At 32.9% G+C, this 72089-nt stretch overlaps 1 protein-coding gene and 1 long non-coding RNA gene across 2 annotated transcripts; both read left to right on the top strand.

The window, feature by feature from the left end:
• The first annotated feature begins 4596 nt into the window (after window positions 1-4596).
• On the top strand, window positions 4597-6060 carry LOC112099580 (protein FAR1-RELATED SEQUENCE 5-like). Its single transcript, XM_024186997.1, has 2 exons — window positions 4597-5027; window positions 5115-6060. The coding sequence occupies exons 1-2, from the start codon at window positions 4597-4599 to the stop codon at window positions 6058-6060; spliced, it is 1377 nt and encodes a 458-aa protein (XP_024042765.1).
• Window positions 6061-40726: 34666 nt separating this feature from the next.
• On the top strand, window positions 40727-44485 carry LOC18049606. The gene is made up of 4 exons (XR_002906778.1): window positions 40727-40993; window positions 41181-41297; window positions 42225-42384; window positions 44099-44485. It is a non-coding gene; the product is annotated as an uncharacterized LOC18049606 (long non-coding RNA).
• The last annotated feature ends 27604 nt before the right edge of the window (window positions 44486-72089 follow it).

The following is a 72089-nucleotide window of genomic DNA, read 5'->3' as shown; positions in this document are numbered from 1 at the left end:
CATGTTAATTAATTTACGCAAAGAATTAAAATTAACATGTCCTAATCTACCATGCCAAAGATTAGAAGACTCAAGCAAATAAGCAGAAGATGTAGCTTTATTATTAATTGTTGGTTTCAAAGTCATTACATTGAGCTTAAATAGCCCATCATCAACATAACCCTTTCCCACATACATCCCATTTTTAGACAAAACTACCCTATCTGACTCAAACACCATTCGGAAACCATGTTTATTCAGCAGCGATCCAGACACCAAGTTCTTCCGAATTTCTGGCACATAGAGCACATTGTTCAGAGTCAGTTCTTTCCCAGAAGTCATCTTCAAAATCACCTTTCCTTGACCCTCAATCTCAGATGTAGCCGAATTCCCCATGAATAGCTTCTCTCCATTGCTAACTGCTTCAAATGAAGCGAACAACCCTTTGTCTGAGCAAACATGTCTGGTTGCTCCTGTATCAATCCACCATTCTCTTGGATTAGAGCCAACCATATTCACTTCTGAAACCACTGCAGAGAGGTTTATGTCTGAAACATGTTGAGTGATGTTTTCCACCACATTCGCCTCTCGCTTCTTTTTAGGCAATCTACAATCCGAAGCCTTGTGGCCCATCTTATCACAATTATAACATTTTCCTTGAAACTTTGTTTGTTTCTTGGAAATTCCTCCTTTTGGGCCCAATTTTTTATTTTTATTTTTAGGTCCATGCTCAACGAAATTTGCCTTTGCCATAGAAATAGCCCCTCTTCTTTCTGCATTTCTGTTGTCTTCCTCAATTCTGAGTTTAACAACTAGCCCTTCAATATTCATCTCCTTTCGTTTATGCTTCAAATAGCTCTTGAAATCTTTCCAAGCAGGAGGCAACTTTTCAATAATTGCGGCAACTTGAAAAGTTTCACTTAGATGCATCCCTTCCGCAAGGATTTCAGATAATATAATTTGAAGTTCTTGTACTTGACTTATTACAGTTTTAGAATCCACCATTTTATAATCTAGGAAGCGACCAACAATAAACTTTTTGGTACCCGCATCCTCAGTTTTATATTTCCGATCTAAGGATTCCCATAGCTCTTTGGCTGTTTTCTTTCCTATGTATACGTTATACAAGGAGTCACTAAGACCATTCATTACATAATTTTTACACAAAAAATCCGAATGGTGCCATGCATTAATTGCACTTGCAACTTGAATATCCGTTTCACCCTCTTTGGGCTTAGGAGCATCCTCGGTCAAGAACCTCGCAAGGTTCAATGTGGTCAAGTAAAAGAACATCTTTTGCTGCCACCGTTTGAAATTCTGGCCATTGAATTTTTCAGGCCTTTCCGCATGATTGACAGGAATTGCCACAGAGGCTGGTTCCTTCACAACAGTGGGTGCAGCGACAGGGACATACGGAATGTCATCAACTGTATCAGTTGCCATCTCAATGTCAGTAGAATCTGTTTTAAGATTGTTAGAAACAATAAAACAGTGAGATAACAAATTATATGTTAGCTAATTTAAACAATCGGAAACACTAAATGAAGAATAGAAGAGGCAGAAACTGAATTGAAATAAAAAAAAATAGAAACCCGAGGCCTGCACAAACACAGTCTCCTTAAAACAGATTTACCACCTTTACGGAGTGCTTAAGGTTTGCTAGGTATTTGTTTCCCAGGATGCAACGGGTATGATTTTCCAGTCAAGCACAGGCTGGAAATTCCGACGAACCACAACCAGCGAACTCGATCAAAGAAAAACGAAGAAGGATGAATTGATTTCACAATTGAATTCAAACAAAACGTGAATAACAGCTAAAAATAATTGTAAAAGCTGTTACCAATGCTTTGAATTCACATGAACTGTTACAATAAAAAATTCAAAAGGAATTAAAAACGTGCCTAGCTTGCATGGATGATTTTGGGCTGACATTCGTGTACGCAGGACGCGCGGGCGCACACGAGTTCAACCAAATCGAGCTTGGATTCGCACCCCCCCTGCGCATGCGCGTGTGGAGAGAGCCTCTATCCTTATAATTCTTACCCATGCATGGTTAAGTGTTTATATTTAAACACTAATTCCTAGGCTTCTTTTTCTCATGTGGGATGAGCCTCATTTCCTTTCAAATTTCTAACTTTAAGGATGAACTTTGAGAGACAATTTCTCATTCACCCAAGCACCATTTTGAGAAAATAAAATCATATTATTGAAGTATGAACGGAATAAAATCCGAATCTCACAATATTTTCCACTTTCGTTAAGTGGGACCCACTCAAAATGTGCTCTCAAAATAGCATATTATGCTATTTTTTCAACAATCCACTCGCAGAAGAGCACCGCATAAATGAGCCACTCCAATTTTCTACAAGTTAAAAAAAAAAAAAGTATTCCACAGTTAGTATCATCTCACCCTTTTTCCACAACCAAAACAAGTAAAACGCAAAAGATAGTTAACAATAAGAAGGGAAGATGTGCATGATGCCCCTTTGGTTTTAGCAGATTTTATCATTCAACAAACCAAAACCATACAGTACACGTAGACAACATAATCATGAAAACAAACAGCACATCCATGATCTACAAGTCCCTTAAGTTGGTTAAAACCATTCATCCAGTAACCTTTTCATTTCAAAATGTGCCAAAGTAATAACATACCTTCAAATGTCCAAATATATTTTTCCAAAATTTTACCCTTTCAATAATATTCTTTTAGCAGGTTCTACATAATCAAATAATTTTCCAAATTAGTACATTTACACAAAGGAATGCAACAGATGACAATCACTTACAATAGCTAGTTTGCTTGCCCCCATTCCCCCCCTCCCCCCCCCCCAACCGAAAATTTTTCATACATGAATTAAAAAAAAAGGATCACGATCCATGTTCACATTCAAAATCAATACAATCACATATATTTTCTCATGTAATTATTTCTTCACTTCATCACTATTAATCATAACAATCATTTCCCATGTTTCAAGTTGTCATTAGGGATTGTACATTGTGATGTACAATCAATAAGTTTATTAAAAAAGTAAACACAAATAATTTTTTCCAATACAACCTAGTGGACCATGCTTACTTGCTTAGAAGTAGCTGCCTCGCTGAGCGGGGTGCTCAGCACACAACTAGGATCAGACTTGTTCGACAAATTCATCAATAACGTAGCAATACTAGGTTCCTCAATTTTTTTTCCAGTACGAAAAGTAAATAAATAACTATGATTATAACAGACAAATAAACTAAAATAAATAAATAAATATATAATCTCCTGCAAGTCAACAAACCTCCCAAACACTCAGCTACACCATCAACAGGAGCTGAAGTGTTCACATCCATTTCCCTATCCATTGAAAAATTCAACTTTAGCTTATGCTCAGTAGATATCTACTTTTTAGGCCCAAAACCTGTTGGAAAATTCCCAGATGTTGAACTCTATAATTGCAGCACACAATCCTTGTTAATGGATGCTTTGAATAAACTAAATAATACATGAAAAAATAAATTAAAAAGAAAAGACTTACAAAGTTGGCATGTGAAGAGGAGACAAAGGGCTTGAGAGAGACAGAAGAAGCCATCAGCCCTTTTTTCTTTATATTTTGATATTGGTGCTCAATGTCCGTTTTGCAGCAAACACTTGTTCATCCTATTATCATGCATACAGATACATGTAACTTTATCTCTAATTTCTACTGGTTAGAAAATTCTTTATACAGAAAAGATTGTTCTGTTTCTACGTAGCTCATAAAATAGCACTTCCTTAATCCTAATCAAAGAGTCCTTCCAATTGTTAATAGGAAAAGGAAAATGCTATATTCCCCGGGTCAAACCCCGAATTAGTAAAACGGCGTCGTTTTGGCCCTTTTTTTTTTTCTTTTTGGTTGCATGAAGCGTCGTCGTTTTGGCTTGTAAAAGGAAAACAAACTAAATGAAGAGGAGGGCAGAGGAAGTGAGGAACGAACAGCAACAAAGACGATTTTTGAGCAACGAAAACAGCTCTTCCTCTTCGATTTTTCAGTCAGCAGTGTTAAGCTCTTCCTCTTCGATTTTTCAGCAGCTGTTTAAGTTCAATCAGATCGATTTTTCAGCAGCTGTTTAAGCTCTTCCTCTTCGATTTTTCAGTAGCTATTAATACTTTCTGACATAAGACTAAGTTTCGGCATTTGCACAAGCTAAGGTACGGATTTTTCAGCAGCTGCTTAAGCTCTCATTTTTGTTGTCAAGTTTGTATTAAATTTTCTTTTCGAATTTCGTTTATGGTAAGTCATGAAATTTTGCTTAAAAGAACAGTCGATAACATGCCCTCTAGTCACTGAATTTTGCTCAAAAGAACCGTGTATGTGTAACCAAAAGGGATGCCTATGGACTTCTATTAGCTAGTTTGCGGCTTGCCGTTATTTGAGAATTTCAATTTCCAATTGCATGCTTTTACAACAAGCTTGAATTGTTTAAATTTGAATCATGCCTACGGACTTCTATTAGCTAATGTTTGCGGCTTGCCGTTATTTGATAATTTCAGTTTCCAATTGCGATGCTTTTACAACACTCTTGAATTGTTTAATGAATTTGCAATAAATAAATAATAATATACTGCATTGTTTAAATTTGCAGCAGTTAATGGATAATTTGGAGCAAGTGGAGGAGGTTGATGAAGTTGAAGAATTGGAGGATTTACAGGGGGTTGATTTGGAAGGAAATAATGGGGAATTGGTGCCGGAAAAGGTTGTTGAGCCAATAGTTGGGATGTTTTTTGATAGTCCTGATGAAGTGTTTGAATATTATAAGGCTTATGGCCTACAAGAGGGGTTTCCAGTTATGCGGAGATCTTGTAGAAAAGGGGATGATGGGAGTTTGAGATATGCGACATTTACTTGTGGGCGAAACGGCAAGTTAAAAGCCAAAGACACTAATGTTTTGCGGCTTCAACCAAACCAAAAAATTGGATGCAATGCTAAACTTGGAGGACGTTTGGATTTGGTTACCGGAAAATGGGTAATTGGAAATATGATCTTTGAACATAACCATGCCGTGAGTCCAAGTAAGAGTAGGTATTATCGATGCAACTGTAACATTAGTCCATTTGTTAAAAAGCAGCTTGAGATAAACGACGAAACTGGAATTAGAATGGCTTAAAGTTTTAAGTCCGTTGTTGTCGAGGCTGGTGGCTTTGAAAAAGTCTCATTCTTAGAAAAAGATGCTAGAAATCATATTGACAAGGTGCGGCGATTAAGGCTCGGAGAAGGGGATGCTGTTGCAATTCAGAGATATTTTAAGAAAATGCAAACAGAAAATGATGGGTTTTTCTTCAGTCTTGACCTAGATGAGGAGGGCCGGTTGAAAAATGTATTTTGGGCAGATCCAAGGAGTAGGGCAGCCTATAAAGACTCTGGAGATGTGGTCACATTTGATACCACATACCTTACAAACAAGTATGACATGCTATTTGCTCCTTTTGTAGGAGTTAATCATCATGGTCAATCAATTTTGTTAGGATGTAGGTTGATTTCGCATGAGGACACGGAGACATTTACGTGGTTATTTGACACATGGCTATCATGCATGTCTGGCTCTCCTCCCCTTGGAATCATTACAGATCAAGACAAAGCGATGAAAAATGCGATTGAGATTGTTTTTCCAAACACTAGGCACCGATGGTGTTTATGGCATATACTGAAAAAGGTGCCTGAGAAGTTGGGAAGGTACGTTAAATATCATGCCATTAGAGTTTCATTACATTCCGTTGTTTATGATTCATATACTCCTGTCGAATTCGAGGAAGCTTGGCATGACATGTTAGACAAATATGATCTTATTAATAATCAGTGGTTAAATGGATTATATGAGGAAAGAAATCGTTGGGTTTCATGTTTCGTGAAAAATTCTTTTTGGGCTAGAATGTCAACCACTCAGCGTAGTGAAAGTATGAATGCTTTCTTTGATGGGTATGTTAACTCGAAAACAACTTTGAAACAATTTGTGGAGAAATATGAAAAGCAATGGAAAGTAAAATTGAGAAAGAATGGCAAGCGAATGCTAGGTGTTTTAGCCAACGGATGCTATGTCGTACCAGTTTTGCAATGAAGAAGCAAGTTGAAGCAGTGTACACTATTTCCAAGTTTCAAGAATTTCAGCAAGAGTTGGCGAATAAGATATATTGTGAGGTTTTTAGTTGTAGGGGATCAGAATATGAAGTTATTGAAAACGATGAACAAAGTAGAGAAAAAACTTTGAAAGTCTTTTTTGCCAAAATGAGGGTGAAGTTCATTGTGTGTGTAAAATGTTTGAATATAAGGGCATTCTTTGCAGACACGCCATCGCAGTGTTGTCACGTAATCGTATACAATTACTGCCTGAAAAATATATCCTACGAAGATGGAGGAAAGATGTGCGGAGATTCTATAGTAAAGTCAAAGTCAGTTATGATGCACGAAATTCAAGCATTGAACATCAGCGATATAAAGAGGAGTGCACTGCTTTTTATGATGTTGCCGAGGTAGCTTCAAAAAATGAAGAAAGCCATAAAAATATTATGGGTTGGATCGAGAAAGCAATGGAAGGATGTATCTCTGAATGTTCGAAGTGACGGTGACGATACATGCAGCTATGGTGGATCAGGAAGTTATACCGAAAACATACAAGATCCAGTAGTAACTCGGAGTAAAGGTCGTCCACCTACTCAAAGAAAGCAAAAGCAATTTAAGATGCCAAAACAGAAATCGAATAATGCTTCGGCTAGCACAACTGTAGAGGTAATTACGCTAATACATTCATTTTACATTAATTTAAAATATATATTTTAAATGTGTGTTAACCACATTTCTAAGACTCGGAGATACATGAATTTTCTTCTCAGGTGGCTACTACAGTCCCAACACAAGAGAGCCATATGGCACTGGTAATATTTTTTTTAATTTATTATTTCCATTCATTGTTATATGTTTGATAATTTGCATTTAATTTTTTTGTTGGTTGTATAACAGCTAGCACAACAAGCACCCTTCGAACATGCATTTTCCCCCCCTTACTATCAATCCTGGATGAATTATGGCGGAGTCCATCACGAAAACTTGCAATATTTTCCACAACAAAATTTGGAGGAGGCCAATCGAGGGGAGTTTTCAAGCAATGAACCAAGCACATGATCGAAGTTAATTGAAGTTAGCTTATGTTTTATGTATTAACTTGGTGTATGTGTATTTCGACATTTTTTTTTAGACTTTGTAAGTTAAATTTGGATCTATTTGGAATATATTGAAATGAGTTGGGTCATATTATAATTTTGAGAAGTATTATTGGGGTCAAATTCTAAATTCATAAAACTTTAAATTAATTCAAACAATCGGAAACTTATATTTAACATTAAAATGTTATTACATATCGTGCTCAAATTCTACAATAGTACAAATAGAAACAACTTAAAAATAATACTTAAATAGAAAACATAATACAACAATCACGATTAATTTAATAAAATCACTTCGTGGTGCCTCTCTCTTTCGAAGTTCGTCGTCCAACAATCGCCTCTGCACTTCACGATCTTGCATGTGCTCAAGTTCTTTATGCAATAATTGATATTTTACGGACAAACACTCAATCTCCAAGGCCAGCTTCCTAACCTCATCCATTAACAAGTTTATCTTCCCTTCGCTAGGTTTACGATCTTCTGCCCACTGAAAGTTGTTACATTCTCTACAAATCCAAAATTTACGATTTGGATTTTTTTTTTGTGTGACATTAAGATCTCCATATGATCACCACATCCATTACACATTTGCAATGAGCTTCGATTCTCGCTTGTGTTGGATGACATTGTTTGTGAAGCCATAGAACTGCCCAAAAATAGATACAATTACATTTAATAATGTTTGTGTGTGTGTGTGTTTTTGTGTCTTTGTGTGTGTGTGTGTGTGTGTGCGTGTGCGCGCCTGTGTGTGCGTGCGTGTGCGCCTGTGTGTATCTGTCTGTGTGTGTGTGTGTTAAATGGTAACTGGATTGGCGCTAACAAAGCTGAATCACATATGCTAAATGGTAACTGGATTGGCTCACGCAACAAGGATAATGTGGATTTTACCGAAACAATTCAAGGGGCAAATAAAAATTGACATAAACTTTGTCAGAATGCTGACATTCAACTGTTGAGAAAGAGGAAACACAGACACAAATACACAGACACAAACACACACACACATAGACACAAACACACACAGAGACACACACACACACACACACACACATACTTCCAGATTTCCAGATTTCCAGATTCAACTTCCAGATTCAACTTCCAGATTTCCAGATTCAACTTCAAACTTAAACTGGTAATTTTTAATTCCACACAAACACATGCTATTAAAAAAAAGAAAAGGTAAGATTTATCACCTTGATTTGTTAGGGCCAAGCGTACTGCCAAGCTCCTGATATAGCTCCTCTCTTAACCTCGCTAGCAGAACTCAATCTGGAAGTTGCTAGTTTGATCCATATTTGAAATTGCACATGCCAAATCCAAGAAAAACAAATTAAAACCCCACGTTATAATTCCGTAACATTAACAAATTTTAGACCAATTCAAGCTTAAATTGCAGACTAAATCAGCATAAATTCCAGACTAAATCAGTATGAATTCTATACCAAATCAGCACAATTTCCAGAGCAATTCAGTATAATTTCCAGACCAACTCAAGCACAAATTCCATACCAATTAAAGCACAAATTACAGACCAAATCAGTACAAATGCAAACCAATTCGAGCACACAAATTGCAGACCAATTCGAGCACACAAATTGCAGACCAACTAAAGCACAAATTTAATTTCAACCAAAAATTAAATAAAACGGAAATTGATAGCTTTCAAAATTTTCCCCATTTTACCGTAACCTAGAGGCTGTGATAGCTTTCAAAGCTAAAGATCGAAGCATTACTTGAGGCTGTGATAACTATGACAGTTAGTGAGTTCAATGACGGATGTGCATGATGGCTGCCACGTTGACGGTGACCGTGCCTGAGCGAATGCCAGAAACTTCTAGATTTGGGTGGAAAAAGGAAGACAAGAAAACGAAGAGGGGAAGACGAAAACGAAGAGGAGGGGAAGCTGAAAACGAAGAGGACAAAACGAATGGTCCTGGTGAAACGAAGAGGGGAAGATGAAATCGGAGAACGAAGAGGGGAAAACGAAATCGAAGAACGAAGAGGAGGGCTTTTATTAGGGTGAAACAGCGTCGTTTCAAATAAAAGAGGAAACGACGTCGTTTTGCTTTAATTTTCGGGGTTTGACCCGGGGCAAATAGCAAAACTCATAGGAAAAAGCTATTTCCCCCGACTTTTAACCCCGAATTAGAAAAACGACGTCATTTTGATTAAATTGAAAACGCACCGTTTTCAATTTAATCTGCAATCAGAATTCAGAAACCACACTCACGCACTCTCTTACTTTTCTTTTGACAAACCACAGACTCGAACACAAATAGCAATCATGCCCACAAATAGCAATCATGGAACGGCCACGAGAACAACCGGCACAGATGACAAACGAACCCATAGACGACGGACCACCGCCATCACGCGATCGAGGGAGTAGAACTCACGCGGTGGTGGGTCCAAACTCCGACGAAATCGACGGCGACGGAGGTGGTTGGAGCCGCGGTTCTTTCGAGCTAAATCGCTGGCGTTCCTATTGGTTTTCTGCGGCGAGGATGGCAGGGAAACCACGGCCTACTTCCAAGCTTCAGATCAATACCTTGATCGGCCGGTAGAGTGGCCGGGATTGTGAAATCCAACCGGGTCACGTTCGCGGGTCGGGTCAGGTTTGCGGGTCAAACTGGGTCAACTTCTCTCCCTCCTCACCCACTCACAAAGCGCCACACGGCTCCCGTTTGCCAGGTTGTTGCTGTTGGAATTTTTTTTGCTGGAAGTGTTACTGGCGCTGGAGTTGGTGCTTGATTTATTGCTGGAATTTTTTTTTTGTGTGTTTGTGTGTGTGAACTCCTGATTGTTTTTGTTTGTCTCTGTTTCGAAACAGAGCAGAGCTCACAATGTGCTGCCCAGCTGAAATGAATTGAAGTCGAGCAGAGTGACATTGTTTGATGAAAAGAGAATGCTCACAGGGTGCTGAGCTGAAATTAAGAGGAAAAAAAGGATTAAAGAAAACGACGTTGTTTTCACAATATTCGGTCTTCTCAAACAGGTTTAATTAAAAAGGAAGAGAAACACGTACATAGAAACAGCTCGGGTCTTCTTAAACACGTGAAATAAAAAAAAGAAAAGTGACCGTTTTAAAACGCAGCGTTTTGGTAAATTCGGGGTTACGGTTCGGGGCATATAACAATGCTGTTGTTAATATCATTCAACCTCCAATAGTTTTATTAAGTTATTTCAATTTTTTTTTTAAAATTTTACAAGTTTTCAAGAAGAGATTGATTGTAAGAGGACCCACACAAACTTGACTCAATTGAATTTCATACTGCGTTTACTAATCTGTAATCAGAATGGGCTGGAATTGGAATCAGAATGAAAATCATAATAAATTATTTACTTAAGCTGTAAGAATTGGAATCGGAATCGGAATGAGCTTCATTTCCATTTATGTGTTTATTTTGTCCTATAATCGGAATGGACTAGAGTAATTTACTAAAATACCCTTTATTAATTATTGTCATATGATGATGATAATAATAATAACAACAAACAACAACAACAATAATAACATATTATTATTATTATTAAAATAAATAATTGTAATAATTAATTAATTACAACAACAACAATAAGAATAATGATTAATTTTTTAATAATATAAATAATAATTAAAATAAAAATAACAATTAAAATAGCAATCGTTATTATCATTATTAAAATTGAATACCATAATAATAATAAATATAATTAACAATAATATCATTAATAATAATAAGCAAACAATGAAATCAGGCCAAGTAATACAAACACCAATCTATATAATTTTAAAATACAATCAGCGACCAAACAATATAAGAAATTAATGTATATAATTTAAAATATAAAATTATAATTTCCAAAACAAACATTGTGCTCATCTCTTCACTAATAGCAGTAGATCGTGACGACGAACGGTGGCAGGACGAGTGCGAGCACGGCAGCAGCAAATCGATCGCAAGCACGACGGCAGATCATGACGAACCGTAGCAGCAGATCCTAACGAACGGCAGCAGGACGAACGACGTGACGACGAGCAACAAATCGCGATTCTGTGGACAGCCTCTGATTGCTTGGTGAATCATTGAGCGTCGTTTGGCCTTTTATGCTTTTTCTCTCCCTTTATAATTTTTTAAATTTCAAAGAAGGTATTTTTGAAATATTAAAAATGTAGCGGGGACAATTTCGTTATTCCAGGAAATGGGGTTATGATTCCCAATCCCCTCCCCGGAATCAGAACTCTGTAATCAATCCGGAAAAGCTATTTCCCCCTAATTTAACCCCGAATCGTGCCCAGAATTAGAAAAACGGCATTGTTTTGATTAAATTGAAAATGCACCGTTTTCAATTTAATCTGCATTAGAAATCACACTCACGCACTCTCTTACTTTCCTTTTGACAAACCACAGACTCCAACACAAATAGCAATCACGCCCACAAATAGCAATCACCCAACGGTCACGCGAACAGCAGGCACAGACGACGGACGAGCCCACAGACGACAGACCACCGCCATCACGCGATCGAGGGAGTAGAACTCACGCGGTGGTGTCCAAACTCTGACGAAATCGACAGCGATGGAGGTGGTTGGAGCCGCGGTTCTTTCGAGCTAAATCGCCGGCGTTCTTGTTGGTTTTCGACGGCGAGGATGGTAGGGAAACGAAGGCCAGCTTCCAAGCTTCAGATCAATACCTTGATCGGCTGGTAGAGTGGCCGGGATCGTGAAATCCAACTGGGTCACGTTTGCGGGTCAAATCAGGTCAACTTTTCTCCCTCCTCATCCACTCACAAAGCGCCACACAACTCCCCTTGGCCAGGTTGTTGCTGCTGGAATTGTTTTTTGCTGGAAGCATTACTGGTGCTAGAATTGATGCTGGAGTTGTTGCTGTTAGAATGTTTTTTGCTGGAATTGTTACTGGTGCTGGAGTTGGTGCTCGAATTGTTGCTGTAATGTTTTTTTTTTTTGTGTTTGTGAGTGTGAACTCCTAATTGTTTTTTATTATCTTGGGCACTTGTTGCTACTGATATGTATGTGTGTGAAATTGCTTACTGGCTGGAATACAACAACAAGTCTTGCTGCTGGAATTGTTGCTGCTGTTAGTGTTGCTGCTACTGGAATTGACATTCAAATGCTCATGGTTTGCTAGATCAAGATTCATAAATTAAAATGAAATGTAGGAATAATAAATATTTACGGGTTTTGCAATGTAGAGGTTCAGCACTTTCACGAACCAGTTTTCGTTTTGTAGAGTCGGCACTACATAGCTACAATGAATTGAAGAAGCGACGTCGTTCGGTTTAAGTGACCATTTTAAAACTCACACACACGTGCTGCACAGCTGCAATTAAAAAAGAAAAGTGACCATTTTAAAACGCAGTGTTTTGGCAAATTCAAAGTGCAAATTCGGGGTTAAGTTCGGGGCAAATAGCAGCGCTGAATCAATCCATATTTTATGTTAGATCCACAGAAATTATTCCCAATTCCCGGTCTCATTTTAACAAATGAAAAAAGCTATTTCCCCGACTTTTAACCCCGAATTGAAAAAATGACGTCGTTTTGATTAAATTAAAACGCACCGTTTTCAATTTAATCTGCAATCAGAAACCACACTCATGCACTCTCTTACTTTCCTTTTGACAGACCACAGACTCGAACACAAATAGCAATCACACAACGGTCATGCGAACAACCGGCACAGACGATAGACGAACCCACAGATGCGGACCACCGCCATCATGCGATCGAGGGAGTAGAACTCACGCGGTGGTGCGTCCAAACTCCTATGAAATCGATGGCGATGGAGGTGGTTGGAGTCGTGGTTCTTTCGAGCTAAATCGCCGACGTTCCTGTTGGTTTTCTACGGCGAGGATGGCAAGGAAACGGTAGAGTGGTCGAGATCGTGAAATCCAACCGGGTCACGTTCGCGGGTCGGGTCGGGTTTGCGGGTCAAACCAGGTAACTTCTCTCCCTCCTCATCCGCTCACAAAGCGCCGCACGGCTCCCGTTTGCCAGGTTGTTGCTGCTGGAATGTTTTTTGCTTGAAGTGTTACTGGAATTTTTTTTTATTGGAAGTGTTACTGGCGCTGGAGTTGGTGCTCAAATTGTTGTTGGAATTTTTGTGTGTGTGAACTCTTGATTGTTTTTGTTTGTCTCTGTTTTTATTCCTGTCTCAACTACAATCTTCTGTAATCAGTGTTTGGCCTAGGCATAAAATTTTTTATATTCTGATTTATTTTTGAAACAGAGTAGAGCTCACAACATGCTACCCAACTGAAATGAATTGAAGCAGAGCAAAACAACGTCATTTGATGAAAAGGGAATGCTCACATGGTGCTGAGTTGAAATTAAGAGGAAAAATGATTAAAAAAAATGACATCGTTTTCACAATATTCGGGGCTTGACTTGGGGCATATAGCAGAACTCTTAACAAATAAACATGTTATCCATTTCGATTCCTCTATTTCGATTCTCATTTCGGGTTAGTAAATAGTAAACACATCATCAGTGTCTTTTCAGAGCCTACCTGTTGTCCCCAACAATAATGCCTAGCCTTAACACGTCTGCATTACAGGACTGGCTTTCTCAAATAAGCAAATTCAGGCGTGGGCTAAGGGGTGGCAAAAGGGGTTGATGGGTCGAATTTGTGTCAAATTTTAATAAAATTGGGTCAAAATTTGGAGGATTCGGATTCGACACATTCATTAAATGACCTTGATTCGAATTCAACTCATTTATTAAATGAATCCAAACATTAAGATTCGGATGTGATAATCCTAATCCTTTAATAAATGAATAATGATTCAGTTCATTTAATGGAAGTAATAAACGAAATGAGTAGAATTTTGATGATAACAAATATGTGTCTTAAGTGATATGATAAATATTGTATTCACATTTCACTAATTTTTTAAGGATAATATTTATGCAAGTGAATCAAATGAAATCAAGCTCAAGACACTCAATGGACAACGACTTGATCAAGAAAAAAGTTTAGCTCAACGGAGTTATTATTGCGACAAATTCTTGTAAGGTTGATATGATTTAACATTTGTATAGTTTAGCATTTGAAAAGCTCAAGGTTTTTTTAGAAATAAATCATTACTTTTCATAAACCAAAAAGTTTTATATTTATAACACAAACTATTTTGTGGATTTGAGTATTTTTCAAATTTTGAATTAAATTGAAAAAAGTTTTGAGAACTTTGAAATCAGCAAGAATTTTGTTAAAATTCTGAAAAGAACCTCTTTGAAATATATTATAAAGTTTTAGGCTATAACATAATTTTAGCAAAATTTTGGGAATAACAAGCATTATTTAAAAGTTCTGAAATTGGATCTGTTTGCAAAGTTTTATGACATTTTGGGCTATAGTCAAATTATAGAAAGTTTTGGTTAAGAATATAATTTTAGAAAATAATGTTACTATAGCATTACTGTAGCCAAATTCAAATTGCAGCGATAACTGGCACTATACTAAGCGGTGATCCAACTAATTAAGAGGCTAGCCGGATATTTTTTGTTTTTGTCTGTAACGGCTAGTTTTTGTGTTTAAATTATATAAATTCAAATTTTAAAACTTTTGTAAGAAAGAATAAGAGCATACATCATATTTTGAGCTTCCATTTCGCAAATCAGCATATATTAAATCTCTATTGTACTATCATTTGTATATGCACTTTGAAAGAGAATTATTTGTTGTAATTTTTATTTCTTTATCAAATTTTTGAGAGTTTGAGTGTGAGAAACACTTGCATTAAGAGATTAGGGAATAATCTCTTGTTGTAAAGGTCTATTGACCCATAGGAAGTTAATTATAAAAACTTGAAGTCTTGGGAGGCATGATAGTGAAATCCTCAAACTTGATTTGCTTAGAGGCGTGGACGTAGGTGGAGCTTGCCAAACCATGTAAAAATCTTTGTGTTTGCTTTTCCTTCCCTTACTCTTTTATTTTTTTAGCATTATTAAATTTATTGTTTTTTATTTTATTGAGGCATTAGATTAAATTATTGTGTGGTTTGCTTAGCTTAAGTTTTAAAAACCCAATTCACCCCCCTTCTTAGGTTGTGTAACTAGTATTTCATTTGGTATCAGAGCTTAGGGGTGGGCAAAATATCCGACCCGATCCGAAAAATTTTGGGTTCGGATCGGATCGGGTGGTGAACAAAACCCGATCCGATTCGAAAACCCGATCGGGTTGAGACAAAATAAATTTGGCAAAAATTACAGTATCACACACATGACACACTCACACAATGACACAATCACAGACTCACAATGTCACACACTCATGGAGTCACAATATCGCTATCACACACTCACAGTATTCAGCACACAATTCAGTAATTCACAAAGTTAGTATTCAGTCCAAACTATTCACCGCAACAATTCAGTAATTCACAAAGAAAAGAACAGAAGCAAAGTAACAACTCACAAACCCTCACTGTCACTCAGACACTCACGGCCTCACGGTCTCACAAACCCTCACTGTCACACACAAACCACTGAACCAGCACTCAAGCTATCAAGCACAAGCAGCCAGCCCACACCCATTCACGCCTTACGGCCTCCGTCGCTCACCACACGCAGCAAACACACTCGCACAGTTCACGAAGCTAGCTTCATCCGGCCACCACACACAGCAACCGCTGCCGAGAACGACGCCAATTGAAGCCGAAGTTGATTCGCGAAGATCGTGACCCAATCTACAGATCTGCTGCAACCAAGCACCGGATCCACGCCTTGAATTCTCCACTCCACCATCACTCAGTCCGATTGAAGATCCACCCGGCAAGCTGCCCCCGATCCACTCCAGTCTCTACCATTGGCATTCACGGGTCACGGCTGTTGAGTGTTGACTCTCATTCTCTCAAAATTCAAAAAGTCTCTTCACTCTCTTGTGTTTTGGAAATTGGAGCTTTGGAAGCCCGAATCAGCGAATCCGGCCTTTATACTTATATATGCATTAATTATAATTGTTATTTGTTATATGTTATATGAGAAATGTTAATTGTAATTTTGTATGTTAATTATATTTTGTTAAATTTTAACAATAAAATGAAAATAATCAGGCATTAATTTTTTGCTACTTATTAATAATTGATTTTTTTTGTAAGAATAGTAATGTTAGATTAAAAATTAAAATTAAATATTATGTTACAATATAAATTATAATTATAAATGTCATATGATATGTGTACTTGTACAATAGTTTCAACTTCAACAAAAAATTAACCAATTTAATTGCAGTAGTTTCAAGTTTCAACTTCAAGAAATAATTAATCAATTTAATTAATTGCATGATAACCAATAAGTAAATATTAAGTGGTTAAGTACATATAATGTGGGCATAATAAGAATTAAGAATTTAAGATGCGGATATGTAATTAATATTATATTATTTTGGCCAATGGATAATTAGATATTATAAATTAAATAATTACATTAATTTCTTGGTTTTCTTTTATGGAATATGCATCTTGAATTCTTGATCATATATAAACATTATGGTGGAAAATTGGAAATATCGATTTCGAAAAGTTTCATAAAATTAAATTAACAGTTATTTGAATCAATTTGTAATACTAACTATTAAGTAGATTTTTTAATAGTCGTTTTGTGTTTTAATTTATGAATTAATGATTAATAATTATTTATTTGTATGTTTAGATGTATGGACACTCAAGATCGAATTCGATAAGTGATGATGACAATCAAAGTGTTCAAATGGAAGGAACTCAAAAGGCAAAGCGGAAAAGACCAGCGATGAAGAAAAGATCTGCGACGTGGAATCATTTTACTTTACTTGAGGACAATCCAAACAAATGCAAGTGCAACTATTGTGGTAAACAATATCAATATCATTCAAGACGTGATGGGATTACAAATATGAGAAATCATATACTGACTTGCCCTGCATACAAGACATTCCGGGAACAACAAGAGGGAAGTCAACAAAACTTGACCATTGAGGGTGGGGAAGGAAATGCAAGTAATATGGTTTTGGCTAAAGGGTGGAGTCAAGACGCTTGTAGAAGGGCAGTCACCAAAATGATCATTATGGCTGAGTTGCCACTTAGTTTTGTGGATAAGAAAGGGTTCATGCATTTCTGTAGTGTAGCCATTCCGCAGTTTGTTATGCCATCTCGGAGAACTATTGGTAGGGATGTTATGGATTTATTTTTGGAAGAAAAGACAATGTTGAAGAGTTTGATTTGCAACAACAAACAACGAGTGTCTCTGACCATTGATTTATGGACTTATGTTCAAAACATGAGTTACATGGTGATCACAACTCATTTTATTGATAGTGACTGGTGTTTGAACAGAAGGATTATTAGCTTCAATGTGATTGAAGATCATAGAGGGAAAACGATCAGTAAAAAGATTGTAGCTTGTTTACAAGATTGGGGGATAGAGAGGTTGTTTGCAATAACTGTTGATAATGCCAGTACAAATGATGTTGCTGTTAATTATGTGACTATGCAATTACCTGCTTGGAGGAATGATGATGCAATTGTATTGGCGGGTCAGTATATACATGTGCGTTGTTGTGCACATATTTTGAACTTGATTGTTGTTTCGGGGTTGAATGAATTGCATGCTAGTGTTGCCGCCATCCGGAATGCTGTGAAGTATGTGAGATCCTCCACTACGAGGCTACAGGCATTTAAACAGTGTGCTCAACAGGTGAAATGTCCAAATGGAACGGTTGTTTTGGATTGTCCTACTAGCTGGAATTCCACCTATTTAATGTTGATGACTGCGTTGAAGTTTCAAGCAGCATTTGATAGAATGGCAGAGGTGGATAAACCGTATAAGGCATACTTTCTCAAGAAAGAAAATAACGCTAAGAGGGTGGGCCCGCCTAGACCTGAGGATTGGGAGAGTGCATAATGAATTGTGAAGTTTTTGAAGGTATTTTATGATGCCACATTGTTATTTTTTGCCTCTTTGAGTGTGACTTCTAATATTTGTTATGATACCATTGGCTTAATTGAGAGCTGATTGACTACATTAGAGGCAAGTAAAGATCCCTAGGTGGTGGCTATGGCTTATAATATGAGGGAAAATTTTGATAAATATTGGGAGTCTTCAGGGAAGATAAATAAAATGTTGATTGTTGCCTCTATTCTTGATCCACGAGCTAAAATGGACTTTGCCAAATATATTTTTTAGATCATTTTTGCCAATGATGGTCGGAAAGTTGAAGAATTGATGAAAGCAGTGAAAGATTTGTTGAATGAGCTTTCTGATGCATATAGTGCAATGTGCTCTAGTTCCACACCATCGATGTGTAGTGAGAGTGTTCCTAGCGGCAGCTATGGTGGTACAAGTTATTCTCCTTAGTTTACAACTGAGGTTGGTTTGCTGGAGGTTCCTAGTGGTGATGGTGATGACATTTTCTGAGTTTCTCACCCTTTCCTTGGGTATGCTCAGAAAGTGTTTGTTCAGAATGAGGGCAAGAGAGTAGTATCTGAGGTGGAACGATATTTGAGTGACCCAGTTGAAGATCCGAGCAATCTTAAGCTCAATGTTTTGCTTTGGTGGAAGGTTAATGGATCGAAGTATCCGATATTAGAGAAAATTGCAAGGGATGTCCTCACTGTTCCTGTTTCCACAGTGGCATTTGAATCTGCCTTTAGCACTGGGCGTCGCGTCATTGACGAATATTGGAGTTCTTTGACCCCTTGTATGATTGAGGCATTGATATATACCGAAAATTCGTTACAAGCTAAACTTTTTGCTAATCCTGTTTACAACCTTCAGGAAGATATTAAAGAGTATATATTCCATATGGAGCTACAAGAAGGTAATAATTTTCTCATACTTTATAAAGTTAAGATGTATTATAACTTTATAAATAGCATCTACATGTACTTAAGTTACTAATTTCATTTTTTTTTGACATTTTAAAGAGTTTGTAAGATCACAAGCTTCAACGATAGAAACAGTGAGTGATGATATGGGTGTTATGGATATTTGAAAGGTAATTCTTAATAGATATTATTATTTATATATTTCATATTATATGTTTAGGTTTTAATTTACACTATAATAATAGATAATAGTTGTTATAGTTTTAACTTTTAAGTTTTAAGTCAAATTGTAATATTATAATTGTTTTATTTATTTTAGACACATTGAAATTGGCGGAATGGTATTACTTAGGAATTAGGATTATTATTAAATTTACTTTGTGATGAATGCCATGAAATAAGCCACGATTGACTAAATTTTTTTTCCTTATATTTAATCAAGTACACACATGAATTGGGCATATGTGTTTGTGTTTAATGTCCCTTTATTTGTAATGCGGCTTAAAGAAAGTAGTTAAACGGTTATTATATATTATTTTTCAATTTTTCTCTAGGGGATATATGCTTCAATTCTTCAACTTGGAGTAGAAGAAATTGAAGTTAAAAGTTGTCAAAGTGCTTGCGAGGAACGGTGGAGCCGTGGAGGAAGTTGATCTAGATTTACATTTAAACTTTGTTGTGTTTTGGAAAATGGAAACTATTGAATTATGTTTAATTTTGTGTTCTAAAGATTAATGTTTAGATTTTAGAATTGGACATTGTGCTTTGGATGGAGACTATTAAATTTAAAATTTGTGTTAATTTTAATTTTATGCTTTGTGTTAATTTTTAATTTTGAATCATTTGAATTTAATTCTATAGTAGTTTTCTTTTTTTGTTGGTTGAAATGAATGGATGGATGAATGAGGGAGGACAAGGAAGGTGAGAGAGAAATGTCTTAGTTAGCAAGGTGACAAGAGTGGAAAAGAAACCGATTGAAGAATTATGAGAAAAAGTAGCATAAGCTGCCGAGCAGCTTGTATTTCCAGCTTGAATTTAATTCTATATTTTCGTGGTGATGAATTCTATTCAAGTTGTCTCTGCAAAGTAGCATAAACTGACGAGCAACGAGAATCCAGCCTAGAGCCTTAGACTATTTGGAATTTTGGATACCATGCATATATTATTTTTTCTGATTTGACAGTGTAAAGTTTTGGTTATAGGATGCACATGATAGTTCAACTTTTTTCATTCTTAAAGATGCAGAAAATTAGTTGCATACCTCATCAAGCATTTTATTTGAAATACATTTATTATTATCATTACTATTTTTATTATTTTTCATGTGGATTAATGGATTGGGGAGGGTTTGTCTTAATGTTTTAGCCCTTGGATAAATTAAAAATTCTCTAATCTCTACAACAAATTGGTATTTGTTAAATGTTTATGATGAATTTTTAGGTGGGATTCATATTAAAAGGCAAAGGAAAATAAAATTAGCTCCAAATTGCTTAAACCCGAATTGACCCGAAACCTATTTGATCCGATTTCACCCAACCTGAATTGACCCAAATTGACCTGAATTGACCCGAATAAACCGAATTTAATCCGAACCCGAATTAACCCAAATTTGATCCGATCCGAACTCCACCCGACTTTTTAACCCGATCCGAATTAAATTCGGATCGGATCGGATCGGATCGGGTTATAAGTTCAGGTGGGGTTCGAATCGATTTTTATCCAACCCGACCAACCCGAAAATCGATCGGGTTGATCCGAACCCGACCCGAACCCGATTTTGCCCACCCCTATCAGAGCTTGGTTCTCTTATTAGAACTTAACCATCTATAGTAAAAGATTCATGGCAACCCAAAATGATTATGCATTTAGGGAAGGTCAGTCCACAACTAGGCTACCATATTTTGATGGAAACGATTATCTATATTGGGAAACTAGGATGAAAATTTATTTGCAAGCATTAGATTATGCGTGTTGGGAAATTGTTAATGATGGTCTTTTCATGCCGACTACTAAAAATGGAAAAGGGGAAGAAATTCCAAAACCTTCTAGTCAATTGAGTGAACTAGAAAAGAAAAAGATGTCTTTAAATTCCAAATCTATGAATGCCTTGTTTTGTGCCTTAAATAAGAAAGAATTTCATAGAGTTTCTAATTTTGAAAATGCTCATAAAATTTAGAATAAACTTGAAGTTGTCTATGAAGGTATAAACCAAGTGAAAGAGTATAAAATCAGTAGGTATACTAGGCAATATGAGTTGTTCCAAATGGAACAAAATGAGAGTGTTCATTCTATGTATACTAGATTTACGGATATAGTAAACATGCTATGAGCACTTGGTAAGACCTTTTCAAATAAGGAGAAGGTAAAGAAATCATTTAGTTAGTACCAATGGAATGGAGACCTAAAAGAACTGTCATTAGGGAAGATAAATATTTAAATACTTTACTTATTAATGATTTAATTGGCTCTTTTATTTTTTAGGGTAATTATCCACCGTCCACCTATTTTTTCACACTATTTTAAAAATACACAATTCTTAATTTTTTTTGCTGAGTTCCACTTGAAGTTATATTTTTTTGCACCTGTCCACTGCTGTCTTCACACTGTTAAGATTTTGCTGAGGTCATAAGGGTATAATGGTAATTTCACCTATGTAATTTGGACAATATTCCGTTAGTTTTTTTAATGGTTTGAAGACGGTAGTGGATAGGTACAAAAAAATATAACTTCAAGTGGAGCTTAGCAAAAAAAATAAAAAATGGTGTATTTTTTAATAAGTGCACAAAAACAAGTGGACGTTAGAAAATTACCCTATTTTTTATGAAGAGGATTTGGTAACTGAAAGAGGAGATGAAGATAAAAAGAAGAAAAACATTGCCTTGAGAGCATCAAAACCTGAAAGTGACGAGGAAAGCAATTTCGAGGATGAAGACATGGCTAAGATGGCCAGAAAATTTAGGAAGTTTTTCAAGAAATCTGGTGAGTGACGAAAATTTAGAAAACTCAAGAACAAAAAAGAGAAGAAGGAAGTAATCATATGTTATGAATGCAAGAATTCTGGCCATATAAGATCGGAGTGCCCACTTCTCAAAAAACTCAAGAAGAAAGCCATGGTGGTTACTTGGTATGACATCGATGAAGAATCGAGTGATGAAATAGATTCGCAAGAAGTGTCAAACCTAGCACTTATGACAATAAGAGATGATGAACTTGACGAGGTAAATTATCTTCCTACTTATGATGAATTGTATAATGCTTTTTAAAGAGCTGCATAATGATATGATGAAAATTAGTAAGAAAAATGCATGTCTTAAGAAGAAAATGTTGCAACTTTCAAATGAGAAAGATGCCTTGCATAAATGCAATGAGTTACTAAATGAAAAGATCAAAAACTAGAATTAGATAATGAAATATTGCATGAAAGGATTGCATCTTTAAAAGGTAAACAAAGTACCTCATATGTGCATGAAAAATCAAATGTTGATAATTTGATTAAAGAAAATGAAGAGCTTAAGAAGAAGAGCAATGAGCTCAATGAGATTATGTTAAAATTCACAAATGATCAAAAGAACTTAGAAAAATTGCTCAGCTCTAAAAAATGTGTGGGTATAAGCCTAACTTGAAACAAAAATACTACAAAAATTACTTTGTTAAGGCTACCTTCACTAGTGATCATAAAATTGTTTGTCATTATTGCAATAGAAATGGTCATATGAATTATAGATGCCTTTTTAAGAGAAATGCATATTATGGAATTAAATGTGTTTGGGTTTCAAAAAGAACCATTGCTAACACTCAATGACTCAAAAAGTTTTGGGTACCTAAAACTTAGAGATTTCTCATGCAGGGATAAAAGAAGAGGAAGAACAAATGATACTTGGACAGCGAATGCTCGAGACATATGACATACAATTATTCTTGGTTCTCAAGTTTTACCAAGATTAAAAATGGTGGAGATGTATCATTTGGAGTAATTTAAAAGGAAAGATCATTGGTATCGATAATGTCGATAAAGAATCCTTTACTTTTATTAAAAATGTGTGCTTAGTTGAAAATCTAATACACAACTTGCTTAGTATTAGTTAATTGTGTTATTAAGAATGCATGTGATAGTAAATTTTTTTGTTGGAAATAGATGTGGTAATGTTTATACCATTGACATAGAATGTGCATCTACCCATGATAAATGTTTTTCCGTATTGCATGATGATGGTTGGTTATGGTATAGAAGACTAGGATATGTAAGTATGGATTTAATTTCAAATATTTCCAAAAATGATTTGGTTAAAGACCTTCCAAAAATCAGATTTCAAAAAAATAAAATTTGTGAAGCTTGTCAATTTGGAAAACTAATAAAAACTTCTTTAAAAAACAAGAATCATGTTTCTACTTAAAAACTATTTAATTGCTTCACATGAATTTGTTTGGACCTTCTAGATATGCTAGTCTAAGTGGTAAATATTATGTATTTGTGATTGTGGATGATTATTTTAGATACACATGGGTTATGTTCTTAGCTAATAAGGATGATGCCTTTGATGCATTTAGAGTTTTCAGTAAAAATGCTCAAAATGAAAAATGTTATTCTATAATGTATTAGAAGTAATTATGGTGGAGAATTTGAAAATCATGCATTTGAGAGTTTTTGTAATGATTTTGATATTAAAAATCAATTTTCATCACCTAAGACTCCACAACAAAATAGAGTTGTTGAAAGAAAGAATAAGTCTATCCAAGAAATGGCTAGGACCATGTTAAATGAGAATGCATTGCCAAAATATTTTTAGGGTGAAACCGTTAATACTGCTTGTTATATTTTAAATCGTGTGTTGAACACAAAAGATAAACTCAATAAACTCCCTATGAGCTTTGGAAAGATAAAAAATTCAACATTGGTTTTTTCAAAATTTTTGGATGCAGATGTTTTATTTTGAACACAAAAGATAATCTTGGTAAATTTGATTCAAAATTTGATGTTGATATTTTTCTTGGTTATTCAAACACAAACAACACTTATAGAGTGTATAATAAAAGAATTTTGGTTATGGAAGAATCTATACATGTTACATTTGATGAATAACCATTTCTTTACTGAGAAAGTTGTTGTTGATGATGATGCAAATGAAGAGTCACAAGAAAAATTATCAAAAGATAAACAGGAGGATGCACCACATGAAAATCAAGAGGATAGACAAGGAAAACAAAAAAATGTGGAGCAACAAGAATGTACTTCTCAAACACTCTCCAAGGAGTGGAGGTATATTTGCTCTTGCCATAAGGTTTTAATTTTAAGTGATCCTTCAAGAGTTGTTACCACTAAATAATCATTTAAAAATACTTATGAGCATGCTGCATTCATATCTCAAATTGAACCAAAATCCTTTGTGGATACGGAAAATGATGAGTCTTGGATTATGGTAATGCAAGAGGAGTTGAATTAATTTGAGAGAAACAATGTGTGAGAATTAATTCCTAAACCAGAACATCAATCCTTATAGGTACTAAATGGGTATTTAGAAATAAAATGGATGAATCCAGTGTGGTTTTAAGGAATAAAGCTAAATTAGTGTTTCAAGGGTACAATAAAGAAGAAAAAATTGATTTTGATGAAACATTTGCACTTGTAGCTAGATTAGAATCATGAGGATGCTCTTAGCATTGCATATCATAAAAAATTCATTTTATACCAAATAGATGTCAAAAGTGATTTCATTTTATATCAAATAGATGTCAAAATTAGTTATATTATGGAAGAAGTGTATGTGAAACAACCCCCTGGTTTTATAAATGAAAAATTTCCAAATCATGTTTATAAGTTGTCAAAAACATTGTATGGATTAAAACAAGCACCTAGAGCATGGTATGATAGACTTAAGAATTTCTTATTGGATAATGTTTTTTAATGGGAAAAGCAGGTACTACTCTCTTTGTTAAGCATAAGAACCAAGTTATACTTGTTATTCAAATTTATGTTGATGATATTATCTTTAGTCCTACTAATGAGTCTTTGTGCAAAGAGTTTTCATCTTGTATGAGTAAAGAATTTGAAAAGAGCATGATGGGAGAATTGAAATATTTCTTGGACTTGATTTAGAAATTTGAAATAAACATGATAAAAGAATTGAAGTATTTCCTTGGACTTCAAATCAAACAAAACAATAAGAGAATCTTTCTCAACCAAGTTAAATGTCAAAGATCTACTCAAGAGATTTGGCATTGATGACTCAAAGACCAAGAACACTCCAATGAGCACAACAATCAAGCTTGACAAAAATGAAAAAGCTAAAGAGTTTGATATCAAAATGTATCGAGGTATGATTTGCTTTTTACTTTACTTAATCGCAAGTAGACTCGATATCATGTTCAATGTATGTTTGTGTGCAAGATTTCAATCATATCCCAAGGAATATCATTTACTTGCTGTTAAGAGAATTTTCCGTTATTTGAGTGGAACCATAGATCTTGGCCTTTGGTATCCTAGAGGAACCCATATAGATTTAACTTGTTATTCGGATGCCGATTTTGCTGGTTATAAAATTGATAGGAAGAGCACTAGGGGAACTTGTCATTTCCTAGGCCATTCACTTGTTTCATGGTTTATTAAGAAACAAAATTCGGTTTTACTTTCAACCACCAAGGCAGAATATATAGACGTAGGTAGTTGTTGTGCACAAGCCCTTTGGATGAAACAAACACTTAGAGATTATGACATTAATCTTGAACAAATTCTTATCATGTGTGATATTACTATTGCTATAAACCTATCAAGGAATCTCATTCAGCGCTCTAAAACCAAGCATATAGAGATTAGACATAATTTTTTGAGAGATCATGTTAAAAAAGGAGATATTGCATTAGAGTTTATCTCTACGGAAAAACAACTTGCCGATATTTTTACAAAACCTCTTTGCGAAGAACAATTTTAAAAAATTTGGCATGAAATTAGGATGATGAAATTTTCTCATTAACATCTCTAATCATGTTATTGAGACTATTAAAATTAATTGATTGATGATTGTTGATGATTATGTAATGCCTAAGCATGATAAATGAGTAATATGTTTGAATTTTCAATCTTCAAGTGCTTACCATGTCTCATGATTGTGTGATGTATATGTATGATAGATGAGTTATATGTTTGAATTTATAATATTTTGAATGTTAATTATCATGTCTCATGATTAAAATCACTTTTGAAATGTTTCGGGATCACGAAATGGTCTCAGGATTGCTCAAAATTCAGCCGGACTGTGAAAAAAGGGCAGACAAACAACAAGGAGTCGGTCACCTGCCCAAACACAAGAGCAAACGGCTAACCACCTGCCCCAAGCGGCTAACCGCCTAGGCACGGGTTTGGTGCTTTTTCTTCTTTGTTTCTTCAAGCTCTCACCACTTTCTCTTTACCCATGGCCTCTCCTCCATTTCCACTCAAAATTTCTTCATTTCTCATTCATTTTCTTGCCAAAATCAATCATCCAAACCATTACCAAACCAATTAACCTCATTAAACACTTTCCAATCATTATTTAATCACTTATTTCTCAAAATCCCAAAAATCAAAACCTAAGCTTACCCATTTCTCTCTCTTATAATTTAAGCTTTTTTTAGCCCTTTTTTTTAATCCAATCAACACCATAAATTGCTTTAAAATCATCTTTAGGATCATTTTAATTGATTCAAACTTACCCATTTCACTCAATATTTTGAAAATCCGAATTTGTGTGCTTGGGTATTTTTTTATTTTATTTCAACCATGGTTGGTGGTCAAAAATCCAAGGGAAAACAAGTAGCCAAGAAGCATAAGAAACAACATGGAGACAATTCAGAGTTCATATTAACCCATTTTCCGCATCCACCTATTCGGAAATGTTTTCACGACAAGTTTATGTCAAGGTCGGCTCTCACCCCCTATTTTGCTAATCTTGATAATTTGGAGAATTTAGCTATTTGTGATAAATCTATTAGTGATTTTCTTGTGGATATGGGCTGGACAAATGCTTTAGTTCTTAAGGAACAATATTATCCAAACTTAGTCAAAGTTTTCTATTTGAATATGCTTATTTCTTCACAAACTACAAATAGGATTATTACAAGTGTTGGGGGATTCTTATTGAGTTTGATGTTGCTGATTTAGATAAAATTCTTAGAACTCCAAATGAAAGGCTAGAACTCTATAACACTAGAGGCAGAATAAATTATCCGCGGCATTCTATTGAAGATGCTATTCGAAAGATTTGTATGCGTTCTGATTTATCTTTTGAGTTTTGTAACTCCACTTTGAAATCTCAAGCCTTACCCCTTCAACTTAGAATTCTTTATAGTGTCCTTTATCATGTCATTAGTCCTCGCTCTGGACTTGATGATAAAGTTACCCATTTAGATATGGCCTTATTGGATAGCATTCTACAGGGTAGAGTGCTAAATGTCGGTTATACCATTCTTCATCATATGCTTAACAGTGTAGGTATAGCAAAGCGATCCCTTCCTTTTGGAAACATTATCACTCGTATTCTTAAACATTTTCGAGTTCCCATAATTAAAGCAACCTTTTTTAGTTCTAAGGAATTAAGAGATGAAGCTATAGCCAATTTGTGATTTATATAAGAAGATGATCAATGGTCAAAAGACTGGAGATAAAAAAAAATAAGGTTACTGAACTAGCTTCTTCAAATCATCATATCGTTAACGATGTCCTTCCACCAAACTAGCTCCCTGATCTCAGTGCTCCACAGCGATCACATCTTCCGCCTTCCGAGGGTCCTTCCCATTCTACTTCAGCAGACCCTGAGGATTCGATGCAACAACTATTACTGAAGTGCATTCTATTTCCAAGCAGCAGAGCCAACTTCAATCTCAATTTGAGGCCTTTCAAATTCAGTTCATTTCGGAGCAACAACGCATGTTTAACTAATAGCAATGCTTATTTGATCAACATAATCGCCTCTTTGCTCAATAACGACAACTTCTTGATGGCTAGCAGTAACTTTTCGCTGCTCTTGGGTTTCCACCACCACCCTTCTCATCACATCCACCATCTCCATAGTATTATGTTCTTCTTCATTTTGATTTCAGTTCTCTGTTTTATTCTGCACTATATTTTCAGATGCATTGTTGCTTTAATTGTGGATTGAGGACGATTTTTGTTTGAAATTTGGATGCTTTATATTTAGATGATGTTTTCTAGATTCTTGGAATGGTAAAACTCTTTAGTTAATTGCAAGCTTGATTTTTATATATTTCTTGACTAACCATTTAGGTGTTATTTTTTGCCTGAGCATGAATTTCTAGTAATTTTGATAATGAAGGGGGAGAAGTCATGTATTTTGAATTCCCGGAGACATGTAACATGTACAGGTAACATGTATTTTGATCTTGAAGTATTAATGCATGATTTTGAAATATTTAAGGGGAGCTTACATTTGTTAAATATCACGTTCTCAGGGAGGGTTCATAGTTGATTTATATGTTGAATTATGTATGTCATATACTAAGGAGGAGTATAAATGTCAAAATACATGAGATGTTTGTTATCATTAAAAAAAGGAGAGATTGTTAGCCTAAAAGGCTACACATATTGTAATTTTGATGATAACAAACATGTGTCTTAGGTGATATGATGAATATTGTATTTCACATTGTCACTAGTTCTTGAAGGATAATATTTATGCAAGTGAATCAAGTGAAATCAAGCTCAAGATACTCAACGGACAATGGCTTGATCAAGAACAAAGTTTAGCTCAACGAAGTCATTATTGTGACAAATTCTTGTAAAGTCGGTATGATTTAATAGATGCATGATTTAGCATTTGAAAAGTTCAAGATTTTGTAACGTAATAATACGAACTTAATTGAATTCAACTCGTATTCAAGTAGTTAATGACTCACCGGTTAAATAAATGAATCATAAAAGAATAAAAGCATTAATGAGCCAAAATTCCTTTTTGATTCATTTGTTATTTGGGCTGATTCGATTTCGATCCATTTATTAAACCAATTAGTTTTTTCCACAACCAAATTAATACAATGCGAATCGAGCTGAATAAACGAGCAGACTCTATCCGAACCTGATTAGTTAAACTTGTTAGGGCCAGTTTTGTTGAGGATGGTTATCCAGGTTGATGATGGTTATTCCAGTTATGTTCCTTTAATCTGCCCACATATATGATATATCAAGCACTACTTCTTAAAAATAACATACTGTAGGATAATAATGCATTCAGTTTTTAAAATAATGCGTTCAGTTTATATTCATGAAATTAAATTTAAAAAAATTAGATACGAACCTTGACTGACGAAATGTTAGCGATTGTGGTAAGTGAGAGCAACCAGGAATCTTGCTTGGGTCCAATGAGAAAGGAGAGCGACGGCTTCAAATTGCCTGCTGCCGTTGGGTTCAAGTGACAGATGTTGTTCTCGATGGCTGTCTAGGGAGGCTCCAATATACTGTGGTGGCTGGCTTGTGGCTATAGAAAGCCGGGTTGTCTTTGACTGGTTGTTTTTTTAATATTAAAAAATAAATTAAAATAATATACTAATTAAAAAGTGAAAAAATAGTGATAGTAAAAAAAGATAAATAAATAGAAAATGTACGAAAAATATAATGTTATTAAAATAAAGAGAAAGATTAAAAGTTTATATAATAAAAGAAAAAAATATATATTTATTTAGAGAGGAGTTAGTTGTCTCAGACTCTCAGGTATGCAAAAAAGAATAATCGAAATGCTAAAACATGCTGACGCTTTCATTTTCTTGCCATGAGATCTTGCGACTCTTGAGGCACTAATCACATTTGCTTCGTAGGCCCATTTGATAGTCATCAGAAGTCCATCGGTTTGTTAAATATTAATAACTTTTATGATGACTTCGTAGCATTTATTAACCATGCAATTCAGAATCATTTCATTTCATTTACAGCAAAAAAAAAAACTTTTTATTCATCCTTCTACTACTAATGAGTTATTTGATCTTTTAGAAGTTTACAAACTAGAGCCAAATCCCAAGACTTTTGTATCGAATTGGTCAACTGATAATGATAGCAGTAGTAGTAAGAAGCATAATTTAAATTTAGGGAAAATATCCATCGTCCACCCGTTTTTTCCAACTTTTTCAAAAATACACAATTCCTTTTTCTTCTTTTTTTTGCTGGAATCCACCAAAAGTTACATTTTGTTTCACTTTTCCACTTCCGTTTCGAATCCGTTAAGAAAACTAACAAAAACTTTAAAAAATGACCATTTTACCCCCAAAATGAAAATTACAATTTCACCCTAAAAATGCCAAAAATAATAAGATTAAATCTAATTATTTTTCCCACCGGTCAATAAAGAAATTAATTCCATAACCATCAAATGCAAGGTATTTGTTTTTAAATATGTCTTTAATTAGAATGCTAAATTATAAAAATAGTATTAAAAATAGTCAAATCTCGCAAACCATCAATTGAATTGAAGATAAGTAGAGTTTTATTATTCATTGAGGTATAACTCTAGTAGTTAAGTTTTTTTGTACTTCATTAATGTACCAATAATGATATTCATCATTAAATCTGATTATTTTTGGCATTTTTAGGGTGAAATTGTAATTTTTATTTTGGGGGTAAAATTGTCATTTTTTAAGTTTCCGTTAGTTTTCTTAACGGATTTCAAACGGTAGTGGAAAAGTGAAACAAAATGTAATTTTAGGTGGATTCCACAAAAAAAAGAAAAGAAAAGGAATTGTGTATTTTTGAAAAAGTTGGAAAAAACGGGTTGGATATTTTCCCTTATGGTGCGTTTACTTCATGGGAATGGGAATGAGGTGGAATGAGAATGGGCTGGGAATGTGAATGAGCTGGAATTGGAATGAGATTTCAATGTTTACTTAGCAAAAATAAATAGGAATGAGAATGTGCTGGAATGCCATTGATGTATTTACTTGGCAAAATAAATGGAAATGAGGAATGGAAATGAGAATCAATTTACCAAAATACCCATAATATTAATAATTAATAAAAATAATTAATTTATCATTATTAACAATATTATCATTATTTTTGTTGTTGTTGTTATTATTATTATTATTATTATTATTATTATTATTATTACTAAATTTTATAACTTTATTATTTTAGTTATTATTAATTATTGTTAATATTATTTTTATTAATATTATCATTATTAACATTTTTTATTATTATTATTATTATTATTAAATTTATTATTTTAGTTACTATTAATTATTGTTAATATTATTTTTATTAATATTATCATTATTAACATTTATTATTATAATAATAATAATTATTAACTTTATTATTTTATTTATTATTAATTATTGTTATTACTATTTTTATTAATATTATCATTATTAACATTTATTATTATTATTATTAAAATTAAATTTTATTAACTTTATTATTTTATTTATTATTAATTATTGTTATTATTATTTTTAATAATAATAATGATAAATGTTAATAATGATAATATTAATAAAAATAATTAATAATAACTAAATAATAAATTTAATAAAATTTAATAATAATAATAAAATTAATAATAATAATAACAACAATAAGGATAATATTGTTAATAATAATAAATTAATTATTTTTTTATCATTATTTTTATTGTCAATAATGATAATATTAATGAAAATAATAATAATAATAATTAATAATAACCAAAATAATAAAGTTAATAAAATTTAATAATAATAATAATTATTATTATTAATGACATTTAAAATAATAAAATTATTTGTGATTTGAACAAGGGTAATTTAAGAAATATGAAAAAAATTAGAAGGATAGAAAAGTAAATTTATGTTGCATTCTCATTCCCACATTTTCATTCCCAACCCCCCCATGGGAATGAGATTCACATTCTTTATTCCCAAATTGTGTGGGACCCACACAATTTATTCTCATTCCCAAATTACATTTTGTCAAGTAAAAATAGGTTTCATTCTCATTCATTCATTCTCATTCCCCAAACACACAAGTAAACACACCATTAGATTTAACTCTCCATTCCTAAATATTTTATATTGTAGTGTTCAGGTGATGTCTCCTAAACTCTACTTCTTTCCTTCTAGACATTCAAGACAATGTCTTATTTTGGTTGATTGGAGGGAATAATTGACAATTATGGAATAAATATAGTTGTGTTCTTGTATTCTTATATCCTATTTATTTATTTATTTATTAGTAAAAATGGCCTAGTACAAAAAAGCATATTTTCAAAAGATGGCTTAGTATCGAAACACATCTTTTCAGTTCTTGTGATATTTTTACTAATTTTGTTATAAAGACTAACCTTGGACAGATTTGAAGGTGGCTGAATATGGAATTTAATTACTCTAGACACGTATCTTATTAGTCTTGAAGTTTAAACAATAATAAAAAAAGAACACAAATTTTTTAATTCTCTATTATGATACTATTGACTAAACCTTTTTGTTTACCTTAGCCATCTTGAAAGACTTAACAAACCATTCTAGATAAACTCACACGACAAGTGGTGGTGGTAATAAGTTGAGATTCTGTAATACCTAGTCCTTTCGTTTCATTAGTAAGTAATAACCAAAGACAATAGTCATTTTACCTATAAAAAGAAAAAGAAAAAAGAAAAAAAAGAAGCGTAACTCTCACTTAGTAACTCTACTACTTAAGTAAGCAAGGGTATTCCCATAAAATGGTGAGAGTTAATCGAGCTTGTGTGAACTCTTACTTAGTAACTGAGCCTCTTGCCTAAGCTAGTAGAGGGTGTTCGCGTAAAACAGTGAGAGTTTAATTTGTCCAACCTACCTCTTTCTTAGTAACCGAGCCTACTGCCTAAGTAAGCAGAGAGTGTTTGCATAAAACGGTTAAAGTTGCTTAGAAATACATTCTAAATAAACTTGCTGCCTGAGGAAGAAACTTCAACGAAGTGGTAAGGACAAAAGTATTACTTTATTTTAACCAAATCAATAATCATTATGTCAAACATCACCAAGTACAAAAGAAGGTTTGTTGAATTATTGATTGATGGTTGAGTGGCAAGGGGAAGAATAGAATTTTCAAAGAATGCATTTATTTGGTAAACAGATTTCAATTTGGTTTGGATTTTACTAGATATTATTGCTAAATTTGATAGGGGCTAGCAATAAGCTGGTTGGGGAGTGTGTTGTTTAGAAAAGGTAAAATTATCATTTTGCACTCCAAGTCTCACTAACATTTTTACTTTTATATGTTTAATTCCTCTGAACTTTGATATTGTATGTTTTGTTATAATTTGAGTATTTTATGTATTTCGGGGGTATTTTAGTCATTTATGATTAGCGAGAAGTCGAACAACAAAATAGATAGTATTTTCTAGCTTAAACAGTTGAAAACCTTAAGAAGGGCATAAAGGTTAAAATCTTAATTTTAGAATTTTCGTGGTGTCCAACTGACGTTGCATTGCCCGGCTGACATGGCATTGATCGGCTAATGTGGCATTTGGTAGTTGATTTGGCATTTTATGTATTTCGGAGGTATTTTGGTTATTTCATGTTTAACGAAAAGTTGAACAGCAAAACAGATAACATTTTTTAGCTCAGAACAACTGAAAACCTAAGGAAAGGTATAAACAACAAAATTATAATTTTAGAATTTTGTTTCGGCTTAGCTAACGTGGCATTCATTGACCAGCTCACTTGTCTTTGACTGATGATGTGGTAACATCCTATTGGACTGGAAAATACTGATATAGCGTTGACCAATGATATGTCATTCACAGATGATGTGGAGTTGACTAACGACATGGCAGTATCCTATTTGATTGAAAAATGCTAATGTGGCAATGACCGATGATGTGATAGCATATTATTGGGCCTGATAATGTGTTCCAACCAACTAGATCTTGCTAGGCAACGCAATCTTGAGTGTCCGAATATTTTTCATCTAATAGCTATGATTTACTCATTATATCTATAAATAGAGGGCTCCCCATTAACTTAACAGCTCTGAATCCAAATTTGAGCTCCATTTTGTGTAATTGTCACTCCACCTTGTATTTTCTACTTATTTTTAATAAAATTACCATTTTACCCTATTTCTATTACGATTGGCTAAGTTAATTTTTTAGCTTGGGTTGAAAGTGAGGCCTTAACATGATTCATGAGCTTATTTTGGTAAGTTTATTTTATTTTTCTCTTTGATTTGTGTGGTTCATTTGACTCATTGCTGATAGACAGTGTACCTTATCCAGATTTTGCATGGTATACTAGCTCCCTAGTGAAAGATCGTTACATCTAGCACGATGAACAATTCACACCATATTTATTAGAAAGAGACTTCTCTCTAATATTTGTGGGTTGTCTTGACTCATTGTTGATAGAGGTGCATCTAAGTTATTTAGTGGACGGTCTTGCTACATTGTCGACAAAAGAATTATTATTGCCTGGCACCACATGTACTTGACACCCACTTAGCGAAAGATCATCATCCCCTAGCACAGTAAGCGCTTGATATCATATTTATTAAAGTGAGGCTTATGAGTAGTGAAAATACCCCCTCATAAATTAATTACAATTAAAAAGAAATATTACGCCCATGGTGAAGTGTTGCGTGTACATGTACTTGACACCCACTTAGTGAAAGATCATCACCCCCTAGCACAGTAAGCGCTTGATATCATATTTATTAAAGTGAGGCTTATGAGTAGTGAAAATACCCCGTCATAAATTAATTACAATTAAAAAGAAATATTACGCCCATGGTGAAGTGTTGCGTGTGAATCTAGAGACTCAAGTGTTTTGTTTGAATTATTTTCATCTTTAATTTATTCATGCCGTTTTCATTTTAAATCTTAGTATTGCTCAAAAATCATCTCCAGCCAATTCATATGCACACATAAAAAATTAACCCTGTATATAATTAAATCTACCTCCTCATGGGATCGACACTCGTCACCATAAATCTATACTATAATAGATTCATGCATTTATTAGTACAATAAAATTGCACAACCAGGACAAATTTACACTATGACAAGACCAAATTTTGAAACCTCATATCTCTGCAAATAGATATGCCCCCAGGCAAAAGACTCAATAAAGAATGCCGATTTAGAAGTTTGCTGTAACTAGAGACAATGATTTCACTAAAAGCAATACGTAAGAATTTTGAGTGACACTTTATAAAAGTCATTTACACATAATTTATTACCAATTCCATGTATACCTCCTGGGAATATGTTTATCAAAAGCATATTGAATAAGCTTCAATTGATCAAGAGTAATAGGGTCGTTATCTTGAAATGAACCAACTTTCTACTTTGGATTTGATACCGGCGTGACCTATGATTCCTAATTTGTCGCGTTTGCAATACACTGACACTAGCAGATGTTTAAAGTTCTTGTCTAAGGTCAATTGGTTCGTCTATATCTTATATAAAATAAATTTATATGTCAATTCATCCGTCAGTGATTTATAATGGAAATAATCTTTACAAAATGAGATTTCAAAACTTTACCCCATCTTAGGGACTTTGTGATGGAATGGGGACATAATTTCCGATGAAGTAGAAGAGATCTTTCTGAATTTCATTTACTGCTTCAGTTGTCCCAATCCAGGCCATTAGTAAATCGAGGTTTAATTTGTGCACTATTAAGTCCTCATCACTGACCATAACCATGAAATACTAACTAGGACCCAAACGGGGGGTGAATTGGATTTCTAAAAATTTAAGTAACAAATAACCTCAATGCATTTTAAACAAAATAATCAAATTCGAAATAAAAAAATTTATGTGCAATGAAAATAAAGAGATGAGAGTAAGAGACAGTAAACACGCGATTTTTACGTGGTTTGACCAACCCCGCCTACGTCCATGCCTCCAAGCTCACCGAGCTTGAAGATTCCACTATCCAAGCCTCCTAGGCTTCAAGATCTTATAAAATTGACTTCACAAGTGTCAATCAACCTTTACAACAAGAGATTATCCCAAATCCCTTAACCCAAGTGTTTCTCACACTCACACTTCCTTAAATACAAGATTTTTCTCAATACAATCTATGTGTTTACAAATATATGCCCAAGGTGTGATTTAGATAATGAATGAACAAATTAAAGCTCAAGAAATATTGTATTCTCAATAATATGTTCTCGCGTATTCGTTAGATTCACTTTAATTTGGATTTAATGCAACCTTTTTACAGTTGGAGTTGAAAACAAGTCATTATTGACTTTCTACAAAAAGTCAGATCGCCGTTAAGCCTTATCGGATCGTTGTTTTGACTTGAGCAAGTTACCGTTGTGCTACAATTTCAAATTGTTGGATCATTGTTTTCCAGATGTCGGATCGCCATAAGTTTTTAGAAATTAAACTCCAATTATGTTCGATGTCGGTTAGCTATTATCTCTCAAACGGCTAGTCGTTTGTTATAGTGATAGCTACAGTGACATTATTTTCTAAAATTATAATTTTGCCCCAAATATTGTTATAATTATATTGTAGTCCAAATCTTTATACAACATTACAAATAGGTCCATTTCCAGAGTTTTGAAGATTTCCAAAAATTTTTGAAATTATACTATTACCCAAAACTTTATAAAATATTTCAAGCAGGTTCATTTTTAAAATTTCAAAACAATACTTGTTGATTTCAAAGTTCTCAATATTTTTTCAATTTAAACTATTAACTTGAAAACAACCAATTTCATAAAATCATTTTTTCATTAAGTACAAAACTTTTATATTATGAAAATAATGATTTACCTAAAATATATAAAAATAATTTGAACTTTTAAAAGCTTAATCATTCTTAATTTTGTTAGTTATCATCAAAATCAACGTTATGGATACATAAATGTTAACAAACCATTTTATTTTTCCCATCAGTGGTCGACCAGGTTTTTCTAAGTGGACACGTAGGTTTTGGACTTTTGAAGGTCGGTGATGGCGATGGATCAGATGGTTGTTTTGATGGTACACGAACCAGGCAATTTGATCTCAATTCCTTTAATGACTTATCAATCATTTCCATTCTCACATCGAATGAATCCATTTTAGTGTTTAGTTCTCTAGACTAGCTCTGTAAGCACCCTAAAAGTTGCCTCCATATTAATAGTGCTCGGCTCAGTATGTTGGGTATGTTCAAAATAAGAGAAATGAATTTGGAGTTGAAAAAAATTTGCTTCGCACATTGGAACCTAAAACAAACAAGAATAACTTATATTGGTTCTTAAAATTATATACATGCATCAACAAGATAGAGAATAATACAAACCCCACTACTTGTGATGCCCCCATACTTTTTCTGCTAATTCAAGAATCGATGAATCCCTTTTTTTGGTCCATACACTAATAAGGCATATTGTTCTATTGATAGAACAACAATCATGCAGAATAGTAGTGAAGTAAACTTTAGAACAAAAGCAATATAATGTCATATTATTTTTCATAGGAATACGTTAAAATGGTATAAAATAGTTATTACATTTAAGATATGTTAAACATACCTCTAAGAACATAAGACAACAACTAACCGACTTCATTTGGTGTCCTTTATGCTAAAACTATACCCTTCCACAAAAAGTTAAGGCACCATGTAGCCCAATTCTTTTTCCTGATTGACTGAACATCTTTCAAAGCATGAAGATACATTGGATTGAAGTGGAACTTATGGGACGTAATGCAATTCCTAGAAGAAACAAAGAAGAAATGATATTAAAATCATCATCAAAGAAGAAATGATCTTAAAATCATCATCATAGCTTTCACTAACTATTAGTCGATCATTAACAATAGCTTTTTCAATTCCTCTTCAACCGATTCTATACTTAGCATGCACTTCAGTAATATCACCAACTTCTTCCTCTATGTCTATAGGTCACTTCCACCCTTGATCCCCATTACGATGCTGAAGGTAATGAGATTTAAACAAAATTCTCTGCCATTCAAAACCGCTTGTGTCACATTATTAGACAAGTGTTTCACAAAACTCTTATCTCAACCAACCACATTTTAAGTCTAGGATGCTTTTGTAGCCAATTTCTTAATTACAGCTTGTTGCTCCGGTGAGAATATGGAAATAACCTTAGTGAATGCGCTCACACGACAATGGCATAAAATAAATTAGTCATGCTTATCCTTATTTTTTCATTGTTCATCCACTTTTACAATGCTGCTTTCACCAACATCTAAAATTGGGTCTTCAAACATTGTCCCAAAATGATGCTTCTCCTCGTTCGTTAATTTCTTTTATTTTTCAAGAATTGTGGCCCTACAAACCTTTCTAGCTCCTTGTTGCCTAACGTTATGTGCTTTATATTTACTATACACAACATTCAATATTACGTCAATAATAGAAACAAAACTAATTAGTACCATAAAAACTTCAAAAAAATTAATTAATTTATACTTACAAAAAGTATATATATGCTCTTTGACTATGTCTTATATCTATTTTATAACTAGATTATATTGTTCAAACCCTGAAATACACAACACATAAATGTAGTGTCAATTTAATGAATAATAATAAAAAGACAACAGCAAATAACAGTAGAGAAGGAAAATGGTGTGCAAAAGTCAGAAGAACCAACTAGCGGATTACATGTAGAAGATAACCGTTTGGTTTCTGCCTTCCAAGTGGTCAGCAGCTCGGTCTAAGTGGCTAGCCTCTGAAAGAGTAGAAACCATTCAGTTAGTTGCTTATACCCATCCAGCAAGTTGGTTCCTTTAATTTTCATCATATTCTTCCTTCGTTTCTTTATCTTCTCTCTCTAAAACCCAAAACCCGCACCTCTCTCTCACTACAACCCACCATTTTGTTATACATGCTAATTTCATGCTTCCAAACTATTAATCATCTCTTGAACAACAATTTTTCATCATCTAAATACCATTTTTCCATAGCATTTTATTTCACATAGCATTTTCAGTAATCACCACAAAAAGCACAAGAATTAAGATTACATCTTACCTTGTCATTAACTCAAAAATGAAAGAGAATGAGAGGCAGATGTGTTGAACGGCTCAAGATGACAGAAATCAATTGATGGATTTGACTTTTTGTTTCCCATGTGGGAGATGGTAGCTTCGATTTTATGTGTTTCATAAAAAAAAAATCCAAGAGAGAAATCAATAATTTGATAGAGAAGGTGAGAGACATGGAGAGATGTTAGGGATTTCAGAAAGGGACAACTATTTGAGCAACCAGTTTAACAAGTTACCCATTTTTCCATTTTTAATTTATAATCAATCTCAACCATCGACTTCATTTTACTTGAATCTAACGGTTACATTTAAAAAACGGCACAGTGCCGAGCATTAAGACCCGGCGCTGTAGCTTTAGCCCTCTAATTAATGTATGTTTGGTGCACAAGTCTAAGCGGTATACATGCCATATAATTTTGAGTCATGCATGCCTATTCGATATGACTTATCTAATAGTCATAAGTATTTATCTAATCTCATAAACTCTTTTCAAAATTTTTGTTATTATTTGGTTGTATTTTTAAGTAGAGTTCTTGAAGATTAAACAATTTATTTTATCTCTACTAGCAAAAACTCAAATTTAGGGTTTTTAGGAATAGAGGCAAAAAAACTTTTTCAAAATATTAAAATGTCTAAAATATCATTTCTTTATCTCAAAATCTTATTTCATTCCTTAATAATATAACTTTAACTAAGTTATCTATTAAAGTAATTTTATAATTTTTAATAAAAGCTCTTATTGACAACCAAACAACTAAAACTTTTTAGTAAAAGCTCTACTTATAAAAACTCAACTAGCAAAATCTCTATTTAAATAAGATTTATTTGAAAAGTTATACCAAACGGAGCCATATTATTTTCATCCATTCTCTTTATAAAACTCTTTTTTCCAGTTATGTTTATTTAACTTTAAAAACATCATTTTTTTTCCTTTAGACATATCCTTCTATTTTTTAATTTATTTATTTTATCATTAAAACTCAAAAGTAATATTATGTTAAATTAAACATATTTTAAATTAAAATTTGAAAGCAATTTTAGGTATAGAAATTCTTATCAGTGAGAAAAAAGAAAAGAGAAATAAATTTTTGTAATTATTTTAGTTAGACAAAAGTAACAAGTAAAAAATAAAAAATAAATGAATTGATTATCAATGCAAGTAATTTGTTGAAAAAATTCTTAAGTGTGTTTAATTCTTATTTGTCTTTGAATGTAATTATATTTTAAAATGGGTTTTTGTACGAAAAATGAAGAAGTGCCAATAGCTTCACTCTATAATCTTAGCTGCACTGTTTGGTGCAAAATGGCTTGCATAAAATTGAGACCCGTCCACCCCCATGTTTAGGCCATTTTGCTACATTTATTCATTTTTTATTTTTTAATTCAGTTATTTAATTTATTTTAATTATTTTTTAAATGTGAATATTTAAACTATTGCCAATCATCGAAAACTTATGACAAATTTTGGGTATATCATAAAATTATGATAGACTTGTGACATAATTTTCAATCTATCATAAATTAATGATGGTGTTGTGATATAAATATTTTCTATCATGAATTTATGATGGTTTTATGATAGGATTATCATTTATCACGAACTTATGATAGAATCGTGATAGAAATTTAATCTATCAAGAAATCGTGATAGAAAAATTACTTTGACCATCTTTGACCCAAATTTTATATATTATTTTATTAAAAAAACAAAAGATGCGTTTTAATAATTTTTTTTAAAAAAAGAAAATGCTAGCAAAAATGTACCGTTTTGGGTACTTTAAACTTTCTTTCTTCCTTTTTTTTCCTAAGTGTTAAACGAATATAGTCATACACAACTGCTTCTCTTGTCACTCTCTCATTTTCTTTGTTTTTTTTTCCTTTCATTTTCTCAAGAAACCTTAACGAAATTTTCTCAGGAACTAAATAGTTTACAAATCCTTCGACAAACAGTTTACGAATCCTTCGATTCTGACGAAAACTGCAGTACCAGAGGTTGAAGCAGCATCAGCAGCAGCAACAAGCACTAGTGCAGCAAGCGCTTCTTCAACAAAAGTCTCTCTACCATCCCGAACTCTTAGCCACTCCTCAGGTCCAATTTCTCGTTTGCATGTTGTTTCTCGTCGCTTATGTGAATCCATTATGTCGTGATTTCGATTGTGTTTTCATAATTTCAAGATTTGATTTGTTCACACTATTTAGGGTTAGCTTGTTTGTTTTCGCTTATGTGAATCCATTATAACATCGAACGTTCTTTCTCAACGATATTTGTGTTGAAGAACAAAGCAAGGGGTTGTTAGAGGAGCGAGGCGGGGACGGCTTGACGATGTAGATTTGATTCACCGTTTTGCTTTCTCGACGCTATTGCCCTACGATCTTGTTCTCTGCCGCGCAAGGTCAATTTGCGTCGTTATGTTTTTAGTATTTTCAAAATTTTGATTTAAACTTTTTGATTCAAATGCAGTAGATCAAATAATTTGTTGTTTTACAAGCTTGGATAATCTAATTAAGAAGCTGTATATAGATCTATTTACAGTTTTGCAGGTCATAAGGTTCGTTGTAGCTTTAATTTTAATAATCCCTTGAGGAGTCATGGCTTCAAAGCATATTTTGAAGTAACTCAGGGATCTGCAAAAGGATCCTCCCACATCTTGAAATTGCTCCAATTTGTCATTGTAACTTTAAATACCTTGTGAAATGAAACTGTGAAAGACATTTAGTATGCCAAACATATTGTTAATTTTTTGCTTTCTGCTTTTGGTTTAGGTATGTTTGGGATTGAGGCTTGATCTGTAGTTGTTGTGAAATCAAATCACTAGCTTAAGGCTTCCTTTGGTATTGTGTTGTTCTGGCTTAAAAAGACACGGCTATTGTGGAGTGAAAGCTCTTTGCTATGAATTAGAAGTTGATAGTGTTTAGTAAACATTACTTATAATAATAATTTTGACAACTATATTAAAGGTAGTATAGGTTTTTCATTGTAAAATTTTAGGGTAAATTCACTTTAAATGTTGTGGCTTAAAGCCACTACTGATAAATAACTGTACCAAACGAGAGACTTAGTGTGTGGGTGGGTGCTAGATATTAGCTGCAGAGTAAAAGTGGGTGTTTGCCAAACATTTTAGCTCTAGAAGCATAACAATTACAAACATTTTAGTCTTTGTTGAAGCAAAAGCTTTATATTAAAGTTAGCTGTTGCATAATCAATCTCATAACATGGATGTGGATATACCTAGGCTGTTTATCTTATTCTCTCACTCGAGTCAAGAGCGGCTAAATATACCTCTTTTGTAATGCTTTGAGTTTTGTTGCTGGTGGTGCAGAAATGTAAGACTAAAGTTGGCTTAAGGAACATAATATGCTCGGTGCAAAAAGAAGAGAAAGGTTGGTGGAAAAGGCTACTCAAATCAGAAGAGAAACCAGCACCTTACATTAAGGTTGATTGGAACAAATGGTGCAATCAAGGTGATGAGGGATCAAATTGTAAGTTCATTATTCAATGTTCTCATGAAGTTTATAAGCATATTGTTTTTTTTATATATGTACTATATATGAATCCAGCACAATCTTGTGTGTTTTCGGAAATGTTGACATGGTAGCCTATACACTTGAAGCTAATTACAAGTTTATTGCATCACTACGTGTTGATCCAAAGTATGAAGAATATCAACCTGATTTCTTATCCTTCTGCACTCACTTCTTTCAATATTCAGGCTTCTTGATCTCTCTTGGATCTCAAAATTTTGTATCTGGGATAATATCATGGCTTATATTGCTTGTTAGCTGCAGCCCATGCTATATATTAGTTGTCGTATGATCTTGATTTCTCATTTTGTGTCTATTTAATTTTTGATTTTCTATTATCTCATTTTCTTTTTACCAGAATTAGGATCTCAATAATCTGGCGAACAAAATCAACGGTTTTTTCTTGCAGTTAGTTAAACCTATAGAACTACTTAGATTAATGTTTTAATGTTTTTTAGCTATATTGTTTTCTAGTAACTTGTTTAATGGTACCTCTCATTCTAAGTGCATGTAGATTATAGGTTGAAAACAATAAATGAATAAATGTGTGTATAACCTAATCAAACCTAGTAATCTGATGAAGTTATGTCAAAGAATGAAGTGTTGTATCCATTGGAAATTAATATCATATGTATAGATTTTACATTTTGTGATTGTTTCTTGTATCTGTATCTAAAACCATGTCCTTAGTATGTCTTTGTCTTTAAAGGTGGCCATGTTAGATAAATTGTTTCCATGTCAAATAGTTGTGCCTATTTCTGGAGAAAAGAAGTTGTTGGAAGATAAGAGAATTTATGCAGTTCTAGTTTGTTTCTATAGGTCAATGACAGATTCACAAATTTCCATTTACTACCTAGCTAACCGGGGAGTAAAATTGGTTTTGGTCTTATTATTGGAGGGGGGAAGAGTTGATAGAATAGGTTTCAATACTGCAATGGGAGTTGCCAGGTAGGGAAAAATGAGACATGAGAGAAAATGGTGCCAGAGGGAGGGTGAGATCAGTGACCTGCTTTTTAAGCCCCAGACTGTTGTAGATGGTGAGCAATGTCAGGATATCTAGATTGACGAAGGATCTTTCTTTTTTCTTGCCTCGTGGTTTTTCCCTAAATCCTCTGGAATGTTGTTAATTCTCTTGTTTCTTCCGTAAAAGATGTGAGGTTAATCCCTTTAAATTACCTAATTATAGAAGGATGTCAGTGGATTGCTTGTGCTTCAGATCCAATGAGAACATTTATTTCTTTCTTTCATTTTGGGGTATGTGTTCAGAGTTTGTGAGCTTTTCCATTTCTTGGTTAGTTATTATCCTTTATTTATTTTGCTTTACTTATGGGTAATGAAGTTTCTGTTTGTTTATTGTAATCACACTGCAAATATCAGTCTTCCTTATAGTGGCTAAAAGTTTATCTCCAGTTTTGGCTTCTTATTGACTTTGAGATAATTTATTATTGTGTATTTTGATGCATATCATGTGTGCATGTGTGCTATATCTACTAAGGATTCCTCTAGCTTATATTAGTGAATTTAGTTGACGTTATTCCGTATTCTAATTTTCAAAACTTGGTCACTGGATATGAGAATCTTTGTCATTACTAGATCTTTCGAAATTCAAAAATTAAAAGTTTTAGAGTAAGACTTCCACTAGTTCTAACCAAACATTTTGTGGTCTTTACAGCTGATTTGGCTTCCAATGACGATGATGCTGAGGTAATTGTTTCTTCATGTTTCTTCTTACCAATATAGACTGAAATTTTTGTGGATAGAGCATTAATTTTGCACACATATTTGGCATTGGCTTGAGGAGTCATGGCTTCAAAGATTATTCAATATATTGCCGCTGGAAAAGGGTATTGCTTATGGAAGTCTTATTGTTGGAATATTTCCATTAATCTTTGGAAGTTTTGTTGGGGAGCTTGGCTCAGTGGCCGGAATTTGAATTAAATTTCTTGGAGTTTAATTGGAATTTAACTATTGTTTTATATTTTGACTTTTTTTTAATTTGGGATGTTTTATTATGTATTAGTGGTAATGACATTGAATACTAGATGTATTTATTTTGAAATTAATTTGTTGGATTGAATGGATGTTAATTACTATTATTTTTTTATTTTTTGACAATATTCATTTTTATTAACTAATTAAATTTGTAAACAGGAATTCACAAATAAACTATAATCACAATATAATTTTTTTAAAAAATATTAACTTTATGACGGGAAATACACATCATAAAGTTTGTCATAAAAAATTTTCCCCCGAAATTGAATAATAAATTTACAAATGACAATTTAATTTCCCACCAAAAAATTAAAAAAATAGAGCGAAAATTTTAATAAATTTAAATTTTATTTAATTATTTTTTCTTATTAAAATATTGTGTGACGGATATATGATTGTAAAATACTATCAAGAATTCATGACGGAAAATATTCTGTCATAAATTAATGACAGTGACATAGATGATGGTTGAACTGTCTGTCATGCACTACCTTTTATGACGGTTATTTCCCGTCATCTATTGCCTATTTTCTTATAGTGACTATTATTGGCAACTAGCTGCTACAATTTTTCGATAGCTTTTATTATTAGAGTTAATACTAATGAATACTTATCACATGCTCTACACAATGATACCAATATCTCCTGCAACGAAATTTCTGGAAATATATAGTAAATCGAAGTTCTGTTGTCGAAGATATTAGTGGCGTTGCATAAAGCCGTAAAAAAGATTCCAACAGTACTAATTAAGACATAAATGAATGACATTTATAAATTGCCAGCAATAGCCAATAGGGGCTGCCAGTGGTTATTTTATTTTCTAATAATAAATAAAAATTAATTTTAATTTAATATAAATTATAACATAAAATACTAACATATGTTATACAGTACATAGAAAACTAAACATGGTACTGTATTAAATTTGGTACTCCTTAACACAATACATTATAGTCCAATTCAATCCTTACAATACAGTGTGACACTCCAAACACACCCTAAAGATTATAATTAATTTAAGTTACAGTACAAATTTTTATATCCTAACTAGTGTGTTAGATGATATGTGTAAAATTTGATGGGCTCAAATTTAGAGAAGAAAGCTAAAAGAAGTAACTGAATTTAATAGGTCTCATGTATTGTATATTTCCTTTTATCTCAGGCACTGGAACCCTTCGTGGATGAACCTTATGAACAATGGTAGATCTGGGAATTTAATCTAGAGAGGACTTGATAGAAATACAACGATTCACGGTGGTAACATTCTATAGCGCGAGTGATCGACAATGGCAAAGTGCGAGTGAGGGAGTGATGATAGCAACGCTAATTTTCTTCTTTTAGTTTTATTCATTAATTAACATAACTTAAAAAGAAAAAATGGTTGACAAGGAAAACATAGTTGTAAATAATCTACCAATCTTAATGTTAGAGTGGGCATATCAAACCTAAAATAATTTCAGCTTCAATTCGGTTTGGTTTATCCTATAAGATCAAATGGCTTATAAACCTTTCGGTTTAAATTTATTTAAATTGAAATTGGAACAAAATCATTTTAGCCTAATATATATATAGAGAAATAAAAAGTCATTCTCTAATGTGGGCGCCCTCAAATTTTTTTTTTCATACAGACATGCTTTAAAGCTATGATATTTAGCATGTCCTCTGTGTGTGTGTGTGCGCGCGCGCGTGTTCGCGCACATACGTATACGCATATGCATATGTATATGTATATGTATATGTATATGTGTGTGTGTTTATATATGTATGTATGTATGTATGTATGTATATGTATATGTAAATGTAAATGTATTAATAACTCTCCAATAAGCATCTACCTTTTAACAAAGTGAGGTCGCTCTCACTCGAGAAGCTCACAGAACGGTAAAAAAAAATCAAAATCCCTAATTCCTTTCTTCTCTTCTTCGCACTCCACAACAACACACGCACAACCCCAAGCCCAACATAATCCTAGTCGCACTTTCTGTTCAAGTGCACCAACATTGAAGCTCTATTTGCTTACGATCTACCGATTGTGGTCTTTGTTGTCACTGACTTCTTTTCGTTTGCCATCATCAGTTTCACAAAGTAAGGAAGTTAAGGTTATGTTTGCGATCCGATGATGAATGGTAATGGGGAGATATTGTTAACTAAATGTACTTTTTTCAGGAGTAAATATTTTTTTATTAGCTCAGTTAATCATTAGGAGCTTAAAGAAGGGTGTCTCAACTTTGCATGCTAGTTTCTTCCATGTCTTGCTGAAGAGAAGCATTTTATGGCTGGTCTTAAAATGTACTCCAAATTCTTGCATATGTTAAAATTATTTTTTTTTTAATTCTGCAATGATCAAGACTGGGATTTTAGATTTTGAAATTTTAGTTAGCTACTGGCAAATTTTTGGAAAAGAGAATTGTTGTAACCTGAACATAAATTTGGTTGGTTCATTTGGGTTTGCATTTTGAAACCAATTGGGTTCAATTCTCCAATCGGATCAGATTGTAACTTAAGCCCAAACCCTATTTGCCCACTCCTACTTATGCTATGTTCACTTACTGGAGTATAAGTGAATGTAGATTCTTTCCACTCCAGTATTTACTTACATATTTTAAGAGAAGACCAGGAATCTCACTCTGTGGGCCACTCATTTTTGGAGTGACATGGTAGCAGGTGAGAGTAGACTCTTCCTTTTTACCCTTATTTTATTAAATTTAATATAATTAAATTTAATAAAATAAAAAAAATAATATCATATTTATTTAAATAATATTCTTATATTATTTTATAATATACATTTATTAAAAATAATAATATTAAACTTATTTAAGTATAATATTATTATATTTAGTTAAAAAATAATAATTTACATTGATTGTAATTTAAAATTACTAAAAATATTATTATTATATTCATAGAGAATTAATAATAGTACTATATACTCTCTTTAGTTGAAAATATAATATTGTTATTTTTATTTAAAAATAATAGTATTATATTTCTTTAATATTAATCATTAATAATAAAAAATAGTTTATTCTAAGAGAATATTAATTTTGTAATATATTATTAATAATAATTTGCATTTGTGTTGCTTTTATCAATAATTTTAAACAGACTTCATGCACTCCTTTAGGATTAGGCACTGGTTGACTTGGAAATTTGTCTTTCTCAACAGTCATTGCCAAAGTTTAAACTGAAGAAGCAAGTTGTCTCACCATCTTCTCGAGGTTTGAAACTGATTGGGCTTGTGAGTTGAAGCTTGCTCTCATCTTATTTCGTAGTTCATGAATGGTGCGGTTCTCTTGCTCAATCGTTGAGTGAGTAAGATTCTTAAGATTCTGGAATGAATCCTCCCATGGTCTGGGTTGAGAGTAGTTCTAGTTTTGATTGTATGGTCTAAATGGGGGCTGAGAGGCTTGAGGAACTTGAGGGATTGGTTGCATTAATAGAGCTGGAGCTGCTAGTCCATTCTGTTGAAATCCTTGAGACCATGAAAAATTGGGGTGGTCTTTCCATCCAAGGTTATATGTGTTAGAGTATGGGTTGTAATTTGATGGTTTTCTAATTACACCTATGGCATTGGCTTGATCTGAGTATGAGTCATGGTCATGTGGTTTTGTTGATTTAGCAATCGTTAACGATGCTATTTGTCGGGAAAGACCTTCAACCATCTCTTTGACTTCTTTAATTCCTGAACTTGACTTGCCAATGTGAACCTCATTTACTCCCTTAATTCTTTTAGTATTCCTGAGTGATCGACTCCGTTGTTGGGAATTATCCGCTTGTCGCTGGAAGAAATCCCAAATCTCTGATGCACTTTTTGACATTAGCTCTCCTCCACTAGTTGCCATTAATCATTCTTGCACATGCGGCAATAATCCCTCTAAAAAATATTGGCATTGATGTCATTTCTCGTACCCATGATCTGGACACTTCAAGAGTAGCCCATTGAATCGCTCCCATGTTTTGAAAAACTGCTCGTCATCTCTCTGGGTAAATTCTGAGATTTCCATGCGAATAGCATTGGTTTTATGCAATGGGAAATATTTATTCAAAAATTTTGTTATCATTTGTTCCCATGATGTAATGCTATTAGCAGGCAATGTATTAAGCCATGAACGAGCTCTATCCTTTAAAGAAAATGGGAATAATCTGAGTTTAACATTATTATCTGAAAAATTCTCATATTTAAAATAACCATGATGCCCTAAAATACATAAAATACTTAATTAAAATAAAACACACATAATTAAATTACAAGAGACTAAAATACATAAAAGTAGAAGTGTTAGTAAGACTTGAAATGTAAAATGACGATTTTCTCCTTTATAAATATATATTTTTTAACACTCAACACACCCCCAACCAGCTTATTGCTAGCCCTAGCAAATAAAGCGAAAACAAAATTCAAATCTAAAATGATTTTAAAAAAAACTCGTGTTTATTCAATCAGACTAATGATAACAATCAAATAAAAGTATAAGCATTATCTCCAGTCTAAAAAAACACCACACCCACATCAACCATTCACGTGCATCAGTCTAGTAGACTTTATCACAGTTACTTTCAAGAATGACATGTTAGTGATACTCTCACAAAAAAATTAAACCCAAAAAAATAGTCACTCCAATGAATGGTAGGCTGAGAGAAAAATAATAAGGAAGTAATATCACACGCTCTCACAAAGATGAAAGAAATATGCCCACAACTTAGAAATAAGGTGATCTTTAACTCAAACAAAATGCTAGTCAATCCAATTTATTTTTTATTTTTTTTCTTTTTCTTTCTTTTTATTTTTATTTTTTAATGCACCACTACATCTTTTTAGCCCATATAACTAACTTCTACTTCATACTATAGCTCCCTAAAATCAAGAAGGAATTTTATTAGGATGTAACGTAGGCTAAGGACATGTATAACAAAGGAGGAGAAATAAGGAAAATAAAATATATGTTTGAGAAAAAATAGAGTTATTTTGGAAATTACAAGGTGCATTTTGCTTATTTATTATTATTTTTCTTTCTTTTTTTTAAACAATAATTTTTTTTGTTTTTTATTTTTTATTTTACTTTTGTTTGGCACAACTTCACTGAACAAAATAATTATTTACTTTTTTCTCAAACATAAATAGGTGATGGAACTTGTAAGATATCAGGTAATACTCCAAATCGGAGTGGGTCAAAATGATAAATTTGACAAAAAAAAGTTTTTCTTTTAAGGCTTAAAAGGGTTAACTGTGAATATTTCATAAAAGGGACGGCTAGAAAGGCTCAAACGAGTCAAAGATGGCATTTCCATTGTCTTTTAGGGCTCTAAATAATCTTCTGTATCTACTAGTTAGATGGACCTTCAGATGTAGCTTCTACTAGTTAGATGGACCTTCAGATGTAGCAACACACTTTTTTTTATTATAAAATTATTTTCTTCTTTTTTTTTAAAGGGTTGACTCAAAATAAATATAGAGATCATGTATACAATAATAAACTGCTAAGTTGTATGAAGAATTGGCAAAAAAAGTTATTCTCCAAGAAAAATGACAGGCTAAAAAACTCACTTGGTATTCATTATAACATGTGCATTCCTTCAAGCAACTCATATTTGTCTCTGACATCAACATATAGAGTAGCAAACATGGCGTAACGTCACTTAAGACCAAAGATAACACAAATACTAAAACTTGAAAGTCATCATGTCATCTAATGTTAAAAAAAAAATCACACGAAGTTTTTTTTTTTTTTGTTCAAACAACATTCTACCCCCCCAACCTATTCTAAACATGAAAAGAAAATATGCATTCATAAAGGTGAAAATGATGCAAAAAAGCTAATTAAAAAAGTTACACTTAAAAAGATAGAAAAAGAAAATGGTATTTTTTTAACTAATAAGATGCGTTTCTAGGGTCACTACACTCCATATTCTGTCATCTTCGACTCAAAAATTTGAAAGTGTATATTTATAAAGGAGAAATTAGAAAGAAGAAGTTAGAAAAAAAAATTGTCAAAGCTTAATAAAGAAAAAGAAAATGTCTGGAATTTTTTTTGTTTTTTTTCAAACGAAGAAGATGCGTTTCTAGAGTAACTATACTCCATATTCAGTCATCTTCAACATAAGAAGTTAGCCACGGTTAGTCTCTACAACAAAAAATCAGTAAAAACTTAACCAAGATTCCACAATTGTCAATTATTCCCTCCCCCCAACCAGAACGAAACATTGTCATCAATGTTTTAAAGGAAATAAATAGAGTTTAGAAGACATCACCTGGGTGGTGCAACACAGAAGAAAATATTTACAAGCGGAGAGTTAACTCTAATTTGTACTTCTTACTGCGACTACTGTTACCATCACTACTGTTACCATCATTATTTGGAGATTACAACACAAAGGTCTTGGGGTCTGGCTCTAGTCTATAAGCTTGTAACAGATCAAGTAGCTCATTAGCAGTGTGAGCACAAATAACAAAAAAAATTTCGCTGTCGAATCAATGAAATCGTTTTTTATTGCATGGTTAATAAATGCGATAAAGCCATTATAAAAGTTATTGACATTTAATAAACCGATAGGTTTCTGGTGAATGTGCAGATGGGCCCAAGATGCTAATATGATAAGTGCCTCTAGAGTTGCAAGATCACCTGGTAGGAAAATAAAAGCATCAGCGTAATTAAGCATTTCAGTTATTCTTTCTTGTATACCTGAGACAACTAATTGTTCTCCAGTCGGTAAGTCAGACAAACTGTCCAAAAGTTTTAAGGCTCTTGGGATGATATCTAACACTTGGCTTCCTCTGACAAAAGCAGCTTCTGAGACCAATTTTGATAACCCTCAGTTGCCTCCTCCATACACCAAGTGTAATTTTCTCTCCGTTATACTTCGACCAAGATCTATGGTTGCCTCAACGAACTTTTTATGTTTGCCATAGTTAAATCCAGAAAGCACACAAATGTTCTTGAATTGTTCATTGGGAGCAGTTGCCATTGGGATACTTCTCAAAAATAAATTGTGAGTGCTTAACAAAACAAATCATATTTTAAAATCTTGGTGACATTGAGTCATAGTTGTGTATGAGGTAACATGTCTGCGTCAATTAACGTGTCAAGCACATGGCTCGAGAGTCAAAAAGTAAATAGTAAAAAAAAAATAAATAATGATAAATAAAATTATTAAAGACAATAATGTAAATGATAAAATAACAGTGAAATAAAACAACAGTAAAGTAAAAGGATTTTCACAAGTAATTGCGACTGTGGCTTACATCTTCCTCTGGTTTTACGTCCAGAAACGGCTTGAACGCCCTCTATAGGTCGAGAATAGGCTTTCCATCCAGTTTTCTTATAAACTGGCAAACAGGGCCATTTATAGTCAGATGCTCAAGACTATATCGTCTATGCTCTTTCTGGAATAATGGTCATAACTGGAGAATTGCTCCTTGTACATATCCACTGGGATGTGTTTTAAGAGACAAAATGATATCATCCAATGAGTCCTTATTCAAATCATCCCTAATGAATTGAATCTTATCTTCACTGTTATCAGACATCATTCCTAAAGAACATGGTTTTTTATCGCATCTCATTCTGACACACTTATGACAAGCAACAGAAATTCTTCGAGCTCTTCATTTTCTTGCATAATTTCCTTTACCACAACTAGGCATGTATGCAATAAATTTTGGAGGCAACTCACCTGCTAATCGTACTTTGGCCTCGATTAACCAGCGAATGTTAGCAAGTATGTTATTCTTCATAAGCAATCACATGCGTTCGGACCGAGCTTTATGGATTGTAAGGAGGGCATTCTGAGAAAGTGAAGGGAATCAATTGTGAAGCTTTGCTAGAATCTCATTTCTATTCATAGCTTCGTCTCAGAATATCAGTTATTATGGAAAACTAAAGTAACCGACTTGATTGTCACGGAGTACCGTTATCCGCTACTTCACCGGGGCAACAAACTAAAGCACACAAACAAAGTAACAAACTAAAACACACAAAGAAAATTACAATTGTCCTCTTATTAAATTTACCTCAAACTCTAACTGGATGCTGTAGACACCTCCTTCAATGTCTCTGAGTTGGCTTTCTAAATCCTCAACATGGGATACTAACTCTGGTGGTTGTAGAGCCCAAATATAATGTGTTTTACAAAATCGAATCTGCCTTTTGAGATGAGATTTTACACTTTGAAGTCGTCTAAAAATGTCCAGAAAGAACTGTTTAGCTAAGACACTCATGATTAACAATGATAAGAGAAAACTTAATAGTTAAACAAACACACTTATGCAAAAATAATTTCAATTACCAAAAGAATAGTAAAAAGAGAAAAAAAATCAAATCACCGAAAAGAAAGAAAAATCTCAATTCAAATCTGGTGGGTCACTCAAATTTATTTCAGAGTCCTCTCCATGTGGTTGGTACTCTAGATATGGCTTTAATCTTTGACCATTAACTTTAAAAGTGACATTGTTCTTTGGGTCTTTAATTTCAATTGCCCCATGTGGAAAACCAGTGTAAACAATAAAGGGGTCAGACCATCAAGAGAGTAACTTACATGGGAATAGGTGCAAGCGATGATTGAATAAAAGCATTTTCTAACCGGGAGTGAAAGATTTTCTCATAATTTGATTGTCATGAAAGACTTTCATTGGCTGCTTCTAAATCTTGACATTTTCGTATGCATCATTGCGAATTTCTTCAAGTTCTGCCAGCTGTAATCTTCTTTTTAAGCTGGCTTGCTGCATGTCAAAATTGAATTTCTGGATGGCCCAGTACGCACGATGCTCGAGTTCCACAGGTAGGTGGCAAACTTTTCCATACACTAGCATGTAGGGTGACATTCCAATCGGGGTCTTGAAAGCCATTCTATATGCCCATAATGCATCATCGAGTCTTAATGACCAATCTTTTTTATCCGGCTTCACCGTCTTTTCTAATATGTGCTTTATTTCTCGATTGGAGATCTCAACTTGGCCACTGGTTTGCGAATGATATGGGGTCGCCACTTTGTGAGTGATGGAATACTTTGTCAAAAGTACTTTAAATGCTTTGTTACAAAAGTGGGCACCATCATCACTGATTATTGCTCGAGGGAATCCAAAGCGTGAAATAATATTGCTTTTCAAAAATCCTATCACCACCTTGTGATCATTAGTTCTGCACGAAATTGCTTCTACTCATTTCGATACGTAATCAACAGCAACCAATATGTATTGATGGCCAAAAGAAGGAGGGAAGGGTCCCATGAAGTCGATACCCCACAAATCAAAAATCTCAACCACTAAAATTGGATTTAGTGGCATTAAATTCATTCGTGTAACGCTCCCCATTCGTTGACACTTATCACATGAAAAACAGAAAGTGTAAGCATCTCGAAATATAATTGGTCAATAGAAATCACATTGTAAAACTTTAGTAGCTGTTTTCTTAGTACTCAAATGGACTCCACAAGTTTGTTCATGGCATAATGAAAGGATATTTTGAAATTCCTTTTCTGGGACACATCATCTAACAATTTGATCTGCACAATACTTTAACATATAAGGGTCATCCCAAAAGAAATTCTTTATTTCTACAAAATAATTGGTCTTGTCTTGCTTGGTCTAATGCTCTAGAAGTTTACCTGTAACAAGATAATTAATTATATCAGCATACTACGGTAATACTTCCACACTCATTAATTGTTCATTTGGAAATGACTCATTCAATGTTAATGGTTCTGTAATTGTGTCAAAATTGAGATGAGAGAGATGGTCAGCCACAACATTTTCTGTTCCTTTCTTATCTTTAAATTCCATGTCGAATTCCTGCAAAAGCAACACCCAACGAATTAGTCTAGCTTTTTCATCTTTCTTTGTGAGAAGATATCTAAGAGCAGCATGATCGGTGAATACAATTATTTTACAACCAATGAGATAAAATCAAAATTTCTCTAATGCAAAAACTATGGCTAGTATTTCTTTTTCAGTAGTTGAATAGTTCAATTGTGCATCATTCAATGTCATACTAGCATAGTAAATAACATGGGGAATTCAATCAACTATTTGTCCTAATACTGCTCCTACTGCATAATCAGATGCATCACACATGAGCTCAAATGGTAAGTTCAGTTTGGGGGCTGAATGATGGGTGAGGATGTCAACAATTGCTTTAGTTTTTTAAATGCCACAAGATATGAATCATCAAAGACAAAAGGTACATCCTTAGCAAGTAGATTGCATAAGGGTCTAGAAACTTTGCTAAAATCCTTAATGAAACGTCTATAAAAACCAGCATGTCTAAGGAAATATCTTACTTCTCTGACTGTTTTAGGTGGAGGAAGATTGGAAATGAGACCCACCTTGGCTTTGTCAACCTCAATACCTTTGCTCGAAATAATGTGACCAAAAACAATACCTTGTTTTACTATAAAATAGCACTTCTCTCAATTTAAGACTAAGTTTTTCTCGATACATCTCTGCACAACTAGTGTTAGATGATGTAAACATTGATCAAATGAGTCACCAAAAACAGAAAAGCCATCCATAAAGACGTCAAGAAATCGTTCAACCATATCAGAAAAAATGTTCAATATGCATCATTGAAATGTAGCATGTACACTACATAATCCAAATGGCATTCTCCTATATGCAAAAGTGTCAAAAGGGCAAGTGAAAGTAGTTTTCTCTTGATCTTTTGGTGCTATAGGAATCTGATTATATCCTGAGTAACCATCTAGAAAGCAATAAAATTCATGGCCTGCCAATCTATCAAGCATTTGATCGATAAATAGTAAAGGAAAATGGTCTTACATGTGACAGAGTTCAACTTTCTATAATCAATGCATACATGCCATCGTGTAGTCACTCTAGTGGATATCAATTCATTATCAGCATTGGTAACTACTGTGACTCCTGACGTTTTAGGGACAACTTGCACATAACTGACCCATGAATTATTAGAAATTGGGTAAATGATACATGCGTCTAATAGCTTAAGGACTTCAGTTCTAACAACTTCTTTCATGTTAGGATTTAACCGACGTTGCATTTCCCTAGTAGGTTTTGCATCTTCATCAAGGTGAATGTAATGCATGCAGTCTACTGGGTTTATACCTTTTATGTCAGCTATGGTCCATCCTAATGCTCCTTTATGCTCTTTTAAAACATCCAATAACTTACCTTTTTGTTCGTCATTTAGGGATGATGAGATGATTACCAGCAGAGTGCTTTCTTCTCCCAAAAATGCATATTTCAAAGTGTTTGGTAATGGTTTGAGCTCGAGTTTCGGTGGTAATTCTGATGATGAGATGAGTTTCTTCTCTGATGGTGCTAGTTGTTCAACTCTTGACTTTCATTTAGTAGTGTCTATTGATGGTGCTGAGTAAAGTAGAGCGTTGACCTCATCGACAGATCTGTCAATATTAAAATTCAAACCAAAGTGAGTTAAACATGTTTGTAAAAGGTCATCACTAAGGTTTGAAAGAAGAGTATTATCAACTAATGCTTCTATTAAATCCACATCAACAATTTCATCATCTGCATTGTGAGGTTGTTTGGCAATGTTGAAGATGTTTAGCTCCATAGTCATGTTGCCAAAGGACAACTGCATATTTCCAGTCTTGCATTAAATGTGAGCATCGGCAGTTACCAAGAAAGGTCAGCCAAGGATAATAGGGATGTGCTTCCTTGAATCCTAGATTGGTAGAGTGTCAATTATAATGAAATCAACAGGAAAATAAAACTTGTCTACCTAGATAAGCACGTCCTCCACAATAACACGAGGTATTTTCGTGGATCGATTGGCAAGTTGTAACACCACTGGAGTTGGATGTAATTCTCCCAGTCCAAGTTTCACTAATACTGAGTAAGGTAACAGATTTACACTAGCTCCTAAATCCAACAAAGCATTCTCAATTGTGTGGTTCCCTATACTACATGAGATAGTGGGGGAGCCTAGGTCTTTGCATTTTAAAGGAATTTTATGTTGGAGTATAGAACTAACGTTTTCTGTTAAAAAGGTCTTCTTTTGAACATGAATATTTCTCTTTTTAGTACAAAGGTCTTTAAGAAACTTCGCATAAGATGACATTTGTTTTATAGCATCAAGTAAAGGGATATTAACATTTACCTGTTTGAGAATTTCAAAAATCTCACCTGTGGATTTTCCTTTCTTTCCTTTAGCTAACCTCTAAGGAAATAGAGCTTTAAGAACGTATTCTCGTGGGTTGATTTCTTCTTTCTCCTCCGATGGTGAGTCATCAACGTTTATAGGTACAATTTAATTCGTTTTCGTCACCGGCATCTCCACTTTGTTGTCGACTTCTTTCCTTTTTCGCAAGGTCATGACGGCTTTGACCTCTCTGTGCTGCTGTGGTGAACTGGTACTTACTTCATGCACTCCTTTAGGATTAGGCACTGGTTGACTTGGAAATTTACCTTTCTCAATAGTCATTGCCAAAGTTTGAACTAAAGAAGCAAGTTATCCCACCATCTTCTCGAGGTTTGAAACTGATTGGGCTTGTGAGTTGAAGCTTGCTCTCATCTCATTTCGTAGCTCATCAATAGTGCGGTTATGTTGCTCAATCGTAGAGTTAATAAGATTCTTGAGATTCTGGAATGAATCCTCCCATGGTCTGAGTTGAGAGTAGTTCTAGTTCTGATTGTATGGTCTAAATGGGGGCTGAGAGGCTTGAGGAACTTGAGGAATTGGTTGCATTGGTGGAGCTGGAGCTACTAGTCCATTCTGTTGGAATCCTTGAGACCATGAAAAATTGGGGTGGTCTCTCTCTATCCAGGGTTATATGTGTTAGAGTATGGGTTGTAATTTGATGGTTTTCTCATTACACCTGTGGCATTGGCTTAATCTGAGTATAAGTCGTGGTCATGTGGTTCTGTTGATTTAGCAGTCGTTAACGATGCTATTTGTCGGGAAAGACCTTCAACCATCTCTTTGACTTCTTTAATTCCTGAACTTGACTCGCCAATGTGAACCTCATTTACTCCCTTAATTCTTTTAGTATTCCTGAGTGATCAACTCCGTTGTTGGGAATTATTCGTTTGTCGTTGGAAGAAATCACAAATCTCTGATGCACTTTTTGACATTAGCTCTCCTCCAATTGTTGCCATTAACCATTCTTGCACATGCGGCAATAATCCCTCCAAAAAATATTGGCATTAATGTCATTTCTCGTACCTATGATGTGGACACTTCAAGAGTAGCCCATTGAATCGCTCCGATGTTTCGAAAAACTGCTCGTCATCTATCTGGGTAAACTCTGAGATTTCCCTGCGAATAACATTGGTTTTATGCACTGGGAAATATTTATTCAAAAATTTTATTACCATTTGTTCCCATGATGTAATGTTATTAGCAGACAATGTATTAGGCCATGAACGAGCTCTATCCTTTAAAGAAAATGCCAATAATTTGAGTTTAACATCATCGTCTGAAAAATTCTCATATCTAAAAGTTTGACAAACAACATGAAAATTAGGGGTGGGCATGGGTTAGGTTGGATAGGGTTTACAAAAACCCAACCCAACCCATTATTGAATGGGTTGAGATAAATTCAACCCAACCCAATTAAATAAACATGTTCAACCCAATCAAACTCAACCCTTAAATTATCGGGTTAGATTGGGTTGGGTTGATTGGGTTGAAGATTTGAAGTCAAATTAATATTAAAAATAAATAAAGAAAAATATATGAAAGTTGAAATAAAACTTATTGAAATCAAATATAAAAATATTACATTATGAAAATTCTATTCATTATCTAGTATTTGATAAAGAAAACTAAAATAATATAGAATGAGCAAAACATAAAGTACCTTAATTGATTGAGAATTGAGATTTAAGAGAGTGATTTTAGTTTTGGAATTAGAGTTTAGAGCAGTAGATACAAGAACAAAATAATCTCTTTTATAAAAGAATAAAAAGAGGATGAAAATATAGATTAGTTGTTTCAATTTTTCAGATTTTGCAATTGAAAATTATCTTCTTCTTATTATTATTATTATTTATGTGGGTTGGGTTGGGTTACATGGGTTCATCATAATTGACTCAACCCAATCCAATTGTTTATTGGGTTCGAAAAAATTGACCCAATTAACCCATAATAATCCACTCAACCCGTCAAATTTAAATTGGGTTGGGTTGGGTTGGGTCAATTGGGTTGGATTGGGTTTGTCCACCCCTAATGAAAATCATTCAGATGATTATATGAGTCCTCATTTTCTAGGCCATAAAATGTTGGGAGACAATTTAGCACACTAGGTTTTAGTTCAAAACTCTTAGCAGCTACATTTGGATATCTTATGCATGATGTGCTCAAGTTAGCTAAGGAACTAAAGTAGTCCTTAAATAGCCTCTCCTGTGGTGGTGGTTGTTGTTGTTGCAAATCCATTTTATTTTAACATGTTTGTGTGTGAGCAGTGTTTTTTCGAATTCAAGGTCTATAGGTTCAAGATTATGTAATAATGACATTTGACCATGCATGCAAAGAACACAAAAAAATGGGAACAAAATAAATAAAAATAAAGAAGAATGAGAAATTACAGTACTAACCTTATCACGCTGTTACAACCTTTCTATAAAAACACACTAAAAAAATACGTGAAATAAATTAACTAAAAATAAATTAATAAGATAAACGAGAACTTGCAAAGAAAAATAACTTGAAAATTAAATTACAGAATTTTAAAAAAGAAAAAAAGAAAAGAAACTCTTACCTTTAAATGTAGATTCACTTTTTTTTTTCTTTTTTTAATAAAAATTACTCGAAAATTAAAAAAATAAAATTATTTACAAAAATTAATTCTACGAATTAAAATAACTTACCTCCCCGGCAACGGCGCAAAAAACTTGTGCAAATTTTATTGAACTCGCAAGTGCACGAATCTATTGTAGAATAAATCAATGGTGACGAGTGTTGATCCCAAGAGGATGTGGATTTTAATTATATGTAAAATTAATTTTCTATGAGGGTGGTTGGATTTGTGGTGAAAGTGATTTAAATTATCTTAGAATTTAAATTGGAATAGTGGAATTAAATTAAAGTGGAAACTATTATAATTGAAGCGTTTAGGTATCTGGATCCGCATCAACATGCACCATGAGCTAAATATTTCTTTATTAATGCCAATGAAATCATGAAGGGGATTTCCACTCCTCATGAACCACACTCTAATCAATATGGTGCTAAGAGCTTATTGTGCCAAATAATAATAACCTTGTACTAGAGAGCCGGTGAAACCAGGGCGGTATCTAGACAAGATTATTACTATTTGTCGACAAAAAGTCAAAACATCCACAATAATTAGAGGGGAAGAGAAAGTAAATTTACCAAATAAAGCCCATGACACATGTTGAGACATCACCTTCAACTCAAACTTGAAAGAAAATTAGCTACTCATAATTGAACTAAGGGTAAAATGGGAATATATTCAAATACGTAGAAAATACAATATGGAGAAGGAATTACAGAAAATTAAACTCAAAAATGAATTCAGGGATGCCCAATTAGGGGGGAGAGCCCTTTTTTTTATAGATATATTGAGTAAATTATGGCCATCGAATTAAAAACATTTCGGACGCTCAGGATTGCACCACATCATCAGTCAACAGTACGCGGTTTGAATAGTAACACAGTTTGACCACGCGGTTTGAATAGTGACACGGTTTGAACAGTGATGCAGTTTGGTTGTAAATAATCTCGTGTATATACATGTACCGTATGCACGATTTTTGGTCCACTAACATGCTGTCACGTCACCGATCAACAGTGCATAAGAATTTTGTCCAATGGGATCGTGACACCTCATCAGTCAATGCCACATTATCGGTCAATGCCACGTCATCGATCCGTCTATGTGAACAGTAACGTAGACAGTACCGTACATGTGAACAATGCTATTTTTCCTTTTATACTCCTCCTAAAGTTTTCGACTGTCTTGAGTTCAAAAGTGGTGTCCGTTTTGCTGTCTTAACTCTCGTTCATTGTAAAATAATCATGATACCCCTAAAATACATAAAACACTTAATTAAAATAAAACACATAATTAAATTACAAGAGACTAAAATACATAAAAGTAAAAGTGTTAGTAAGACTTGAAATGTAAAATGACGATTGTCTCCTTTATAAATATACACTTTCTAACACTCAACAATAAACGCTACCTTAATATATAACATTGGGTTTAGTATATTTGATTATCCTCACATTGGTTTATTATTTTATTTTTCAGTGGAGCATATTCATCATTAACAATGGAAAAATGTTGATTTTTTTTAATTTCTGTTCACTTTGAAAAAAGATAAAAATATTTTGATTTGATCTCATAACAATTTACTGGGTGGGATTCTTAATCATCTTGAAAGCTATATATCTAAAGAGGATATAAGAAAAGAATCCAAGAGGATATATTAAAATTGTTATGAAACAATGGATTTACTATCACTTTAATTGCACTCCACTAATCTCTTGAATTTAATAGCCTTTAGTTCTTTATTTCTTTAGTTCGAAGGATGTCTATTTTCAATAATATAAAAAAAAGCCACGAGATTATAATGTAAATCATACCAGTTCAATATGAAGAATTCAATGAAAGAAAGAGTTAACAGCCTCTATTATTTTTATTTTATCAATACTCTGTTGGGATAAGAAAACATTTGGTGAAAATCATCACCTATAACCGAAGAATATTTATGTTGTATCACCAAGAATCAATAACAAAATTATACATAAGCATACCTGAATGCATAATGCTTAATTCTTGTCTGGAGTAGTGTGGTTGGTCTTCCAGATCTACACGTTTTCCTAGAGTCCTTTAATTCTCTCTGTGTTTTCTCTCTGATGATGGGATGTCAATAGATAATAAAAAGAAATGTGTGATCTAGGGGCCATAACCACTTATATAGACAACTTTTTCCTACATTGGGTATTCCTAATTATGTCCATCATAAAATTAGAATATTATTGGGTCTCTACACATTAAAGGCTCACACCCTATTAGATACATTAAAGTCCATAATACCGAAAACTTAAATAGATCACTTTTAATTGGGCTTAACTTTATATAACAGTCCGCAACACATAATTATTCACATATAAGCCCAACATTAGATTAAGGATCCAACAATATTGAATTAAAAATCCAACATACTCTTATTTAAAATATCAGTCTAGTAAAATTTTAACACATTATCAGCATGATTAGCTAATATAAATGGTGCTATTGGTAAATATAGAATTTTACTTTTATAATAATAGTCTTTATATGTACTATGGCCGCCACTAGGTTAGATATTCCATATCAAAAAATAAGGATTATGATATTGATATAGTATTATTTAAATTAATGATGGTTATGATTATATTGTGATTTCTTTCACATATATGATTATATCAATGTTAACAATAATATATAGATTTTTCAATATTAATTTTGCAACCTGAAGTTTTGCAATACAAAGAGATAAATTGGAACTTGAAGTTGTCATCTCACTACCAATTATTAAATCAGATGATGCGATTCTGATAATAATTGTAAGATTAGAGCTTGTAGTTCCAATTAGAACTTGTAGTTCTAGATAATATGAACTTGAAGTTCTCCATATAAAGTAACATATACATGAACTTGAAGATTTAAATAGATGCATGAAATTTTTACATAATGGTTCTTTTTGAATGGTTTGTTTTAATGTTATTTTATGACACAACTTTTTCTTGTCTTTCCTATATTATGTTTCAGTTTTCATACTAATATAAAGGTTTGTATATTACTTTTGGTTACAATTTTTCAAGTTATACTATTATTATTCTCAATACAATCTGAAGTTTTATGAAAAATTGAGTGGTGAATTAGAATTGAAAGTTTGAAGATAAATTTCTAAAATCAAAACCTGAAGTGTTGAATTATAAATTCTAAATTAGAACCTGAAGTTCCAAACGAATAAATTAGGAACTGAAGTTCTAGTTTGAATTTTCAAAATTTAGAATAGAAGTTCTGAAAAGCGTGATTACTCAATAAAAGCATGAGTTCTAAGTTCTTCCTAAATTAGAACTAAAATTCTAAATATAAATCATAACTTGAAAATTCTAGTAATATTTCATACACATGAACCTGAAATTCAATACGTAAGTATGAAAATTTCTGCTTGCAGTGCCTTAGTTTATGATTATTTGTCATGGATTCTGCATGTCGAAATGCTCATTCATATTATGGGCCTAGAAGACACTATTAAGAAAAACCAAACATCCCTCAAGGATGAATTGAAAGTTATGACTTCCCATAGTCATAACTCACATGTGCACTTGAAGTTTAAGATTTGAAAAAATTATGAATACTAAGACATGATTGCCTTTATTTTTGTTAAGTATAATCTAGCTCTATCTCAAAATACCTCATAGTTGAAACTATATGGTGAAAAGGTTTTTGTAGGGAATATATTATAGAAGATCATGAATCATTTCATAATAAGATGTTTACCATTCCCCAAAGCAAAGGTAAATACATCAATTGTGATTTACGTAAAAAGATGCATGGCGAAGGGCATATGGTCATTGCCCTCATAATAGTCATAACTGCTTACAATGAGATATGACATAAACACCAGAAGTGGAATGTTAATGAAAAAATAAGACAATGGCGGATTTAGAGAATCTTTGAAAATTGTTAAAAAAAATTATGAAAATACATTATTAATATGGCTTTGTAAAAACATTAGTCACTTACCTATAGTACACTAAAATATAATGTCTTATCAAATACTTATAAAGGTAAATCAAAATGTGGAAATTAATTATTTTGATGTATAAGATCCAGAAGATCTCACTCATATCTCCAATCTCTTTTAAAGACAAAGGGAGAAAAATTGGTTATTCCAAATAGGATTTAATATTTCTCCTTTGTCCTTTATGCATTGCCTTTATACTTCGTTATCATACTAAATGCTTTTTGCTTATATTTTACTTCGCGAAATTAATATTTGCTAAAGTAAAAATACACACTCTATTTGGTCGAATAGGCTCCGGAAGAGCTATAATCTTCTTTGCAAGTGGAAATAATTTATGTATCCTAAATACTTTATATTCAATCACATCCATAAGAAATCTACTTAATTTTAAAGATATACATCGAAGAAATTATCATATTGACATTTTTAGTGAAAGGAATATAGAGTTTATCTGCCTTATTATAAATTTCTCAAGTAAGAAATACGTGATAAAAAAAGATATTGGCTTTACTTTACAGGTTTTATTCTATAATCATAAAAACAATTGAATTAAAAGTTCAATAATCCAAAAATGTGCATATTGCGACATGATTGCTTCGGTCATATAGGAGTTACAATGATTTGTAAAATCATTGATAAATCTTATGGAAATCCATTACAAAGTTAGAAAATTCTACTATCTAACGTGATTATTCACTCACAAGAAAAATTTGTAGTTAGGCTCCCCTTCTAAAATGAATCTTAAAACTCTATCATTTTCCAAAACAATGTTTATACCTTTCGAGGGAAGAAAAGTGCCTCCTAAAGAAAGGCAGAAAGTGCCTCATCAAGTGAGGCTTGAACCTTATTTGAAAGTTCATTTTGTTTCATTTAGATCCCTGCACCATTCAATGTGAAAATAAAGTGCGAAAAATAGTTCATTTGCAACAAATTGCAAATTAATTACCAGCTATATTCATAAATGCAGAAAAAGTAACCAAGTTACATTCAGCTGCTACTAGCCTAATAATACTAACTCCTGTGATTGTTCCTGTAGAACAATCAAGTGTAAAGCTAGTTAATAAGGCATCTATTACATGTCAGAAACATGACAGATTACTTGATTCTAAAAATATAGTTCCTTGTAAGAAGACAATAAAATATCAGGATCTTGTTGAAGATAATGATCGAGCAATGGATATTTCCATGAATTACCAGTTCCAAATAAATTGATAGCCCTAGAAGGACGTGTCCCAAAAGAGACAAAGTCTCCGAAAAGACATAAGTCCCTTGAACACAAAAGTGTCTCTGAAAGGATAAATTCCTAAAAAAACAAAAGTCTAGAAGAGATACATGTCCCCAAAGTGATAGAAGTCCCATAAGAGACACCAATCCTTGAAACAACAAAAGCCCCTGAAGAGATATTAGCCTCTAAAGAGGCACAAAAATAGAGATATTAGCCCTTAAAAAGGCACAAAAATTGGTTCAGAAGATATCATTCTGCAGAAAATAAAAAGGAAAGATCAGAGTGTTAGTACAAATAATGCTCAAAGATAAGTGACCAAATTGCTACAAAAGAATGAATGGTCTATAAAAAGACCAAAGATCCTAATGATGTGCAACCTCATGATAAAGTGCAAGGCTGTGAAGAGGCAAATAAATCTAGAAATCATAAGATTTCTATTAGTTTTACTCTAGAAAATATCTATAAAATGTGCCTAGTCTTTGATGAGACCGTAAACCCTAGTAGACCACTTGAAGAGGTTCATGCCTAAGAATGGCACAAGCCTGAGAAGTGGCTAAAACTAAAGAAAAGTTATGATTTTTACACATACACAGAGGCATAGAATTAGAAAGAGGTAATCATTGATGTTGTATTTGTATTTATAGTAGCGATTAACATTGTAATTAATCAAGATTTACAAATCATCGATGAATGTAGACAATGGCTTGGTTGGTCGGAATAGAAAGAAGTAATTCAAGTAGAATTGACTTTTCTAGGAAGTATAAAGTATTTGGACATATGTTCTAAATACCTAAAGATGTCAAAATCATTGAGTACAAAGGCATATTTGTATAGAAATGTAATAAATATAATATGATCATTGATATAAAGTGCTTGACAGTCTCAGAAATATTATAAATATTCCTCTCAAGGATTTAATAATAGTATATTCATGTGCATCACTTGATACTTATATTTATTTGAGAATCCCTGAAGGATTTAAAATGCTTAAAACATACGAACTAAGTAACCGTGGTTTGAATTCAATCAAGCTAATCATCCTTTTATGCATTGAAATAATATGAGCGTATATAGTGTAATATTTTAAGTGAATATTTGATACCATAAGGATATACATATGATCCTCTAAGGCCAAGCATATTCATTAATATATATAGATACATACATCGATATTATCTAGATATTCTATTTTAGCAATATATATAAATGATAATGAGTTTAATTGGAACTTCTAAAGAGCTTTCAAAAGTTACTGTATATATGAAAAGAGAATTTGAGGTAAAAGATTTGTAGAAAACAAAATATTGTCTCGACCTGTAGATTGAGCATAAAACTAAAAGAGTATTTATCTATCATTGAGTACCCCATGGTTGTTCGGTCTTTCAATCTTAAAAGGATCTATTTCATCCCAGAGAAATAATGAAAAGATACTTAGTCTAGAAGTACCATATCTAAATGCAATAGGTGCTTTATCGTATTTGGCTCAACATACTAGACATAGCATTCTCAGCGAACTTGATGCTGGGTTTTAGCTCAGCATCAACATGATGATATTGGAATGACATTAAATATATCTTTCTTTACTTTTGTAGAGTAAAAGACTTAGGGCTATTATATTCAAATGAGCCAACACACTAGGTCTTGTGGGCTATGCTGATGTTGGGTACATCTCTAATCCCCACAAACCCTGTTCATAGACGAAATATGTTTTTACATACAATAGTACGAAAATTTCATGGCAATTCACCAAATGAACTTTTCTTGCCACTTCCTTCAAATTACTTTGAGATTATTGCACTATGTGAAGCATGAAGGGAATGTATATGGTTGCAATCTCTTATCCACCATATTCAGAGTACATGCAGTTTGACTTCTACTACTGACGTTCCAATCATTATATATGAAGACCATGTTGCTTGTATTGGTCCATTTTGAGGAGAATATATCAAGGGAGATAAATTCATATATGCATCATTAAAGTTTTTCTACACTCATTAGCTCTTGCAGAGAAACAAAATTGATATCTAGTAGATATTTTCTATTAATGATTATGCAGTTTTATCTACATCAATTTTCAAAAGTTAGAGTACAGCATTGGCTTACACATTTCAAGTAGATTATTTGATTAATCATGCTCTTTTCAGGAGGAGCATTTCATCAAGGTGAGTGAAATCTTCATAGGGAAGAACTTCTACAACAAACACAACACATGTGCACTGCATTGTTTTTCCTTTCACTAAGTTTTATTGAATTGGGTTTTACCAGGAAAGTTCTAATGATGCAGAATTGAAGCACGTCTAATGTCATTTATGATTATTTTAAAGTAATGGACATCCAAGGAGAAATGTTATGAAACAATGGATTTACTATCACTTTAATTGCACTCCATTAATATCTGGAGTTTAATATAGCCTTCAGTTGTTCATTTTCAGGGTTTAAAGGATGGCTAATTTTCACTATAAAAGGCCATGAGCTTGTAATGTTAATCACACCATTACAATATGAAGAATTCAATTAAAGGAAAGAGCTAATAGCCTCTACTATTTTTCTCTCATCAATACTCTTATTTAATTATCAATCTAGTTAAATTATAAGAAAATGTTTTAGTAAAATGTATTTAAAATTGGGGGATATTGAGGAATTTTAACAGGTTCACACTTTAAAAAGGTCTGCAAGGGCCTATAATTTAGAATTGGACTATTGGAATCCTTGATTAATCTCATAGAACCCTATTGAATTACAGTTACATCTAAGGATAAATACAAATACAATTAACCCATTTATTTTTTTCTCTCTCTTTGATCTATATCACAGTGAAAAAAGCAAATCCATTCTTTTTTTTAATTGATTATTTATATCTTTGAAGATATGGTGGTTTTAAACTTAGTTGAGAGTTTGAATGATTTAAAAATAAAAAGAGTGTTTATTTAAAAAAAATACTTAGAAAAAGTATTTTTGAAATTAAGTAGAGTATAATTAAAAGAGGGACTGAGGGGTTTTAAGAGGATTTTAGAGATGACAATAGTCCACTCTTCCATTTAACTTTAAAAGCAATTTCAGGACTTTGAAGGAGCTGAACTTGTAAGCTTTGATCAGGTTCGCCCATGCTTATAGAGGAACCCTTAGCACATATTTGGCTAAAAGAAATGATAGGTGAGGTGAGGAGTGGAAAGGAAAGAGGGAAAGAGAAAATAAGTGAAAAAGAGAATCAATCTCATTTTCATTGTTTAGTTGAATATGAAATTCATCTTTCTCCTCTTATTTCTTTCCTCTCTCCTCATTTCCTCTCCTTTCCTTTCCTTGTATACCTCTTCAAACCAAGCATGCCATTAGGGTTTGCATGACATGAATTCTCAGTAAGGTTTGTGTTAAGGAGACACTCGTGCTTAGGCTTCGTCATCCATCGCAGGTGATTCCCACTAAAAAGGACTTCTAACTCTCAATTACAAAGAACATCGGTTTCCACTCTACTTTTAAACACAATGTAACCAACATTACTATAATCAAAACCTATAAGTGACCCAAATCACTTCTTCTAAGTCAAACTATAATCAACTTTACTACATGCGTTGGACGTTTTCTTTTAGCATTAGAAATATGCGGTTTTATAATACAAGTATGACTTATCATGTCGTAAAAAAAATATTTTTCCATAAAGTCACGGCCACCGCAGTCCAGATGATACGACACGATACAATGTGGTAGGCTGAAAAGGTTTTTATCAAATGATGATGGAAACACTAATACTAAGTTGAACCAAGGAGAAGCAGCAAAGACAGTCAAGTCCAGACACACACTATGATTTTGTGATCCAAGTTAGGACCACCTTAAGTTTCTGGTTACGCATACATTACATAAAAGGAAAAAGGAAAATTATGAAAACAGCAGATAGTGATTACGAATTTCTGATAATATTTCAGAATTATTTCAAGTTTTAATTATATTTAACTGGCCATTTTTCCATTAATTTCGTTAGCCACTATTAAATAATTTAAGATATAAAAGACTATTTTACATTAGAATCTCTTAAAATATTGTATTAACTTCTTAGATGAATCCAGGAGCAAATGGTTTTTTTATTTTATTTTAGATTCTTCAATAGTACTTAATGAAGCTAACGTAAAAATAGTTTACTCATATAAAATTAAAACTGAAGATGGTTTTGAAATATCATCAAAAGCTTGTGGTGATTATTTGTACGATGGATATTTCGGAGAGATAATTTCTCGAAATAAAATAATTACTAAAGCCTGGATGGTCCAAAATTAAAAATCATTACAGCACTGCGGTGGTGATTATTTGTTATTATTCTTATTCTTGTAATTATTGTTTGTAGTAGTAGTAGTAGTAGTAATAATAATAATAACCATTATTAGTATTCTTAAAATTATTATTTTCATTATTATTATTATGATTATCAATAACAATATCTTTTAAATAAAAATAATCACAATTATTATAATAAATAATAATAATAATAATAATGAAAATAATTAACGAAGGCTATTGTAGTAATTTAAAACAATCCATTCCAATTTTTAGACAAAATAAACACATTAATAAAAATACAATTTATTATGATTCTAACTTTTACAATTTGAATAAATAAATTATTTTAATTCTCATTTCAATTCATTTCAATTATTATTCATTCAAATTCAAACACATTATAATTACTAATTAGTAAACCCACCGTTAGAAAACCCCACCACAATCCAATGGACAGGACACATTGTGGTAGGCTAGAAAAAGTTTTTATCGAATGATTTTGGAAATTCAAGTCATGTCACTAATACTAAGTTGGACAGAGGAAAAGCAGCAAAGACAGTGAGTCGAGTCCAGAGACCCACTACGATCTTGTGATCTAAATTGGGACCACCCTTAAGTTTCTCGTTACACATACATTACATAATAACATACGAGTAGTGGTAAATTATTTTTCAACTATCTTATTTATATTAAAAATATAAATAGTCATCACAAATTTTTGATAATATTTTAAAATTATTTTAAGTTTTAATTTAATATTAACTAGTTATTTTTTCAATTAACTTTATTAGTTACTATTAGATAATTTAAGATAAAAAACTATTTTATCTATAGAATCTCGCAAAATATTGTTTTACCTTCTTAAATTAATCTAAGAACGAAATAATTTTTTTCTTAAATTTTTTAATAGTGATTAATGGAGTTAACAAAAAAATAGATGATTGATATAAAATTAAAACTTAACGTGAATCTGAGGTATTATTAAAAATATATGGTGATTACTTGTACTTTAGATATTTTTCAGAGTGCTAATTTTTTAAAATAAAATAAAGCATAAGACTAAAGCCTTGGGTGGTCCAAAATTAAAAATCATTACTGCACTGCACTGCAGTGGCTGGCCAGCGTGGGGGCATGAGGCTGGGATTGGGTCGGATGCACGCCCACAAAAGGTGGTCCTTCCAGCAGATAAAAATGTGTGAGTGCCGTCAGATATGGATCAGATGCACCCCACTGCAAGCGGTCCAAATTCGCGGACGTACTTTTATTTGGGCGTTACTAAGTCCAGCCCAGTAGGTTGATGCATGTATGTCTGTCCCCAGAGATTTTTCAATCAGAAGACTCAGATCCCTAGGGCTTTTAAGTTTGTTTACGGTTACAATAGTGGTCCTCAAATATCATCACTATTAAGTTCAGTTTTCTCTTTTTAAAAAAAAAAAAAAAATTCAAACTCAAGGATCAAGAATATGATTAGTTTTGTCATAATGTAGTGCTATCAACGGGGTATCAACATTTGAGGTCCAATTGATTTTATAATTATCACATTATGTTAAATGTTAATAACTATACTAGTGTTATCAACAACTAAGCTCAAGTGGAGTTACAAATAGAATATCTAATAAAATAGTAAATAATGTTGAGATCCCTAATATTATGTTTTGCTAAATCTTTTTGTAAGTTGGCTCTACTTGAATTTTTGGCCATCTAAATTATTGTCATGGACCGAAGGCATTTATGACCTTAGGCTGTACTAAATCATTTTTTTTAATATTGTTATATAGGATTATTCTAAAAACTTTTAAACCCTCTCTAATATTCGAGATGTGTCCGCTCCACTTATATTTTGTGAAGAAGAGACTGTCTCCACTCAATTATTTGATAATTGATGAATGATTGAAATAAACATTTATAATGCTTTTATGAAGGCTCGAACCATTTCTATCACCATTGTAAGTAGAAGTGCTTTCCCACTAAGCCAAAAGTCCATTAGTGTTGTACTGAATCATTTGAACCCTCCAAATTTCTAATTTTTTTTTTCTAAATAAGGATTTCAAAATTCTAATTGTTATGGAAAAGAGATGTGAGCTAAAATGGCATTAACAAGAATGTTAGTCTCCAACTCCTAAATCAGCTCAATAATGATGTAGTCTAAATATCGGTTCAGAATGGGCCAACTCTACTTTCAAATATTTAAAAGAAAAATAACCTCCATATATAATAGGACTCAAATCTCTATTCAATCTCGAACTCCTAAATCAGTTATTTGATGATAATTCAAAGGGTAAAATCTCATTTAGTCCTTATATTTTAAGATTAATATCCGTTTAGTCTCTGTATTTTTAAAAATACCTCGAAACATCTCTGCCGTTAAAGTATTGATACCCCTACCATTACTTTTTATTTCTTTTGGTTTACTTTTATAGTATTACCCTTTTATAATATTTTTTTTGCTTGGACATTAATAAAAAGAAAATAATTAAATTACCAATTTCACCCTAAAAAATAAAAAAATTATATTAATTTTTTTTGCAAGCACCATTTGCACGCTTGGTAGTTTGCCTACAATTTTTGACAATTAAAAATTAATATAATTTTTCTTAATTTTTTAGGGTTAAATTGTTAATTTAATTATTTTCTTTTTATTAATGTCCAAATAAAAAATTTATTATAAAAGGGTAATATTGTAAAAGTAAGCCAAAAGAAATAAAAAGTAACAATTTAATTTTTGACAATTAAAAATTAATATTATTATTTTTTTAGGGTGAAATTGGTAATTTAATTATTTTCTTTTGATTAATGTCCAAACAAAAAATTATTATAAAAGGGTAATATTGTAAAATTAAGCCAAAAGAAATAAAAAGTAACGGTAGGAGTATCAATACTTTAGTGACAGAGATGTTTTGAAGCATTTTTAAAAATACAGGGACTAAACGGATACTAATCTTAAAATATAAGAACTAAATGAGCTTTTACCCTAATTCAAATATTTAAGTTCAGAACATGCCGAACCTACTTTTAAATATTTAAAAAAAAAACTCCATAATATAAATAAGATTGGGAGTACCCAAACTTCTATTTACACGAATGAAAATGAAAGTAATCTATTATTACGCTATTACATGGTTCCTTAGTCTTAGGATCATTATTATACATTCTATGTGAAATATCAAATTTCAATTTTTATTAAAATACTATTTCAAACCATATACTTGAATTAAAATTTGGTCATCGTCATGAGTAAATGAGCGATAAAAGTAAAATGGGAGAGAGGGAAAGAAAAAAGTGCATGGGCCATGCTTGCTTGAAGCAAAGTGGGTAGTGGGCACTCATACCAATTAACACAATGCAAAGAAATGCAACCATCAAAGAAAATGACCACACTCACCCACCATCGCCACCTTATTTGGTGAAAACCATCCACAGCCTTTTACACTCAGATTTTTAGCAAGTCATTTGCTTTTTTTTTTTTTGGTCTGTTTT

This window comes from Citrus clementina, unplaced genomic scaffold, assembly GCF_000493195.1.
Source record: "Citrus clementina cultivar Clemenules unplaced genomic scaffold, Citrus_clementina_v1.0 scaffold_3, whole genome shotgun sequence".
NCBI lineage: Eukaryota > Viridiplantae > Streptophyta > Magnoliopsida > Sapindales > Rutaceae > Citrus > Citrus x clementina.
Note: the sequence above shows the minus strand (reverse complement) of the source record. Positions and strands in the feature narration are given on the sequence as shown.

Excerpts from the sequence above, each read along its gene's own strand:
- LOC112099580 (XM_024186997.1), top strand. The coding sequence starts at position 4,597 with ATGGATAATTTGGAGCAAGTGGAGGAGGTTGATGAAGTTGAAGAATTG. Across the intron at positions 5,028-5,114 it reads GTGAGTCCAAGTAAGAGTAG|TTTTAAGTCCGTTGTTGTCG; the intron begins GTATTATCGATG and ends AATGGCTTAAAG.